The sequence below is a fragment of the Lontra canadensis genome, unplaced genomic scaffold (assembly GCF_010015895.1).
Source record: "Lontra canadensis isolate GAN:19392208 unplaced genomic scaffold, GSC_riverotter_1.0 scaffold19, whole genome shotgun sequence".
In the NCBI taxonomy this organism is placed as follows: Eukaryota; Metazoa; Chordata; class Mammalia; order Carnivora; family Mustelidae; genus Lontra; species Lontra canadensis.
This window is the reverse complement of record NW_022631013.1, coordinates 9586601-9655938: the sequence shown is the minus strand read 5'-3', so window position 1 is coordinate 9655938 and position 69338 is coordinate 9586601. Positions and strand designations below refer to the sequence as shown.

At 44.5% G+C, this 69338-nt stretch overlaps 4 protein-coding genes and 1 pseudogene across 10 annotated transcripts in view; 2 read left to right on the top strand and 3 right to left on the bottom strand.

The window, feature by feature from the left end:
• Positions 1-7820, bottom strand: part of NFX1 (nuclear transcription factor, X-box binding 1) — an 81035-nt gene extending 73215 nt beyond the window's left edge. For 3 of the 6 annotated variants that reach the window (XM_032860376.1, XM_032860377.1, XM_032860378.1), the window contains exons 1-2: positions 7702-7820; positions 2551-3552 (exon numbers count right to left, since the gene is read on the bottom strand). In XM_032860376.1, coding sequence (XP_032716267.1) covers positions 2551-3552; positions 7702-7726 — 1027 coding nt within the window. In that variant the 5' untranslated portion in view covers positions 7727-7820. Of the gene's footprint in view, positions 1-2550; positions 3553-7701 lie in introns of those variants that run through there. The other 3 variants (XM_032860373.1, XM_032860375.1, XM_032860372.1) reach the window with 1 other exon arrangement.
• A 10094-nt stretch (positions 7821-17914) lies between these two features.
• On the bottom strand, positions 17915-32559 carry CHMP5 (charged multivesicular body protein 5). Of its 2 annotated transcripts, XM_032860370.1 has the most exons (8): positions 32390-32559; positions 31536-31640; positions 30131-30177; positions 27390-27483; positions 27191-27262; positions 23205-23313; positions 20766-20878; positions 17915-18617 (listed from the first exon to the last, which is right to left on the bottom strand). In XM_032860370.1, exons 1-8 carry the CDS (start codon positions 32456-32458, stop codon positions 18567-18569), a joined length of 660 nt encoding a protein of 219 aa, XP_032716261.1. In that variant the 5' UTR covers positions 32459-32559; the 3' UTR covers positions 17915-18566. The 2 variants fall into 2 exon arrangements, with proteins under 2 accessions (XP_032716261.1, XP_032716262.1); XM_032860371.1 differs by lacking the exons at positions 31536-31640; positions 32390-32559 and adding an exon at positions 30260-30320.
• LOC116869586 lies at positions 28871-29041 on the top strand (annotated as a pseudogene).
• A 305-nt stretch (positions 32560-32864) lies between the features above and the next one.
• Positions 32865-45687, top strand: BAG1 (BAG cochaperone 1; the record flags this gene model as incomplete). The annotated part of the gene is made up of 7 exons (XM_032860889.1): positions 32865-33327; positions 34882-35010; positions 37345-37427; positions 39406-39519; positions 41873-41980; positions 42905-42967; positions 43467-45687. Coding segments are annotated over 7 exons (1050 nt in total), but the record flags the coding sequence as incomplete, so codon positions are not given.
• Positions 45688-48330: 2643 nt separating this feature from the next.
• Positions 48331-55761, bottom strand: SPINK4 (serine peptidase inhibitor Kazal type 4). The gene is made up of 4 exons (XM_032860369.1): positions 55685-55761; positions 51130-51170; positions 49624-49736; positions 48331-48471 (listed from the first exon to the last, which is right to left on the bottom strand). Exons 1-4 carry the CDS (start codon positions 55743-55745, stop codon positions 48426-48428), a joined length of 261 nt encoding a protein of 86 aa, XP_032716260.1. The 5' UTR covers positions 55746-55761; the 3' UTR covers positions 48331-48425.
• Between the last annotated feature and the right edge of the window lie 13577 nt (positions 55762-69338).

Sequence of the window (69338 nt, the reverse complement as noted above, 5' to 3'; positions counted from 1 at the left end):
TAAGATTTTATTTTTAAAATAATCTCTACAGCTAATGTGGGGCTCGAACCTATAACCCAGAGATCAAAGTCACATGCTCCACGGACTGAGCCAGCCAGGCGCCCCAGCAATTCTAATTTTACATTACTCAGACACAAAAGCCTTGGCTTGGTCCTTGACGCCTCTCAATCTCTTGCAGGCAACATCTTGTCTATTTGCAAATCCTAACAGTTTTATCTTCCAAATACATCCAAAGTGTAACGCTCTTACCTCTTCCAACACTACTACCCTAGTCCAAGTCTCTATCATCAACTATGTGAATTACTGCAACAACCTCCTAACTTGTCCCCTTGCTTACTTAAGAGCCAATTCTCCAAACAGCAGGCTAAGTGATTGTTTTAGAGTGCTAGTAATATCATGTCATCCTTTTTCCCCAAAACCTCTAGCTGCTTCTCATATTCTTAATCAGAACCAAGTCCAAGGGCTTCACATGATCCAGTCCTTGTGACTTCTCTGACCTCCTCTACTGCCTGCCTCTTTCGTTGCTCACAATGTCTCCCCTCCTACCCGAATCTAAACCTGATTCTCCCTCTGCTTGGATATTCTTCAGAGAGCCACATGGTGCGCTGCTGCATTTCCTTCTGGTCTCTATTCAAGCGTCTCCTCAAACAGACGAACCTAGTTAGACAAATGCTACTGTTACTGTCCTTTTAACCTGCTTTATATTCTCTTTAACCCTTACCCATCACCTGACATATTAAATATTGGTTTAAGAAATTTCTGCCTGCCTTCCCTACCAGAACGTGAATTTCACCAGTACTGTACCCCCAGTATTGAGAACAGCTTGTACATAAATATTTATTCAATAAATGTGAATAAAATATTCTCAAAAATATGTGGGTATGTGAGGTCAAGAGAGATTTCTTAGGCAGAACTCTAAGATGGCCTCTATACAGGTGTGTGTGCCCTGAATAATCTCCTCCCCTTGAGTACGGATGGGGCTGATCTAATCAGGCGAACCCTTTAAAAAGAGTCTAGGGATCAAAGATAGAAGTCAGAGAGATTTAAACAATCTGTAACACATGTGTTCTTATAGACCTTGAAAAAGAATAGTACCATGTTGTGTAGAGGGTCATGTGGTAGGAAATTGCAGGTAACCTCTAAAAGCTCAGTGACCGCCCCCCAAGCCAATAGCTAGCAAGAATATGGGGGCCTCATTCTACACCCATAAGGAACTATATCTTACCAACAACCAGTGAGAGAAGAGAATCCTATGACTCAGATGAGATTGCCTCCCTGGCCAAATTCTAGTCCTGGGAAGCTCTGAGTAGAGAACTTGGCTAACCCCTAACCAGACTCCTGACCCAAAGAAACTGATACAATAAATGTGTTCTCTTAAGCCACTACACTTGTGGCAATTCGTTATAAAGCAAAAAGAAACTATTAACCAGCCTTATGAATTCAAAAACAACTCTAGTATATCATTACTTTGGTTCACATATAAGTTGACGTCCCAAGAGGAAGAAGTGCCTAATGAAGCAAATGAGAACTAGAACTATTAAGCCAGTGTGAAAACAGACCCAGGCAGGAGGTAACTTTATGTGTTGGGCTGGGCTATGTACATTGAACTGGAGGGAGACCAGATGGTGAAGGTCCATGAGGAAGAGCTACTGGAATGAAGATGGTTAGCCTAGATGAAATACATACCTAGGGCAAAATGAGAAATGTCTTCAAATACCGCAAAAAGGTTGATTTGCAATTAGGGGGAGGGAAACTGAGGAGAGAGACTGGTTGCTGCGTTGCTTCAGAGGGCAGAACTTTAACCAGGGCATAGAAAGTATTTACTGGAAAGAAGTTTTCGGTTCAATGTAAGGAAGAACTTTCCAACAGCCAGAGTTGAGTACTTATTATGTTCTAAGAGCTATGTTAAGCAATAGGGATATAAAAATGAAGAAAGAGGGGTGTCTGGCTGCTCAGTTGGTTAAATGTGGAACTCCTGATTTTGGATCAGTACATGATCTTGGGGTCGTGAGATTGAGCCCCACATTGGGCTCTGTGTTCAGCTGGGAGTCTGCTTGGGATTCTCTCCCTCTACTTCTCTCTGCCCTCTCCTGATGCTGGTGTGACAGATGGACTAAGGAGAAAGAAACTGAAGATGGCAAGAGTGGTCAGGACCTCCTGCAGATAAGCAGACAAGAGACAAGTTCCTTGCAGGCTGGAACGAGGAGAGGTAGTGGAGATGTCATCATCCCCTACTTGTGCTTTCATGATTAAAAATAAAAAATCTTATAACCAAACATCTGTAAGACCCATATCTGCATTTTAAAAAACCCTTACTAAATTTCTTGTCTGTTAAGAAAAGAAGTTCCCTATTCGTATTTGCTTATGATATATATAAACTAAGTGGTTACCTACTGGGTTGGGGAGCAAGTGGTGGCAGGACCCAGGCAGATGATGAACAAGGATAGAAAGAGCTGTTTCACTGTGATTTCTGGTTCCTCAACTGTGTGAATTTATTATCTATTAAAAATAAAACAAAACGAAACATTTCCACCCTCTAGATAGATTTACCTGTGTGAGTTTCCATATTCTTTAGCACATGGTTCTGTTTGCCTCGGGGGAAAGATGTTACTTGAGGATCCTGCCTCCTTACAGAACATTTTTCTGGGTCAACCCTTCTGGAAGACTTGTTGACGACTGCCAAGTTCCCACTGTCACAGGCAGATTTTGCTGGTCTTTCATTAGGATTATCCTTTGGAATGGGGGCCATGTTGTTCCTGGGTCCGGCATTTGTAAGTCGTTGGCCCTCTTGTTTTGGTGGATTCCTGCCTGGTCGTGGCCTGGCCCCTTCCACTTCCCAGGGAGGCCTTTTCTGTGGGTATCTTCTCTGCTCGTTGCGTCTGGCTGCATATCCATCCAATACTCCTTTTTTAAAGGATGTATCCAAAGAGTCAGGGTGCATAACCCCCAGAGGTTTGGTATTTTCAGGTCCAGCATCCTCGGATTTTGGAGTCATTCTGTTACCCCACTCACATTTGAGTTTTCCCTTGACTTTTGGTCCTCTACCATAGCTGTACACAAATTGGGTTGCTTTTTTGGGTTTTGCTCCCCTGGGATCTGCACCAACAATTTCCTTCTCATTCTCAGAAGGGCTGTGTTCTCTGGGGTTTGTCCCACTCTCTGACCTACCCACACTTTCTAAGCCAGCTGCATCTGAGGTCTGGTCAGTGAGATTCTGTATTTTCTTGACTTTGATATGCTGTTTTTCACTCCTCAATTTCTGCCAAGGTTGGTTCTGAAGGCCAGGGTTCTTGAGTGATTTGTTAGAAGTAGAGGACTGAAAAGAAATCTGTTGACTTTTAGGTTTGCTTCCCAAAGGATAACCATGCTGATGAACAGCAGAGATGTCATCATAAGGGACTTGCCTGGAAAGGTGACAGGGAGGTGGTGAACTATAATTTCTTCTACCAATCCTATTAGAATCTAGTCTCCTTTGACTCCCACAACTTAGACCAGAATTTTTTCTCTCCTGAGGAATAAACTCAGCAGCATCCGTGTTGAATTTAAAAGTACCTAGGACATAAGAAAATAGACATGTCAGTGAAGAAATAAATCATCACCCATGAAGCCCAGAAGACTCTAAGTCATTATCTAAACATTACTTTCCTAAAGACTTGTATAAATACAACAGGCTCTTAGTGAGGCCTATGTTTCCTGTGAATATGATGGGTTCAAGATGCTTGTGGAACGCTGACCATTCCATGTCCAGTAACCTCACCAATAGCCACTGCTAAGAACTACTAACTAAAACTGCTCACCTGGGTGACCAAGCATTATTATTATTTTAAATGTAAGCTCCATGCCCTATATGGGGCTTGAAATCACAACCCCAAGATCCAGAGTCGCATGCTGTTCGGACTGAGCCAGTCAGGCATCCTGATCAGGCATGATTTATGTATCTAGTTACTTTATCAAAAAATTTCAAGTCAGCAAACAATCTGGGGGTGAGAATCAATGAGCAGATTCCATGTGGTCTTTCAAAACTCTTAAGGTAGCATTGCATAATATCAAGTAAACAGGTTTTGGAGTCAGCCAAAATCAGTTTGAAGTCTGGCTCTCCAATTTATCATAGGAGCTTAGGAATATCACTTGATTGTTTTTAGCCTTCATTTCCTCATCCTGAACAGAAGATGATACTATTTCAAAAGGCTATTGTGAAGTTTAAGTAAGATTTCATATAGATAGTACTTAACATAATGAGTATATTAGTTCCCATCTCTTCCCCCAACCCAGGAATATATTTTAGGTTTTCCATATATAACCTTTATAATATAGTCCGAATCCGAGTCTCAAAAATTAAGTATATGCCTCTTCAACCCCCTCATTTCCTTCCCCCAATGTGATTTTTTTTTTCCTGAAGCCCAAAGAGTAAATGATTTGCCTAAGGACACAACACTAGTTAGTAGAAAAGTCAGAATGATGTGTAACATATGGATTATACAGTTGACCTCTGAACAACACAAGTTTTGAACTATACAAGTCCACTTATATGTCAATTTTTTACAGTACAATAAACATATTTTCTCTTCCTTATGATTTTCTTGGTAACATTTTCTTTACTCTAGCTTACTTTATTGTAAGAGTACAGTATATAATACATATATCATGCAAAATATGTGTTACTTGACTATTTATGTTACTGGTAAGGTTTCTAGTCAATTGTTAAGTTACTGTTACTTGTTAAGTTTCTGGGGAATCATAAATCATCATGTGATGTTTAAGGGTCAACTAGGTTACGAATCAGTGGGGCTTGGAAGACATGGGTTTATGACCCTGCCATCACTTGTATCTTTATGCAAATGACTTAACCCAAATTTTCTTATAAGGAATGGAGAAAGTAACAATCCCTACATCAGAGAGTTGCTATGAAGAATAAAGCAAATTAGTAACATACATAAAGTGGTTAAAATGGTGCTTTATTTTTGCAGTTAGGACTACAGACTAAAACACACAGACCTGACCTCAGATGGGTGCAGTGCAGAGTGTGGGTTTCAGGTTTAATAATAAATGCTAACACTTACTAGGTAATTAACATGTGCCAGGCACTATTCTAAATACTTTGCATCTGTTAACCTATTTAATCCTTACATTCCTGAGGAGAAAGGTGACACTGAGAAATTTACTTGCCAAAGGCCACAGAGGTGTTCCAAAGCAGACTCAGGATTCCACCCCAGGCTACATGGCCCTAGAGACCACACTCTTACACAGCACTGTCAGAGGCTGGGAGGTGGGTACCATAGAAACATATACTGAAGAACTGAACGAGATCATAAAGGTCATAAGGTAACCTCTCACTCAATTCAGGATGTGTCCTGAAAGCATTCACACAGGCAATTCTGGGGATTGGGTGGAAAGCCTTACAAAACAAAGAGGATTATAAAGATTCAGAAGGTGGCAAAGGAAATGTTCCAGAAACATAAGAGAGAACATAAAGGTGGGAATGGGTAGATTAGATCAAGTGGGTGTCATATAGTCCACTCCTTCTTGAAGAAACAAAGTTGGAAAGAGGCAGAAGAAAAGTCAGTTAAGTTGTCCGAACAGCCTAGTAAAGGATGGGAAGAATGTGTTCCATGCTAAGCAAGAAGGAGTTGATGCAACTAGGGAGTCTAAACAGGGCAGCCCTATTCAAACACAGTATGGTTCCATTAGACATGAGGTAGTTGGTAATGCCTTCAGAAAGACCCTTGAGAGATAGGAGGAAGGGAAAAAAGAGCACAAAAATCAGGAATCTGCACCTGAGACACAAAGATGTGAGATACCTTCTATTTCTCCTCAGTATTTTAAGTAGCTGGAAGTTACTCAGTAAATAGGATATAAGTGGTACCCTAGATAGAAGATAACACGGCAGCATAGTAAGTGTCCAACAGAGAAGAAGAATAAGGGGAAATCCAAGAGATTATGAAGCCAAGAAACAAAGCTGGCATTGGAGAATCTGCCCATGGGCAGAAAGATATACCTGAACTTGTTGAGGACAGAAATGGGCAAGAGAACTAAATCCTGAGTGGAGATGGAGGTGTGGGCTAAAGATGATGCTGAAATAAGAGCATGGACTAGGAACCAAGACAAAAGCATACTAAGGGGGACACCAGGGTTGCTCAGTTGGTTAAGTGTCTACCTTCGGTTCAGGTCGTGATCCCAGGATCCTGGGATTGAGCCCCACGTGGGGCTCCCTGCTCAGAGGGGAGCCTGCTTCTCCCTCTACCTGCTGCTTCTCCCTCTGCCTGCTGCTCCCCCAACTTGTGCTAACTCACTCTCTCACTTGGGCTCTCTGACAAATAAGTAAATAAAATCTTTAAAAAAGAAAAGAAAAAAAAAAGCAAACTAAGGAACAGGAGAGGGACTGGAGAGGTCTCTGGACTAGGGAAACATGCCATAGTAGATGTGGGGGTGGATAGCTGGAACCTGGGGCACAACAAGGAAGGCCAAAACTATACCTCACAACTGGCCTCATCCAATCCTGCCTCAAACACTGAAGGGTGTAGAAATGGGCCAGAAGGGAGCCTGAGGATGGGAAGATCAATGGATCCAGTTTAGAAGATCTGGGGGGAAAAATGGGTGGGAGAATAAAAAAACACCACACTAACCCAAAAGGTTCCCATCCTGCAAGATTTAAAACCTAAATCAGGACTAGGGTTTGACAAATACAACTCTTCTGATCAAGACCCAAAGTAACAAGTACATTTTAGTGGCCACCCAGTACACAAACATACATATACTCTTCTTGGTGACTCAACACCGGTAAGTGGCAGAACTAAGACTAAAATCAATGTTTACAAACCACATGCTGCAAACTGCTGTCCTGTTTTTCCAGAAAGAGTGGGTCCTAAAATGAAATCAATGTAGTGGGTTGTAACAAGTATTTCTTCAAAGAAAACAGAAAATAGTGTATTGCAATTAGTAAGAAAAAGCATTACCTCCTAAAACTTTCGGTTCTTTTTTATATTATACACATATGTGCACTAAATCAGATGTAAAATGTTTCTTTTTGGTGTCTGCCCAAAAGTTTGGAGAACAAAGACTTAAAGTGCACCTTGAAGGAAATGGAAATGGATGCTACATGAACAGCCAAACGAAGCTGTTCTACACACAGAACCAACCCCAAGATAAGTGAGCTAACAATTACGGAACAGGTACCGTACAGGGCGGGAGCCTTCACAGGAATTTACTTATTTACCCCCAGACGACGGATGAGGAAACTAAGACTCAGCCACACTGCGTGGCAGTCTGAGAATGGAGACCATTGGTGTTCGGCTCGCGCTCGCTCTGCTGCCCCAGGACGCGCCAACGCGCCACGCATCGAGAGCCCGCCACCGTCACGGGCGGTGACTCGGCCGACGCCCGCCTGTTGGAGATTAGTGCGGCCTCTGCCCCAGTAGAGCCGGGCTGAAGGCGGGACGCCCACATCGATTCACTGGGTGCCGGGACAAACCCCCTCTCCCTGGAAACCCAGCTGCGGGGTTTCACGATCCAGTGGAGGATGGTCGAGGTCTCGGTACCCACGACGCGCGTGGCTTGGCCCTTCCGAGCCACTATCCCGAGCCCTGGTTCCCACTATCCCGACCGCCACTCTCGCGGTATGAATGGCCGGAGCCCTAGGACTCGCCACTGACCCAACTTCCGCTCCCCGAGAGGGGCCCAGTCCCGCGCGGGCCGGGACAGTACCTGAGACAGGAGGCGCCTCCGCCATCCCGTGCCGCAACACCTAAAGCGAGCCCTGCAACCTAGAGAGGGCTGTCACCCGGTCACGTGTCTTTGACTTCCGGCGCCGCAAGAATATTCGCATCTGCGCGCGGGGTGGATGGCTACGGAGGTTGCGCGGCCTAATTGAACTGGGAGGTGCGTCCGTGATGTCAGACACAAGCGCCAGGCGCTGGCCTGGAGGAGGAGATTAGAGGCTGTTTGTAGGTGGGGAGGATCACGTTTGTGTGCTGGCAGGAATTTGCGTAGTCATTGTTCTTCGTTTTGAGATTCATGGTGTTTTTTTTGCTACTGTGCTCTTCTGTCCTGGCACCCAACTAACTTCACCTGGCCTTCCGCAGTTAACTCAGACATCACTTTCTACCTGGAGTAGTGTGGCTTCGGGGTTAGAAAACAACAACAAAAAACCCCGCTAAGTAGTCAAAAGGAAACCTGAGTGAAAATACGCGCAAAACAAACACACAAAAACCCGATAAAGGGCTAATATACGAAGAATGCTTAAAAATCAGAAAACGATAAGTCAAAAGAACCTAAAAAACCCCACAAAAAACCCCGATTAATCATGGATTAGAAATGGTAAAGAACTTGAACGGGCAGATGACAATAAAATACAGATGGATACTGAACGTGAGGGGAAAAGTTTGGAGGCACCAGTAATTTATAAAGTAAAATTTTAGGGGCGTAAGGGTGGCTAAGTTGGTTAAGCGTCTGCCTTCGCCTCACGCTCGCTGCTCAGGGGGGATTCTCCCTCTTTCTCTGCTCCTCACCCCTGCTCATGTTCTCTCTCTTAAATAAATAATAAAATAAGATCTTTAAGAAAAAGCAACAAAATTTTATTTGACAGATGCCGAGAGAGGGAACACAAGTAGAGGGAGTGGGAGAGGGAGAAGTAGGCCTCCTGCTGACCAGGGAGCCCTATGTGAGACTGGATTCCAGGACTCCCGGATTGAGACCTGAGCTAAAGGCAGATAGGCACCTCAAAAGTAACAAAATTTTAAATGAATGTATGTAGTTTGTTATTGCATTGCTAAGTAGAGCACAGCATGTAAGCGTGAAGCATGTGTATTTGTAACCTAATTCACTGGTCCAGGCTTCCCCCAAAATACAAAATAGATTCATTTATTCATATGCATTTTAATGCATACTCTCCTAGGCATTGCTTTAAGTGCTGGAAGTGAATGGTGAAAAAGATAAACATGGTCCCCACCCTCGTGAAGTGGATTGTCTAGTAGAGGAGATTAAGAACTAAGTAATTAATATTTACAAATTAATACATTTTAAATAATTTCAAGTTATGATAGCATTATGAAAGAAATAACATAAATCATTAATTTTGACAGATCAGTTCACCAAACCAACCAACCAACCAACCAACCAACCATACAGTCACCTTTAGAAATTACCAGATGTTGGGGTGCCTGGGTGGCTCAGTGGGTTAAGCCTCTGCCTTCAGCTCAGGTCATGATCCCAGGGTCCTGGGATCAAGCCCCACATCAGGCTCTCTGCTCCTTGGGGAGCCTGCTTCCTCCTCTCTCTCTGCCTGCCTCTCTGCCTACTTGTGAGCTCTGTCAAATAAATAAATAAAATCTTAAAAAAAAATTACCAGATGTATCAGTCTGGGTCCAATCAGGTGAGAGGAACCACACAGTCATTTGAACAGAGAAGATTTTATTTATTTAAAGGCTTACTAACTATAACAGAGAATTGGAGTAATAAGGAATTGACGAGGGGTGCCTGCGTGGCTCAGTGGGTTAAAGCCTCTGCCTTACGCTCAGGTCATGATCCCAGAGTGCTGGGATCAAACCTCACATCGGGCTCTCTGCTTGGAGGGGAAACTGCTTCCTCCTCTCTCTCTCTGCCTGCCTCTCCGCCTACTTGTAATCTCTGTCAAATAAATAAATAAAATCTTAAAAAAAAATAAGGAATTGACTAATAAAAAAGTAAAAAGAACTCAAATAAAATAGGATTAGCAATATAAGGAACAGCCACTACCTCTATGGTTAAGATAAACTGTCTAATGAAGATCACCCCAGAGCTGAAGTGCAGACCTTGTCAGAGAGCATGTGGTCCTGGCTCACTAGATGGCAGGGAAGTGGCTGTGGTGCTGCAGTAGCAGAAGCTGCCAGAAATCTACATTGTAGATTTCTGTAGGGGAAAGTCATTCTTGGGGAGGTGTCTCAGAAGAGGCACTCTACTGCAAACCACCTGAGAGGGTGCCAAGAAAAGTTTGTGGCTGTTCACCACCATAAACTGAAGAGGCCAGGTCCTGAAGAAGCCCTGTAAGTTGCAGGAGCCAAATACTGGAGAAACTGCCCACAGCCCAAAAGCTTGCCTAACTGAAACACTAGAAACAGGAAACAAAAGCTTTTCCTCCTGTAATATCTCTCTGGTGCCCTCTACTGACAAATCTTCATATCTGCCAGCTGATAAAGGATAAATTAAAAGGGTGCTAATCATTTCACAGAGCAGGCAAAAAGCATAAATTTGGAACAATGGCAATATTCATAACTGGAATACTAGGGAATCTTCTCATTATTTTTTAAAACCTATAAAAACTGGAAGCAAACATTTATCCTGTCTTTCCTAGACAAACAGTACATCATACAATATACCAAAACTTATGATATACTTGCATTGGAAAACAAGTGCAGGGGCTCCCCTGGCGCCAGAATTTCTGGCCAGTGTGGCCATTTTGGCTTCCCGACCTTAGACTACTACTGCTGGTCACTGTCTGCAGCCATTCCGTGTGGCCATGTCTGTGCCTACACCGAAGCTGCTGAGGGACCTCACAGGCTTCACCTAGCGGCTCCCCTACAGCATGCCCAGATCCATTCCAAGCCACTGCGGGAGGAGCTCGGGACCATGGATGTCGCCATTGGGATCACTACCTGCTTCCTTTTTCCTCCTGCCATCAGGTTGGGTCCGGTCACATCTGGAGTGCTACAAGAAGCGGGAATGAATGGGGCTGTCCTGTCCCTTACCCTGTGACCTGACCACCCCTGCCCTCTCCTGATCACATCTACTGCATTCCTGGCCAGCCATCCCTGGATCATGTCTTTCAATTACAGTGACCTCTTCTGCAATCATGAACTCTCAATTTCTCCATGGTCACATCCTCAGACCACATATATTGGTGTATAAGGCGCTACTCGTTAGGGCTCTCCTTGTAACAATAAAGTCTATTTTTTTTAAGATTTTATTTTTATTTATTTGACAGAGAGAGACACAGCAAGAGAGGGAACACAGGGAGCGGGAGAGGAAGAAGCAGGCTTCCCACCAAGCAGGGAGCCCAATGTGGGGCTTGATCCAGGACCCTGGGATCATGACTTGAGCTGAAGGCAGCCACTTAATAATTGAGCCACCCTGGCGCCCCAATAAAGTCTATTTAAACCAAGGGAAGCAAGGGCAAAAATGAACTATTGGGACTTCATCAACATAAAAAGCTTTTGCATAGCAAAGGAAACAGTCAACAAAACCAAAAGACAACTGACAGAATGGGAGAAGATATTTGCAAATGACATATCAGATAAAGGGCTAGTGTCCAAAATCTATAAAGAACTTATAAAACTCAACACCCAAAGAACAAATAATCCAATCAAGAAATGGGCGGAAGACATGAACAGACATTTCTGCAAAGAAGACATCTGCTCAACATCACTTGGCATCAGAGGAATACAAATCAAAACCACAGTGAGATACCACCTCACACCAGTTAGAATGGCTAAAATTAACAAGTCAGGAAATGAAAGGTGTTGGTGAGGATGTGGAGAAAGGGGAACCCTCCTACGCTGTTGGTGGGAATGCAAGCTGGTGTAGCCACTCTGGAAAACAGTATGGAATTTCCTCAAAAAGTTGAAAATAGAGCTACCTATGACCCAGCAATTGCTCTACTGGGTACTTACCCTAAAGATACAAATGCAGTGATCCAAAGGGGTACATGCACCACAATGTTTATAGCAGCAATGTCCACAATAGCCAAACTATGGAAAGAGCTCTGATGTCCATCAACAGATGAATGGATAAAGAACATGTGAAAAACACACACACACACACACACACACATACACACGATGGAATATTATGCTGCTATAAAAAACACAAAATCTTGCAATTTGCAATGATGTGGATGGAACTAGAGGGTATTATGCTAAGCGAAATAAGTTAATCAGAGAAAGACAATTATCATATGATCTCACTGATATCAGGAATTTGAGAAATAAGAGAGAGGATCATAGGGGAAGGAGGGAAAAATGAAACAAGATGAAACCAGAGTGAGCGACAAACCATATGAGACGCTAAATCTCAGGAAACAAACTGAGGGTTGCTGGAGGGGAGGAAGGTGGGAGGGATGGGATGGCTGGGCTATGGACATTGGGGAGGTTATGTGCTACGATGAGTGCTGTGAATTGTGTAAGACTGATGAATCACAGACCTGCAACCTTGAAACAAATAATACATTATATGTTAATTAAAAAAAAGGAAATGCAAAAAAAAGTCTATTTAAACCTTAAAAAAAAATAAAAAAAAGTACAGAGGTGCCTGAGTGGCACAGTTGCTTAAGCACCCAGCTCTTGATTTCAGCTCAGGTCATGATCTCAGGGTTGTGAAACTGAGCCCATCATCAGGCTCCACATCCACCAGGGAGTCTACTTAAGATTCGTTCTCCCTCTCCCTCTGTACCCCTCTATAATAAATAAGTCCTTAAAACAAATAAAAAGGGGCGCCTGGGTGGCTCAGTGGGTTGAGCCTCTGCCTTCAGCTCAGGTCATGATCTCAGGGTCCTGGATCGAGCCCCATGTCGGGCTCTCTGCTCAGCAGGGAGCCTGCTTCCTCCTCTCTCTCTGCCTGCCTCTCTGCCTACTTGTGATCTCTGTCAATTAAATAAATAAAATCTTAAAAAAAAACAAATAAAAATAAATAAAGTCCAGACACTGTAATATTATTCGCTACTAAGAAGAAATGAGCTGTCAAGCCATGAATAACACATGGAGGAAATATAAATGCATATTACTAAGTGAAAGAAACCAATCTGAAAAGGCTATATTATATATGACTCTAATGATATAACATTGTGGAAAAAGCAAACCATGGACATAGTAAAAAGCTCAGTGGCTTCCAGGATTCAGTGGGAAGGGAAGGATGAATGGGCAGAGCACAGAGGATTTTTGGGGCAGTGAAACTATTCTTTATGATACAATGGTAGTTACATTGTCAAAATCTATAGAATGTACACCAAAAGTAAACTCTATGTAAACTATGGACTTTGGGTGATACTAAAGTGTCAGTGTAGACTCATGGATTGTAACAAACATATGAGGGATGTCTATAGTGGGGGAGGTTGTGCATGTGTGGGGACACGCCATATCAAAAGCTTAACTTTCTACCTTAAGAAAGTAGAAAAAGAAGAACAAACTAAACCAAAACAAGTAGGACGGAAACAATAAAGGTCAGAACAGAAATAAAATAAAAACAGAAAATAATCAACAGGGGTGCCTGGTTGGCTCAGTGGGTTAAAGCCTCTGCCTTCGGCTCAGGTCATGATCCCGGTGTTCTGGGATCGAGCCCCACATCGGGCTCTCTGCTCCGCGGGGAGCCTGCTTCCTCCTCTCTCTCTCTGCCTGACTCTCTCTGCCTACTTGTCATCTCTGTCTGTGAGATGAATGAATAAATAAAATGAATAAATAAAATCTTAAAAAAAAAAAAGAAAATAATCAACAAAACAAAGTGGTTTACTAAATAACGAGAACAAAATTGACTTACTTTTGGCTAGACTGACAAGAAAAAGAAAAACTCAAATTATTAAAATTAGAAATCAAAGAAGGGACATTATTATTGACCTTAAAGAAATAAGAATTATGGGCTGCCTGGGTGGCTCAGTGGCTTAAGCCTCTGCCTTCGGCTCAGGTCATGATCTCAGGGTCCTGGGATCGAGTCCCGCATCGGGCTCTCTGCTAGGCGGGGAGCCTGCTTCCTCCTCCCTCTCTCTCTCTCTCTCCCTCTCTGCCTACCTGTGATCTCTCTCTGTTCAATAAATAAAAGATCTTTAAAAAAAAAAAAGAAATAAGAATTATAAGGGGGTCCTATGAACAACTTTACGCTAACAAATTAGATCACCTAGATGACGTGGACAAATTCCTAGAAATACACAAACTACCAAAATGGACTAAATAAAAACAAACAAACCCAGAAAAATTTGAATACACTTATAGCAAGTAAAGAGATTTAATTAGTAATAAAAAAGCTTCCCCCAAAGCCCAGGCTCAGGTGGCTTCACCAGTGAATTCCACATATATATTTAAAGAATTAACACCAATCCTTCACAAACTCTCCCTAAAAATAGAAGAGAAGGGAATATGTCCCAACTCAGTCTCTGGGTAATCAGTGCTTAGCTCTCCATTTGCAGAAAACGATGGCAGCATGCCCAGACTCCTTGTCCATGAAAACAGAGTCAGACTGATCAGGCATCCTAGGGCAGTGGTTCTTATTTCCGGCTACACATAAAAACAGTCTGGGGAGCTTTTAAAAATCCGAGTGCTCACACCATATTCAGATCTATTATACTAGAATCTATGGGGAGAGAAAATATAAAAGGAAAGCTATGGGATATGAATAGAGGCTGAAGTGCCACACTTTTACTTTCTTACAGGATCATTCCAATCTCCTCCACCCTTGCTAAAGCTGACAGATTACAATTTAAGGAGACTACTTGCATTCAATTCTGCTTCAGAGATGCTGACTGGTAGCAGCTGTAGGACTGATCAGCAGAGACTATGCTGTGTCTGGGACTGACTCTATCACAGGAGTCATCTTTTCCACTTTCCTTAAATTCACTAAGACTGACACAGACCAAGGCCTGGCTTTTGGTCTTTTCCAAGTACAGCAAGAATTAGCAGAATGATAAAGGTGTTAAGGAATCTCCAGGGAAAGATATGGTTAGAGGCAGGGAATTATGACTTTATGATGGAAGTGGGGGAACTGGAAGCTATTAGTACAGCATAACAATGAAAAGTGGGACATAGCACAGAGAGAGGCTGCAGAGAAATTTTGCGGACCTTTATTAGCAGGTGACAGGAACCCAACTCCAACTAGTTTAAGCAGAAGAAGGGGTGTGCTAGCAGAATTCTCAGAGGGTTCACATAATTAAAGGAAGAGTTGCCAAGACTTGAAGTCTTCTGGGAATCTCTAGGATCAGAAGTCAGGCCTTAGTGCCATGAGGATTCTTTCCTTTGGCCTCTCATCTTGTCTCCTCTCTGGCCTCAATATCTTAAGCTTCTCATACTGACAAAGAATTTGGGGGGGGGAGGGGAAGAAAGTTATTTCCCTTAGGTTTCCATTTAGAAAATTCAAGGGAAGAACTTCCAACAGGCACAGCTGGGTCACAAGCCCACTCTCACAGCCTGGAAGATTAAGGGTCGGGTTACTCTAATTGGTATTTTTGCAATAATCACGTGGTTATATTGGGGAAGCAGTTCTGTAAAAGAAAAGAGAATGTTGGGGCACCTGGCTGGCTCAGGCAGAAGAGCATGTCACTCCTGATCTCAGTGTCATAAATTTGAGCCCCACACTGGGTGTAGAGATTCCTTAAATGAATAAATAAAAAATTAAAAAGAAAATATCTCCATCTTAAAAAAGTGAATGTATTTTTTTTAAAGATTTGTTCATATGAGAGAGAGAAGGGAGAGAGAGAATGAATAGGGAGTGGTAGAGGGAGAGAACACCCAGGCAGACTCCCACTGAGCATGGAGCCCAATGTGGGGCTCAGTCCCCAGACCCTGAGCTCATGAACTGAGCTGAACCAGGAGTCCGATGCCCAACATATTGAGCCACCCAGATGCCTATTATGTTTGTTTTTTTAAGTTTTTTTTTTTTTTTTTTTTTTTTAAGTAATCCCTACATCAAACATGGGCTCAAACTTACAACCCCAGGATCAAGAGTCACATGCTTTACCAACTGAGCCAGCCAGGCACCCCAGAGAATCTTGTTCTGAAAAGGCTAAGCAATAAACTATTACAGGGAGGTAGGGGCCAAGTCGCAGGAAGCTTTGTGTGTCTTGCTAGAGGTGTCAGGGAACCATAAAAAACTTTAAGGAGTGACTAGGTCAGATTTGTATTTTAAAAAGATAAATGTAGCTGTATGTGATGTATGGGCTCAAAGAAGTGAGACTATGCATGAAGAGAAAGCAAGTCATTAATTCCAAAAGACACTTAGGGTTAAAAGCAGGGTTTGATGATTAATTGAATGTGTAGGGTGGGGCAAAATACAGGCATCAAGGATAACTCAAGAGCTTTCTGTTTTGAATGATGGAGAATAATGGTTCCATTAGCTGAGATAGGGAATACTGGAGGAGGAGATTCAGATCTGAGGGAAAGATAATAGTTGTCTTAGCCATTTGAATGTCATGTGTTTGTTGGCTTCAGAAACCTCCAAATAATTGCTAGGCAAACAGCTGTGTGTGACTAGGATCCTGAAACTTGGGCAAGATCTGGGATAGAAGTATAGATTTAAAAGTCAGAAGTTAAAGCCAAGAGAATAGTTGAGCTCAGTAAATATCAGTGATCAGAGAAAGTATGGTGGATAAAAACTAGAATCCTTTAAAAAAAAAGTTAGAATCCCGTGGAACACTAACATTATGGATTTGGAGAGATGAAGATTTCAGAAAGAAGTCTTAGAGAAAATAGAAGAACAGGAAAACCAGAGAGTATTGTAACAAAAACCAAGGCAGTGGAAATCTTGTCAGAATGATTGCTCACAAGTATCCAATGCACTAAAGAGGTCTAGTTGGAGGACTAAATACATCACCCATTAAAACTGGCAATATATGGCACACTGATAACATTAGCAAGATAAGAAATAGAGTGGGAATATTTGCTAAGAGTGAATCCCAAGATAATACGCTTAATGTGGATGTCAGATTTTATTTTTTTGAATTAAAAAAAAAATTTTAAAGATTTTATTTATTTATCTGACAGAGGGAGAGATCATAAGTAGGCAGAGAGTCAGGCAGAGACAGGGGGAAGCAGGCTCCCTGCTGAGCAGAGAGCCTGATGCGGGGCTCAATCCCAGGACCCTGAGATCATGACCTGAGCCGAAGGCAGAGGCTTAATCCACTGAGCCACCAAGGCACCTCTGGATGTCAGATTTTAGATAATGGTGGGACATTTAATTAGTAAGGCCCAGGACTGAAAATAAGAATAAAAAAAGAGGTCTAGGCTAGTGACAGTTATTTTGAGTCCTTAGGTACAGGTAATATTTAAAATCTTGGGTGTGATACATTTCAAGGATATATCTTTTGATATATCTCAAATCCAAGATTGAAACTATAGTGGAAGAAATATTTAAAGAGCTGAGTGAGAAACTGTAGAGAAGCCAAGGAAGGTTTCAAGAAGTTAATGATGTTTGATCACAATGTTTGATCCCACTGGAAGGTTTCTTGTGAGGGTGAGATTAGTTCCCGCTAATGGATCATTAAAGACCCTGAAATTGGGCAGGAGTTTGGACTGGCTGTAGCACTTCTGGAAACTTCCAAGAAAAGAATGAAGCTCCTATTTTTTTGTTGTTGTTAATAGCCCACATATGAGAATAGCAAGTTGCAAAGTACAGTTAACACACGAACAACGTGGGGAATAGGGCACAGTTGAAAATCTGCAAATAACTTTCAACTCCCCCCAAACTTAACTACTAATAGCCTACTGTTGACCAAAAGCCTTACTAATAACATAAACAACTAACACATTTTATATACGTATTATACACTGTATTCTTATAATAAAGTAAGCTACAGAAAAGAATATGTTATTAAGAAAATCACAAAGAAGAGAAAATACATTTACAATCCTGTACTGTAAAAAACCCATGTAGAAGTGGATTGTGTTCAAACCTGTGTTATTTAAGGGTCAACTGTACTCATGACCATTACCTCAATTATTCCTCATAAAAGCCTTCTGAGGTAAACATGATTGTACTAATAAGGAAAAAGAAGTTTAACGAAGTGTGTAGGCTGCTTAGAAGTTATTAGATGATAGATCAGGGCCCAGGCCTGGATTGTTCTTTGTTCCTTCCTCTGATGCTAACACTTAAACTTGATTACTATAGTGGAGTTTTTAGGTGAATCAACATTAAAACTATGTTAAGTTTTTTTCTAGAGGTTTTAGGCTGAAGTGATATTATTAAAATTATATCCTTTTGAAAAATATTTATTGAGTATAAATAAATGTCCTATACATTAAATATCAAGAAATAGTCATTATTGATTACAAGTCAGGCTGTAATACTAAGGGAACCACAGAATCAAAATATCTACTCATGATACAGTAGTGATAATTCCATTCCAATATCAGACATAGTAATGATTTACTCACAAGACACAACAAAACCCATCAAAAAAGGCTATCACTTTAACCAACCTATAATACCACAATAGAAAATGGTTTTGAATCATAGTATGAACCATCCCAATAATCTCATCTTTGTCTTATCAATTTGTAAGGTCAGTTTGAGATTGTGGAGTTACACTATCGCAGGATTTAAAGATTCCCTTTCCTTGGTTTTATTTCAAATTATTATTAATAAATGAAAACAAGTCATACATAGTCACTGATACTTTTAAGTAAGTTAGTCTTTCATAAGAGAAAGGAAATAAAATTTTAGTATGAAGAAAGCATCCCCAAACAATGAATCTTTTAACGGAAAACAATGAGAATAATGTAATTAAACTTTCCTTTGAAGAAAGGAAAGAAACCTAAATCTGTTATGGTAAATTTGGAAAGATAAATATTTCCTAGTCCCACAATATGTGTTTATTTTACACGATGTACTTGAATAATGCAAGTCTATGAAGCAGGGATCTGTGGCAATCCAAATTCATCCACCAGGACTCCATCCTGTGAAAAGAAAGCAATGTTCAGTACCACTGTTTTTCAACTGATAAAGCAGATGATTACGAATATTTAGTAGTCAAAACTCTTTTCTGAGTGTTTAACCAATGAACACCAAAATACCCCTAAGAAGATGAAAAAGCATTTTCATGAAAGGTAAAGGGGGAAGTATTAAACCAAGGAAAGACTGGACAAGCTCAAAATGGGTGGTTATTTGCAGGGTAAAGGAAGAATGAGAGAGAAATAGACTTATGAGTAAACCAAGGCGGGGCAACTGGGTGGCTCAGTTGGTTAAGCATTTGCCTTTGGCTCAGGTCATGATCCCAGGCCCTGCATCCAGCTCCTTGCTCAGCAGGAAGCCTGCTTCTCCCTCTCCCTCTGCCTGCTGCTCCCCTGCTTGTGTTCTCTCACTGTCTCTCCCTCAAATAAATAAAATCTTAAAAAAAAAAAGTAAACCTAGGAAGGGGAAGTGGGGGCTGGGAAGGTCTAGGAGGAAAGGCTGAGGAGTTAGTCCCTGCCTCCAGATTCCCGTTTTCACTCTGATTCTTAAAGTGAAGCACTACCTTTTGTAGCTGTCCCAATCTTTAAAGGAGCAGTGCCCTAGGACAGGCAGTTACTTCCATATCGTACTTTACTACAAACTTAACAGGCAGTGATACCACTATCAATTAAGAAATCACATCTCAACAGCACATTTAACTCAGGAACCTGTGACAAATAGAAGATGGAAATATAAATGATTGAAAAGGTTGAGTTGTGGTAGGTAGCATTAACAAAAATTATTTCAGATATGTTGAGAAAAAGCAACCTATGCTCCTGGAACCTTGAAATGTCAGAGGCAGGGGTGGGGTGGGGTGGGGTGGGGTAGAATGGGTAGTAGAGAAAGGTAAGATTACTCTAGACTCAAGAAGGGAGGAGTACAGCAGGAGAAGATGCACATTCATAGAAATTAGCTACAAGGGACCTGAGAAACTACCTACTCTCTACCTTTTGCTCCGCACATTTCATAGGTGGGAAAAACTGATGAGGTTCAGACAGAAAACAAGAATTTCTAATTTGCTCCAAGTCAAGACCCCTGGGTGGCTCAGTTAGAGGCTGAGCATCTGACTTCTGGTTTCGGCTCATATCATGATCTCAGGGTTGTCCGGGTCTGTGCTGAGGGGGAGTCTGCTTCGGGATACTCTCTCTCTCTGCACTGCCCACACCTCCGCACCCCGCAACCCCGCTTTCTCTTTCAAATAAATAAATATATATATAACACATACATACATATATATATATATATATTTTTTTTTTTTTTTTTTTTTTTCCTCCAAGTCATATAGTGAATAAAGGCAGAGCTGAGGAGACTGGCTCTCACTCAAGGATTCTGTACATTCAGTGTAGATGCTGGGAGATAATGCAAACACAGGACAAATGGCAATAGAAAAAAAATGACATTTATACCAGGAACTAAGATGGAATGAACAGGATTTCATAAGTAACAAAATTTTATCTGTTTATAATAATGACAACCATGCAGCTTTGGACAGGGCTTTCAGTTCGCCAAGTCCTTTTAATTATAAGGTCTAACTTGGGTCTATACAACAGTTATGTGAGATTATTATAATTATCTGCATTTTAGAGATACAAGGAACAGAAGAATTCAAAACAGTGATTTGGCGAGGCCTCACAGTCAGTTAGTCATGGGGCTGAGACTTAAACTCCGGTGTCCTGATTCTTTACCTTGTTAAATAAGAATCTTTCTACATTAAGTTTTATATTTAAATTCTTAATCCTCATTTAAAAATTTCACCCTGCAACTAAGCAGTGTGTATGGAGGACAGACTCTCCTTGCCGTTGCCTAGTATGGTTCATGTGTTAGTGATATTCTTCCAGGAAACGCTGTCTAAAACCTATAAATAGAACCCAGTGCAAACTCACAAGGGTAATTATGTTGATTATACAAATTGTTAATGTATAAAAACACTCCTGGGCCTCAGTGACACAATGTACACAGCCTGTCTGCAGTTTAATGCAAAAGGTCCCAAAATAATGACTGAGACAGTCTTTCCTAGTTCTAACTTAAGACTACCTTGCAGATTCCCAGACTGGTGACCAAGCATAAAACCTTTACCTTTTTGCAGAGCTAACGGAAAGAGAAAAAGCTTTCACCTTATTCTTTGTGTCAGTGGGAACGCCTTCTGGAATTGCAGGTGCAGAAGCTGCTTCATCCAAGTAAGAGCTGTCTTCATCGGCCAGAAGCTCATCACCCAGGGCATCCAACTCTGAGATTGAAATAGTCAACATTTCAGTAATATTTACACAAGAAAACTGGCAGCTAATGTTAAGAAAGTTAGCCAAATTATTTGCTATAAGACAAAAATTTCAAAACAAAGGGAAAAGGATTATTAATTTCTATTTTCAAAATAAAAGATGACTGGGGTGCCTGGGTGGCTCAGTGGGTTAAAGCCTCTGCCTTTGGCTCAGGTCATGATACCAGGGTCCTGGGATCGAGCCCAGCATCCGGCTCTCTGCTCAGCGGGGAGCCTGTTTCCCTTCCTTTCTCTCTGCCTGCCTCTGTGCCTGCTTATGATCTCTGTCTGTCAAATAAATAAATAAAATCTTTTAAAAAATAATAATAAAAATAAATAAATAAAAAATAAAAGATGACCATTATAAGAAACTTTCAAGGGAACTGATATGGTAAAATCTATGAGAAACAAAAATCAAAATAAAACAAACAAAACAACCATTCCCCACAGGTTTAAAGGCCCTAGTCTTCATGAGAAGATTCTATAGCTATCACTTGGCCAATTCAAATTAGAACATCTGGACAATAACAAATATACAAAATTCTCTCTCATTTATCGATGAACTTGAAGGAGGCAGTGAAAGGAGGCAAGAGATTGTTGTCTACTGATAACCATCATATGAAATCAGGCTTTAAAAACACGTCTACAGTAGGGGCGCCTGGGTGGCTCAGTGGGTTAAAGCCTTTGCCTTCGGCTTGGGTCATGATCCCGGGGTCCTGGGATTGAGCCCCGCATCAGGCTTTCTGCTCAGCACGGAGCCCGCTTCCTTGGCAACCTGCCCCCCTGCTTATCTCTCTGCCTACTGCGATCTCTGTGTGTCAAATAAATAAATAAAATCTTAAAAAAAAAAAAAAGAAAGAAAAACACATCTATAGTAAAGTGAGTTGGAAGTGACCAAGAGGAATGACAATACCAGACAGAGATTCGTCAGGGCAAACTCAGGCTGGGAAATAAAGAAATCAATGGGGAAAAAAAATTACTGCAAAAACAGAATTGGGGAAGAGAAGGAATGGGGTGGGTGAGCGAGGGGGGAGAGAGAGGAGGAGGAGGAGGAGGAGGAAAAGGAAAAGAAGAAGGAAGAGGAGCAGGAGGAGAACGAGACATGGGACTCATGTGACAGAAAATCCAGTGTGAGGTGCTTTTGCCATCTACCTAGTTACTCATGCTAGACACGGACATACATCCTTGACCTCACCCACCTTCCACATTCACTTTTCTGTTTCTGCTATTACCACCTTAGTCTTAACCACTATCATTTTTTTAGATTTTTAATTACTTTTTAAATTCCAGTATAATTAACTGTTACATTAGTTTCAGGTATACAATATAGTGATTCAACAATTCTACACATTACTCAGTGTAGTACTCAGTGCTCATCACGGGTAAGTGTACTCTTAATCCCCTTCACCTATTTCTCCTATCCCCCCACCTGCCCCTCTAGCACTTTGTTCTCTATAGTTAAGAGTCTGTTTCTTTGTTTCTTAAATTCCACATATAAGTGAACTCGTATTTGTCTTTCTCTGTCGGACTTATTTCACTTATTTTCACTTACTATTTCCATGTCTTGGCTATTAAAAATAATGCTGCTGTAGACATAGGGGTGTATGGATTTTTTCAAATCAGTGTTTTTGTTTTCTCCGGGTAAAGATTCCTCTCCCTGAGGCCACTCAACAACGCCTCCCATTTTTTTCCTGCTAATCCCTACTCATCCTCAGGACCATGACTGTCTCCACTCCCAACCAGGTTAAATTCCCCAGGTATGTGCTCCACAGTACCCCCATAATTCTCCTTCCCAATAGTTTGTGTTCTTGCTATGAATTACTTGAAACAAACAGTTTCTTACCCTTGGCTAGAGAAGCTTCATGAATGCAGGGATCATATCTGCTTTCTTCAATGTTAAACCCCTAGCACCTAACATAGTAACTAGCATTCGGTAGATGCACACTAAGTATTTGCCTGTGACTATTTCTTGATCTGCATTGCTGTTCTAAGGGAGAGGACTCTAATAAGAGGGAGAATAAAATCCAAAGAAAAATGGCAGGGAAAGGCAGTCTTTAGATATCAAGAACCAGGTCAGCAGAGACCTTTGCCCCGCCCTACCTCTGTAGCTTTTTCTTCCTGGAGTTGCTGGTGAGGCACGCAAATCTGACAGGCCTGCCTCCCAAATTCTTTGCCCAGAGACTGTGCGATAAACTAACTCTCACAGAACCATCACAGGAATTTTCTCTAGCATTTGGGAAAAGGTCCCTTTCAGACTCTGAAACTTTTTTCCCCCCTAATTGCTTTTCCCATAACATACCTGCTTCCAGGTCATCTTCATCTAATTCTGGGGTGCCATAACTACGGCTCAGTGCTTCTTGGATTTCATTGGCATCTTCCATCATGTCTTCTAGCTGGTCTTGTAAATCCTTATAGAAATACATATGACAGCTTTCATTCATTTCTTTTTCTTTTTTTTAAAGATTTTATTTATTTCTTTAAGAGAGAGAAAGCACAGAGGGAGAGTGAGAGGGAGAAGCAGACTCCCTGCTAAGCAGGGAACCCGATGTGGGGCTCAATCCCAGGACCCTGGGACCATGACCTGAGCGGAAAGCAGATGCTTAACTGACTGAGCCACCCAGGCGCCCCCTTCTGTTCATTTCTTATTATTTTCCTCTAACTATCCTTCCACCCTATTCTTTCCTCTGAATCTTAGAAACAAATAATTTTTAAAAAGATAACGTCCATAAAATGCTGAGTACATATCAGTTCTTAATAATTGTTACTTCCCTTCCCTTACTCCAGTCCTTGCCTACTGATTCTTTTTAGTCAACAATGGAGCACGTGTTCCTCTAAAGGATGGGTCACAGTAACTCCTGAAAGTCCTTTCCAATTAAAAGTATACGAGAGCTTAATAAAAGCTCTATATAAAAAATCATAAAACTGAAGATTCCCCTAACAATAACTGTGAATGCCAATGATCCACATAAAACTTTTTAAAAATTTTTTATTTATATATTTGACACAGAGAGAGAGATCACAAGTAGGCAGAGAGGCAGGCAGAGAGAGAGGGGGAAGCAGGCTCCCCGCCGAGTTTTGAACCTGATGCAGGGCTTGACCCCAGGACCCTGAGACCACGACCTGAGCTGAAGGCAGAGGCTTAACCCACTGAGCCACCCAGGCACCCCTTTTTGGTAATAATCCTCCTTTTTGGTAATAAAACGTAAACCCAAAAATAAAAAAGAATTAAACTGGGGGACCTGGCTGGCTCAAAGAGCATGTGGGTCTTTTATCTTGGGGTTTGGGTTTGAACACCACTCAGGTATCTGAACTAGGTATAGAGATTACTACAAAAACATAAATAAACTTAAGAAAAATAATTAAATTGGTGATCTTGCATTTGAATTTAAGGTGCCTCATGGAAATCCAAAGTCTTATTGCAAGAACAGATGCATGTCAGCACTCTGTCACTACAGAAACTTTACCTAGTACGTTAACTCCAGCAACATCTACACTATCAACATGTTCCCAGTTTATGGAGAAAAGCAGGTAATAGAGACAAGCAAATTAATCTCAAGTCAGTTAAAGACTGACTACACTGTACAGGCGAAAAATACAGTAGTGGAAACAACGGGGTGGTACTAAAAGTTCTACTAGGCCTAGGCCCACCCTAGTTGGAGAAACAGAAATGGGATCAGGACAGGCTTGATATCAGAAACCAGGATGGTGAAAATAAATGACTGAGAGCATAAGTCATCTGTGAATGATCTACCCATGATTAACTGGAAGACTACAAGGCCAAAAATAATGTAAAACCAATCGGAGAAGTGCTACAACATAACATAGGGCAGCTAATATAATGGTTAGGAGCACAGACTCTGGAATCAGTCATATAAAAGCTCAAATTTTGCCTTACTTAATGAGAAATAAAGTATCTAAGCCATAGTTTTCTCATCTGTAAAATGAGATTACTAATAGGCATACCTCAGAGGGTTCTGTAAGGCTTTACTGCAGTAATACATGTAAAACATAAGCACTTAATACTACATATCTTCCATTGTATTAAAGATATGCAGAGAGGAGCGCCTGGGTGGCTCAGTTGATTAAGCATCTGCCTTCAGCTCAGGTCATGATCCTGGAGTCCTGGGATCGAGCCCCATGTAGGGCTCCCTGCTCAGCGGGGAGTCTGCTTCTCCCTCTCTCTCTGCAGTTCCCCCTCGCTTGTGCTCTCTTTCATGCTCTCTTGCTCACACTCTCTCTCTCAAATAAATAAATAAACAAATAAAATCTTAAAAAAAAAAAAGGATATGCAGCGTAATAATGTGCTTGTCATAAACTTAAATTTCCACATAAAGGGAACAGACTAGTGTTGATAATGCAGAAAGTCCAAATAGGCACCCTTTATCCTTCAGAATATTTAGAGCAATGCAAAACATCTGAGAACTCCTCCTGGCCCCCAAATTGGAGGTTTGTTTTTCCATTTAAAGAAGACAAGACAGAAAATAAAATGAAAAACACTTAAGAAAAAGGAAACAATACGCTTTTCTGTGTTTTCAAGTGCCAAACTACCACACTGTATGCATGTGACATTCTGCTGTATAGAGAAGCACCGGCTAAAACAAAACCACACAAAAGTGAAAACACAGAGTAAGCTAATCAAGTCAGTTTCTGCCATGCTATCACACATCAGGACAAGTATCCTTGTGGACAGGATTCCTCACAACAGACTCTGTGAAAGATACACACACACACACACACCATTATCACACAAAGAATTAACAGGTTCAGTAATAGATAAGTAACACAAAAGTAGTACAAACAAATACAAGCAATAGACTTGATGTGCAGAAACTGAAAAACAGGGAGGCTAGAAACAGAGAACATGGGCAAAATCCAAAAACATGAGAATTACAAAACAATGAAAATGTTTTATAACGTATTTTAGGAAAACAAATGAAATTCAAAAGGGATAGCCCATCCGACAACACACAAAGACAGACACACAGGCCAAAAGGGAGAGATAGGAGCTCTCTACCTGCCATATGGGCAAATCTACGAGGAGACAGGAAAAGGATAATTAGATAGTGAACCAGACAGACAACTACAGATAAAAGATGGAGAGATGTACAAAAACCCCATAAAGACCATAATTTCTATCTTGTTGACATTAAATAGCTCTAATTAAAACATAAGAAACCATGTAAACAGAAAACAAAATTCAGTTTCATTATATTATTAAATAGTATTGTACAAATAAGACAAATGTACTTGGAACATGTCACTGAGCTTAACTCCGTGTAAGCAGAGACTTGTGGAGGATTAGATAAAGACAGCCATGGGCAGTCCAAGGCAGGGTGCTTGAAAAAAGTAAGACGGGAGGAATGCCCTCACTTCTAGATCTGCACTCTTGGAGACTACCTCTTCAGAGGCAGTAAAATGCCAGGAAGATAGTAAATAATCAACAAATACAGCTTGAATCAGGTAGGACTGCTTTAGCTCCTTTAATAGTCTCTTGTTCATTTGTTCATCATCCATCAAAAACTTTCTGAGCACCAACTATGGTCAGGCATTGTTCAAGGCATGACAGTGAACAAAATTAAGTCCCTCCCCTCATAGAAAGAGACACTTTACTGGAGTGGGGTGGTAAAGTAAAGACCACCACCATTCTGGCAGAAGGGCCTCTTTCCTCTGATCAGTCCTGCTCACTCCCTCTGCTATCCCTGCCTGCCATCTAGGCTGTTCACCTGACAGAGGTGAGGAGCTAAGTGCATCAGGCTCATCTCCCAGGTAAAGCATGATCTAAAAAGACATGTTAATTTTAAGAACCTAATGGCGTTATTATTAAATATCTAAAGAGAATTACTAGAAAAGGGAACTAGCTCTGCTCCAGGAACTGTGTCAAACACCTGACATATACATCTTCAATTTAATACACGTGACAATCCTGGGGGATGGGTAGCAACATCACTACTTTACAATTGAGGAAACAGACTCAAAATCATTAAGTGAGTTAGAAGTAATGGGAAACTGGTAGCTTATTTACTGAGTGTCTATTACTTGCCAGGTATTGTGTGCATAGAGACACCAGCTCATTTATTTCATCCTCATAATAACCATATGTGGCATTAGGATCCTTGTGTTAACAAGGAAAGAGAGACATTTGGTACCCTTTCCCAAAGTCACTCTATTAGTAAATGGCAAGCCCAAGATTCAAATAGTCTTCTGTGTTGTTTACATCACATACACATTCATTTAAACTCTTTCCAAACTCGTGTACATTCTTGCAGAAACCAGTATATAACTCACCTCAATCTGGTCGATTTTTACTTGCTTGTATGCTTTCTTCATTTCCTTTACTCCCAGTTTCATAGCATCAACCTAAAAAAAGATAAAAGAGAATACAATGTCTTCAGAAGCCATGTTGGTGAAATTGTCTTTTAAATACTGTGGGAAAAAACAGAAGAGTAAGAAAATAAAATCATGGGAAAAGGTGCTATGGAAATACCGTGGTCTTGGTGTCCTTCAATGACTGGATGGTGTAATTGGCTTGTTCCATGTTAAATGACTGTTGGGCAAGATTGTCCCGCTGCTGCTCATACCTTTTTAGAATCAATTAAGAATGGTAAATGTAAGAAAGATAGAAATCCTCAGGAAGAAAGTATCTCTAACACTAAAAAGGAATTTTCTTTAAAAAAAAAAACTTAAAAAAATTAAATACACAGAAAAACTAGCAAAAACAAAGTAATCACTCTAACACAAATATCATTTGATGTACCCTGGCAGTCTTTTGTCTTTGTATCTTAATTATGAGACTATTTTCCACTTAATATCATAGACTTTGCTGTTATCTATGTTACTATATAACCTTATTGTGTCTTAATGATGTTTCAAATGATCTCCTATGATCAATCCGCAAAAGTGGAATTCTTGGGGCACAGGGTAAGATGATTTTTTTTTAAAGATTTTATTTATTCATTTGAGACAGAGAGATAGAGAGAGAGCACAAGCAGGAGCAGAGGCAGACGGAAAGGGAGAAGCAGAACCCCTTGCTGAGCAGGGAGCACGTTGAGGGGATCAATCCCAGGACCCCGGAGATCATGACCCAAGCCAAAGGCAGACGCTCAACTGAATGAACCACCCAGGAGCCCCAGGATAAGACAAGATTTAAGGCTTTTCATACATATAACTAAACCGGTTTTCCAGTAGACTGAAGTTCTTGAGGATAGGTATTATTTTTTATTAATCTTGTATCCATAATTAGGTAATTCATCTGGCCTGATGTAATACGTGGTGTTCAAAATGTTTTTTTTTAAATAAAGTTTTAGGGGTGCCTGGGTGGCTCAGTGGGTTAAAGCCTCTGCCTTCGGCTCAGGTCATGATCCCGGGGTCCTGGGATTGAGCCCCGCATTGGGCTCTCTGCTTAGCAGGGAGACTGGTTCCCCCCACCCCCACCCCCGCCTGCCTCTCTGCCTGCTTGTGATCTCTGTCAAATAAATAAATAAACTCTTTTTTTTTAATTTTTTATTATTTTTTTTAATAAATAAACTCTTTAAAAAAATAAAATAAAATAAAGTTTTTTATCAAAGTATGATACTACTCAAAAGACTTATGTCAGTATGGCCTTTATATAATATTTGGAAACCATCTAACTATCCAACCAGAAGAAAATTGGTCAATTCACAGTGCAGGCAAATGGTGTAGAATTATCACCACCCCATTAAAGCTTCCAAAGAATGTATAAAAGGAGAGAAATGCTCACGATATAATGTGAAGTGTAAAGGGACAACCTATATTTACACAGTACAATTTTTCTTCAAAAAAGCTATATGCAGATTCCACGCATGCACAAGCAGAGAAAAGAAACTAAGAAATGGTTATTTCTGGTAGTAGGAATCTAGGTAAATATTCTTTTCTTCTGTTCATGTTTATGTATTTTCCAAGCATCTATGATGAATATACATTCCTTTTGTTAAAAAAAGTTACTTAAGCTTTGCGCAGTGGCAGTATCGTAGCCAATGAGGTTTATCCGAGGCGCGATTATTGCTAATTGAAAAAAAGTTACTTAAATATTGCAGTGCCACCTAATAAGAAGAACAGTTTTACCATACTCTCACCATTATCAATTTCTTTTTCCAATTTTGTCTAATTTAGAAGGAGGAAGGTGGTTATCTGATAAAAACGCATTTTATTTTTTTTATTTTTTTAAAATATTTTATTTATTTATTTGACAGAGAGAGATCACAAGTAGACAGAGAGGCAGGCAGAGAGAGAGAGAGAGAGAGAGAGAGAGGGAAGCAGGCTCCCTGCTGAGCAGAGAGCCCGATGCGGGACTCCATCCCAGGACCCTGAGATCATGACCTGAGCCGAAGGCAGCGGCTTAACCCACTGAGCCACCCAGACGCCCCTAAAAACGCATTTTAAAAATAAAAATAGGGGCACCTGGGTGGCTCAGTGGGTTAAAGCCTCTGCCTTCAGCTTGGGTCATGATCCTGGGGTCCTGGGATTGAGTCCCACATCAGGCTTTCTGCTCAGCAGGGAGCCTGCTTCCCACCCCTGCTCCGCCTGCCTCTCTGCCTACTTGTGATCTCTGACTGTCAAATAAATAAAATCTTAAAATAAAATATAAATAAAAATAGAGATATCAACAACCTTTCTGGCTCCTTATAAGCTGCTTACATCTGACCTCTGCAAACCTGGCAGAAGGTCTCATCAGCTTACAGGGGTAAGCACCAAAGATGCTACTTGACTTCTGCTCAAACACTGAGACATAGTCACCTAAAATAAATTAAGGACCCTTAAATCTGTTCTGGTTGGGAGGGAACAAGTATTCAGGATTCTCAATTTTACAGACAAACAAAAAGGCTTACTGAAATTAAATAAATAATGGAAGAACCCTATAGATCTGGGCGGTTTAATACAGAAGCCACTAGCCACATATGGCTACTTAAAGTATATATTAAACCCTTTTCAAGTGCTCAAGACCACACGTGGCTAAGAGCTACTGTACTGAACAGCGTAGATACCGAACATCTTTATCATAGCAAAAAGTTCTGGTTAGACAGACAGTGCTGCAACAAATAGTGCTGAACATGCAGGGGGAGAAAAACCCAGCTCACCAGATATATAAATGAAATTTGCAACTAAATCAAGAATGCTTATAAAATAGTATGAAAAACTGAAGAATAAAAGACCATTTCCCTTTTAGTTAAACCTGCTAGAGGAAAGGACGTCACACTTATAACTTACATCCGCTTTTGCTTTAAAACCCTCAAGGCTTTCTGTTTGACCATATTCTGGGGAGAAAAACAGATTTTAATTAAAGGAAGTAGAAAACACACATATAGTAAAAGAAATCTCCCATATCCTTGGACTTACATATCTACTTTCTTCTTCAAAGTCGTAGACAGAATAGCTCCTGGACTCTTCTTCACCTCCCAAGCACAGTCTTTAAGCCTCAACTCATCTGTCTTTGGATCCTACATCTCAGGGTACTGAACTGCACTCCCTTTTGTGCATAGTTGCTCCATGGTGACCCCTAATACTGCCTATTTGTACATCCAGTTGCCTTAGGGAGATTCTCAACTTGGACATCTTACTATCCACTCAAACGCAACATGCCCCAAATCCTCAACCTGCTCTCACCAATATTAACAATGGTCCCACCAATCTTTCCCTTTTCTAGGTTAAGAAGCTTTATATCAACCTTGTATTTCCTCTGTCTCTTCATGCAGCATTCTTGTTACTGATTTTCAGAACTCACCTGCAAACTGATTTTCCTGTCATTTTCCTGACTGCCACCATGGTTTAGGCTTTCATCTCAAGTCTAGATGAGCTTTCCTGCCTCTGGTCACTCTTCATTCCATCCAACTAAGATGGCTGAAAAAAGCCTCTTGTCACTTCCCTTCCTATACTGTTTCATAAATCATTTTATTTGTCTCCTCCAGTGAAGAAGGAAAAGCAGATATTATCTCACAAATGATAATAATATCAAGCATTTATTATTTATGAATGTTTCTATGTACCAGACACAGTGCTAAGTGGGTCACATGAATTACCTCATTTAATCTTCACATTATAAAGTAGGTGTTATCCCCATTTTACAGATAGGGAAATTGAGGTTCAGTGACACTAAGTAACCTAGCTCAAATAGTTAATAAATTACAGAAATGGGGGGAAAAAAGAAGGTAGTTCTATATTCACAGTCCATGCACTTAAGTATGGTAATCTCTGTTTCTACCTAATAGAAGAGGGAAATAAGGTATTAAGTGATTTATGATAGCTACAGCTAGTAGATAGTGATGGTGTTATTAATAAAACACTGGTCTCCAGAAGCCTAGTTCAGTAATTTTCCCAGCACGCCATTCCTTAACCAGCCTATTATACCCGCCCAGCCTGGCAACACACTGTTCTGAGATTGCCACCTTCTCAGTAGAATGTATTAATTCCCTGTACACGCTTCTGGACCAACTGTTAGCAAATTCTCTCCACCAGACTAAACCCCAGTCTTCCTCTCATATCAAGATGCAAACCCTCCTCCTTGAAGGATACACCTTCACATGTTTTCTCCTTACCAGACTACCAGTGGGCCTTACTTCCAGAGGTGCTCAAATTAGGCTACTGCAGCAACTTCTGCAGCTGCCGCCTACCTTACCTTGGCAGGACCCTCTCTCATCTTCTTGATCTGATCCTTATACTTCACAAGCTCAGCATCCAGTCGAGAAATCTTCTTGTCAATGGATTCTGCCCTGCTGTCCACCTTGAGGAAACAGAAGTAGTTAGGACAATACACTTAGATGAGAAGGGGCAGGAGAGGAAAGAAGGATGGGAAGGTGGTTCCCAACCAGGGGGAGATTACTAGTTAGAAACACGGAGAGGCTTTATAAACTATACTCCACTCCTCAGATTCTCATATTCTAGGGCCCCTTTCAAGTGTGCTTGAGCAGAAAAGAATTCAGGAACCACTGGGCTGAGGTGCCATTCTTCTACAATCAGAGACTAGTCAGGCTGGGGACTCAACCAGGTGTGTCAAATGGGCTAGGCCTGTAAATCTATTGCTGTTCACTTAAATAAAGGGTGGTGGCTTAATGTGAGGGGCCAGAGTCCTGAGTTTCCTGTTACTGAGATCCAGGATTAGGGTATCTATACGTTGACCTAGGATATCAAGTTGAGGATCCTGATCTGGGCGAGGGATGAAGGACAAATGGGGGGAAGGGGTCGGGCTGGACGAAATGGAAACGATGTGGGCCTATGGCTGGTTGGGGCAGAAGGAAAAAGCGAGTAAACACGGCAGCGGACCTCAGAGGGGGTTGGGTGCAAGCAGGGTTAGGGGGTTCCTGGTTTGTGGCGTCAGGAATGACCTGGGTAACAGGAACGAAGATAAGGTGGAGAGGGCCGAGGTGTCCGGAACCGAGAATGGAATGGACGAGTAGGAGCTTGGAACCGAGGGTGGGCGGGGTCGGGAGTGTCAGAGTCCCTGGGTCTAGTTATGTGTGGTCAAGTGCCCACCGTGCCAATGCAGTCAGTCAGGCTGGGCGGCGGAGCCTTGGGTTTCGCTTTCCCGAAGAATCGATTCATCTTGGGCGGCCACGAAGAAAACCTAAACACTGGAGCAAAACTAGAAACGGAAGCAGAATCACCTCCGCCTCCTCCTTGACTTCCGGCCCCCCCCCCTGCGCAAGCGCAATGTGCTTATTGGCGTTTCCCGACTCTTTTTCCGGGTTTTCAGCGCGGCCTTCCGGGGAAGGAGAGCTCGGGGAGGTTGGAGCTGGCGGACAGTCAACAGGGGCGTGGCCTCAGTGAAGGGCGTGGGGCGGGGCCTCGGTTGAGTGGGTGGGGCCGGGGAGGCTTTGGCTGAATACAGCTGGGCCAGAGCCGGGCGTGCTCCGAGGGGCAGGGCCGATAGGCCGGGCGGGCCGGGGCGGGCCGGGGCGGGCCGCGGCGGGCGGGGGCGGGGCGGGCCGCGGCGGGCGGGGGCGGGCCGGGAGCCAGGGGGGGTTGCAAGACGCTGAACTCAGCGCTCTCCGCTGGGTGGTCAACAAGCGCGGGTCTGGCGGAGCGCGGTGGCGCTCGAAGACCGCGAGGCGACCGGGGGCGGCTGGGTCCCCGGCGGCGCGGCCCCCGGTCGGGCCGGGAGCCCCGCCAGTCGGTGCCCCCGGCCGAGCGCGGTCCGCCTCGCTCTCAGCGAACACCCATCCGGAGTGCGGCCCGCGGACATGCCAGAACCACCAGGGGCGCCGCCGCCGGCGCTCGAAGGCCGCGGATGAAGAAAGTGCGGCCTCGCTCGGCCCGGAGCGAAGAAGTGGCCCGGAAAGAAGAGGTGGCCCGAAGTGAAGAGGTGGCCCAGAGCGAAGAAGAGGCCGGGAGCGAAGAGGTAGCCCGGAGCGAAGAGGTGACCCAGAGCGAGGAAATGGCGGCAGCCGGGCTCAGCGTGACCGTCACCCACAGTGAGCTCGGACGACCGGGTGGGCTCCGTGCCGGGTGGGCGCGATGCGAGTCTACCAAAGCCCGACGGGAGTCTGTGGGTTTGGCCACGTGTCCTCCAAAAGGATGTGTTCTTGTGTTGGTCCTGGAGTTCGGAAGTGTGGGATCTTGTTTGTATTTGAGACCGGCTTTTGTGCGGGTCTTGTATCAGCACACCTGTCCAGTGGCCACTGTATTTTGACTCAGGCCATTTGTTTTATCCTCTATGTCCGTACTTCATGTCGTCGTCTTGGTTGTATGCGTTAGTTTGTGCCTGAGCAGTTATTGTGGGTCTTTGTATCAGGATTGTATTTGGTCGTGTCATGTATGACTGCTCTGTGTCTGGACACCTATGTGTGTGCGGAGCGTAAACTCACGTCCGTCCTTTGAGTGGGCTGTGGATCCAAGCATACGCTCTGGGCACCCTCTGGGTCTGTCTAATGTTGGGCTTGACATCGATCTAAACAAAGTCCGTTTTCTCAAGAGCTCTTCAGGACTAGCAGAGACCCGAGGGCCTCAGAATCTGAAGATCAGCATTCTAGATCCTTCAGTTTTGAGTAACCTTGGGATGTCTCCTTTCGAGGCTTCTGGTTTCTTCCCTGTGAAGTAGAGTTGGTAGCACCTGTCCCACTAACTGCATGTGACTCTTGTGCAGGCTCAAGGCTTGGCATAAGCTCTGGGCATGGGCTATCTCCTCACTGTCCACATACCTGGAAAAGAATTGACATTTCTGGGCAAAAAGTTTTTTTGCTGTTTGAGTTTACTCACTCGTTGTCTATTTACTGAGCACCAACCACGTATGTGCCCAGGTGTGCCCAGTGGGAGAGACTTGGTTGGAGGAATCCCTTACTCATGACAGCAAAGGAGACAAGAACATTACAGAGTACAAGGCAGTTAGGCCACAGGAAGCAGATGGCTTCTGATGAAAAAACATGGCTTTAGGAATCAGATCTGAAGTCAGGGTTTTACTCCTCATTTGAGTCTCCAGGGGCGGGTCTTTTTTTTTTTTTTTAAAGATTTTATTTATTTATTTAACAGACAGAGATCACAAGTAGGCAGAAAGGCAGGCAGAGAGAGAGGAGGAAGCAGGCTCCCCGCTGAGCAGAGAGCCCGATGTGGGGCTCGATCGACCTGAGCCGAAGGCAGAGGCTTTAACCCACTGAGCCACCCAGGCGCCCCTCCAGGGGCAGGTCTTAACTGAACGGAACTTAGTTTGCTTATTTGTATATGGGGTTGTTCTGAGAATTAAGTTAAATAATGTTTGAAATGAGCCTGTCAGTCCTTTATGCATGTTAAGTGCTTAAAATGCTAGCTGATATCACTAAATTGTTAGTTATTATTATAGAGGAAACAAAAATTCTTGGACAGGTCACCAGATGAAGCTGGAAAGATTGGGGGTGAGGGGGTGGGTCAGAGTGTTTGGAGTAGGTGGCAAATGAACTGGGCCTTGAAGGCTGGGTAAATAAATATAATAGTGTCAGCCTGTAATGGTTTATGTGAAAGAATTTTCTTCATTGAACACTCTTCTCTCTCCCCAGGCAATGAGAAGCACGATCTTCATGTCACCCCACAACAGGGCTGTAGTGAGCCAGTTGTCCAAGACCTGGCCCAGGTTGTTGAAGAGGCCACAGGAGTCCCACTGCCTTTTCAGAAACTTATATTTAAGGGTAGGCATTTCTCTTTCAGCTTTGAGTCCTTATGGCTAAAGGACCTGTTTAAAACTACTTAACCTTATGTAATGATAACTCTTAGTTTTTAAACTGGGATAATTCTTTTTTTTTTTTTTTAAGATTTTATTTATTTATTTGACAGACAGAGATCACAAGTAGGCAGAGGGGCAGGCAGAAAAGGGGGGTGGAGCAGGCTCCCTGCTGAGCAGAGAGCCCAATGTGGGGGTCCATCCCAGGACCCTGGGATCATGACCTGAGCCGAAGGCAGAGGCTTTAACCCACTGAGCCACCCAGGCACCCCCTAAACTGGGATTATACTTACTTGCTTATTTATTCATGCATTCCTTCAACACATTTTATTGAGGACCTACTATCTACAGGACACTTTCAAACACTTGAACAGGTATTAGAGTTGAAGTTCCGTGAGGATGGCAGAAATGCACATGGGTAGTCTTCCCTGGCTAAGTTAGATCCTCTTCCCATCATATGTGCATATGGCACTTCCTATCACTTCTGCATAATTTGTATTGAAATTACTATTAAATAATTGTTTTCAGGGGCACCTGGGTGGCTCAGTGGGTTAAAGCCTCTGCCTTCGGCTCAGGTCATGATCCCAGGGTCCTGGGATCGAGCCCCACATCGGGCTCTCTGCTCAGCAGGGAGCCTGCTTGCCTTCCTCTCTCTCTGCCTGCCTCTCTGCCTACTTGTGATCTCTCTCTCTGTCAACTAAATAAATAAATAAAATCTTAAAAAAAAAAAATAAGATGCTCTTGGGGCGCCTGGGTGGCTCAGTGGGTTAAAGCCTCTCCCTTCGGCTCAGGTCATGATCCCAGGGTCCTGGGATTGAGCCCCACATCGGGCTCTCTGCTCAGCAGGGAGCCTGCTTGCCTTCCTCTCTCTCTGCCTGCCTCTCTGCCTACTTGTGATCTCTGTCTGTCAAATAAATAAAATCTTTAAAAAAAAATAATTGTTTTCATAGTTGCTGAACATCTTATTTCTCTGTTAGAATAACTAACTCTTTGAGGGAAGATACTCCTGTGTCCAGTGCTTAGCATATTGCTGACACAGAGAAGATGTTGAACAAACTTACCAGGGGTGGATGTGGCAAGCCCAGTGGATGATGCTGATTTCTACTAGGACCCACTCCCTTTCTATCCCCATTCTTTCTTCCCATTCCCATGTGAACTCATTATAGTATCTGATGGGGCCAAATTTATCCCATTTGGTGCCAGTTATAAAGGATTTAGTGAAGGGGGTGGAGAGGCGCCGGGGTGGAGAGGCGCCTGGGTGGCTCAATCGGTTAAGCATCTGCCTTCTGCTTATATCATGGTCCCAGGGTCCTGGGATCAAGCGCTGCATCTGGGCTCCCAGCTCGGAGGGAGCCTGCTTCTTCTTCCTCTCCCTCTGCCCCCTCTCTGCTCATGCTCTTTCTCTCTCTCAAATAAATAAAATCTTTAAAACAAGAATTTAGTGATGGGAAGTATTTTTATTTATATATCATAGTGCAACTCCTTGTGTTTTCTTTTTTTTTTTTTTAAGACTTTATTTATTTATTTGACAGACAGAAGTCACAAGTAGGCAGAGAGGCAGGGGGAGAAAGCAGGCTCCCTGCTGAGCAGAGAGCCTGATGTGGGGCTCGATCCCAGGACCCTGAGATCATGACCTGAGCCAAAGGCAGAGGCTTTAACCCACTGAGCCACCCAGGCGCCCCTTGTGTTTTCTTTTAAAAACTCTTTTATTATGGAATTATAAAAGGCAGTAGAAACCATGTTTCAAAATAGAGGAAAGCACAAAGAAGAAAATGTTCTCCTGGATAAAACCCCTCATCACATTTCAGGATATTCCTGTTCATTTGTACAGGCATCCTAAAGTGTGGGTTTGTGTGTGTGTGTGTGTGTGTGTGTAGTTGATAAACTGAGATTATACTGACTATACAATTTTTATAACATTTTTCTAATAAAACTGAGCCATCAACATTTATTATGGCATTAAAGTTTCCTGAAAAAATTAGCTTTAATGCCTACGAAGTCTTCTGTTGTACATCAGTATAGTTAATTAGCCCCCGTTCCTAAACGTTTGTCTCTTTCTAGTTTCTCACTATTATGATTAAGCTTGCATTGAAAATTATAGCACTTACTGTGCAGGCATATATTCAGTTATTTGTTTAGGAGAAAATCTGAAGTGAAATTACTCGATCAAGACACCTGCGGAAAAGGTTCTACCAATTTATCCTCTTATTAGTGAACACACTTGTCTATTTCCTGTAACCTTGGTGGAATCTATTTTCAGTGTTGTACAGTTGTTACCACTTGGCATATCTTCTCTTTCCAGGAAAATCTCTGAAGGAAATGGAGAAGCCACTGTCAGCACTCGGAATACAAAATGGTTGCCGAGTCATGTTAATTGGGAAGAAGGTAAATTGCTTTTTCTACCAGAATACCCCAGAATCAAATGACTAAGGTCTTTTTTTGTTTTTTTAAAAGATTTTATTTATTTGTGAGAGAGAGAGAGAGAGAGAGAGAGAGAAAGAGAGTGTGAGAGCGAGCACAGGCAGACAGAGTGGCAGGCTGAGGCAGAGGGAGAAGCAGGCTCCCTGCCGAGCAAGGAGCCGGATGTGGGACTCCATCCCAGGACGCTGGGATCATGACCTGAGCCAAAGGCAACCACCCAACCAACTGAGCCACCCAGGCATCCCTGACTAAGGTCTTCTATACATATTTCTATTTAGAAGGCCTAATTGGGGACCCACATTCTACATTAGTGAAATAGTTCTTTCTAAACAGATATAGTTCCATTTATTTGATGTGGTGAGGTTTGTTATTCTCATGCCCTCTGGCTCCTATTGGTTATGGCTTTTGTTCTGGGAATCATGAACAGTTATGCCGCATTAGTAACATAGCTCTTATGTTGGTGGTGGATCTCAATCTGGTTAAAATGGTGCCTGAGTCAGGTCTTACTCACATGGAGGGGATTTGCAAGAGAAACTTCTATTGAAATAAATCCTCTGCAAATTTCATGAATCTGTCTCCCTTTAAACACCCTTTCCACTAAAATCTTCCACAAGGGAAAGCCCTTTTTGGTTAGAAAGAAAGGTTCAGACTAAAGAACCAAGGGAGGAAGGGGTGCCTGGGTGACTCAGTCAGTAAAGTGTCTGCCATCAGCTCGTCATGATCCAGGGTCCTGGGATTGAGCCCTACATTGGACTGCCTGTTCTGCAGGGAGCCTGCTTCTCCCATTCCCTCTGCCTGCTGCTCCTCCTGTCTGTGTTTGCTCTCTCTGTCAAATAAACAAAATCTTTAACGAAAAAAAAAAGAGCCATGGGAGGAAAAAAGTCAGTTGGTGAGGACAGTAGTCCCTGGGGTGATGAGAGAGGGTTATTGCCAGCCCTGCATTGTGACACATTGAAACTGCTGGTCATAGGAAGTTTCCTTACTTTGAGTAGGTGGCTGATTCAGTGTGGAGAGGGGACAGAGATTAGCAACATGAAGGCAAAGAAGATCTAGTCCAGCCGCAGAACAGCCAGAAGTCTGGCACTCAGGATTTGGCCACAAAGAAGAATGTGAACAGTTTGGGGTAGTGTAAAAGCAAGAAGCTGCTGGCCCTGACTACCAGTTGTTGAGATGAGAGAAGGGGAAGTGTTCTAGATTTCTTGCTCAAGGGTCAGGGAGAATAGTTCTGGGTGATGGGCAGAACCCAAGGGTTGAGTCTGAAGAAATTATAGAACCCCTAAGTGGAGTTGCCCTCGGGTATGTGAAGCCAAGTCTGATTCAAGTCTCAGTTCCACCTCTTTTGGGATGTGTGACTTACCTTACTTTATATTAAAGCTCAGTTTCATCATCTAAAGCACTACCTTCCTCACTGGCTTGTAGTAAGGCTTAAAACAATAGTACAGATGAAGTGTTTAATATAGTGGAGGGAATGCCCAACGAAGGTATTCATCATTATCATCGTCTTATTAAATGGGAGAGCTCAGCTGGTGAGTGACACTAAGGAATTCATCTATAGGAATGGTAGGATTCCACCTGTCTCACCGTTCTGGACTCCTCATAGGTGTTCACTGTCATCTGTTCCCCCGGAGGCTTCAGTCTGGAGTCAGCTGCCCCAGCCTCAGGTTGACTCTGGCACTTGGTTTGGCTCCTTTCTCTCAACCCAAGCTGTCTGGGTCCTTGCAGAATGTTTACTTAGTGTCTTCACTCTAGTCTAGAGTGTTTGTGGGTAGGAAACCTCCATGTGTAAACCCTCCAGCTTGCTTTCCAAGGAGCAGCAGAGTTAAGGTTATTTTTTCTAGGTGAGTGGTTTAGTCCAGTTATGGTCAGATTTATTTTTTTCTTTCCAGTTAGAAGCCACTATTCTTGGTGATTATTGACTTCATTTTATTCTTTAACATTTTAGAACAGTCCAGAGGAAGAGGCTGAACTAAAGAAGTTGAAAGGTTTGGAGAAGTCTGTGGAGAAGATAGCTGACCAACTGCAAGAGTTGAACAAGGAGCTTACTGGAATCCAACAGGTCACTGTCTCTGGGGAGATGCAAATGTGTGGTTGTGAGGGCAGGCTTTCTAGTCTCCCTAGGTTCAGATCCTGGCTTTACCCTTTCTACTACTGTGGGCAAATTTGCCGGGTCTCAAATTCCTTAAAAGAGAAAAATTATGGTACCTCCTCTCAGGGTCGGTGTGAGGATTAAATGATGCAGTTCGAGGGGCACCTGGCTGGCTCAGTCGGTAGAACATGTGACTCTTGATCTTAGGGTCGTGAGTTCAAGTCCCACTTTGGGCATAGAGCTTATTTAAAAAAACAAAAAACTGTAGTTTGAGTCTGATGCATACTAAGTGCTTTAAAAGTGTTCTTGTCATTGCCGTTTTCAAACCCCAGCCAGCATCCATTTGTGCTCCTAGGAGAGCACCTGCCATTCCAGGGTCACATACTGTCTGAAACAGAATAGGTAGCTTTTCTCAGGCCCAGCTGTTAGAATGTTTTCAGCAAGACAAAGAACATTTAAGGTCCAAGTTGAGCTTGATCTTAGTAGGGAAGGCGGGGGGTCATCCTGTTCAATTCCTTGTATTAGAGAAGGGGTACTAAAACTAAGTAAGGGGGTGCTGGGTGGCTCAGTCAGTTGAGTGGCTACCTTCTGCTCAGGTCATGATCCCGGGTCCTGGGATCGAGTCCCACATTGGGCTCCTTGCTTGTGGGAAGCCTGCTTCTCCCTCTCCCTGCCTGCTGTTCCTCCTGCTTGTGCTCTCTGTCAAATAGGTAGATGAAATCTTTTTTTTTTCTTTTAAGGATTTTATTTATTTATTTGACAGAGACACAGCAAGAGAAGGAACACAAGCAGAGGGAGGGGGAGAGGGAGAAGCAGGCTTCCTGCCAAGCAGAGAGCCCAATGTGGGGCTTGATCCCAGCACCCTGGGATCATGACCTGGGTCGAAGGCAGAGGCTTAACTGAGCCACCCAGGCCCCCCGGTAGATGAAATCTTAAAAAAAAAAAAAAAAAAAACAAAACAAAACTAAGTAAGGATTGTGATCTAGCCCCAAACCACATATTTTTTTCTCCTCTCACTTTATAATGTTAATAGATGTAGGTTTCTGTTTTAATTACAAAAGTAATACATGGAGGTTGTATAACTTTTAGGTAAACATATGGGCACTAATACCTATAAGGTCCTGACTCAAAAGATAACCAGTACTGAAGACTGGAATATGCTTTTGCATCTTAAAAAATTTGATACAGTGTTATGTATACTTTGTAAATTGTTCTTTTATTGGATAAAAAAATTGAGCATTTTCTTGTCATTAAAAATGATCATACTTGGGGTGCCTGGGTGGCTCAGTCGGTTGAGCATCTGCCTTTGGCTCAGCTCATGATCCAGGGGTCCTGGGATCGAGCCCTGCATCAGCCTCCCTGCTCACTGAGGTGTCTGCTTCTCCTTCTGCCCACCCCCCTGCTCATGCTTGCTTGCTCTCTCTCTCTCTCTTTCAAATAAATAAAATCTTTTTAAAAAATCATACTCTCTGAAACTTGCATAGTAATGTTAATGTATCATGGTTTACCTAACCAATTCTCTATTGTTTATCACCGAATGTTATTTTACCATTATGCGTTAATGCTTCTCTGAACATCCTTGAACATAAATCTTTTTTGACCATTTCTGATTATTTTGGGTGGGGGGATAGAATAAATTCTTTGACTTGGAATTGCTGGCTAATGTTTAAAGCTTTTACTGCATGTGGTCAAATCTATATCTTTGATAAACATCCTCAGAGATCCTGGCTGTCTACCCATTGTCACCAGCTAACTGGTCACTAGGCCAAGCAATGTGATAAACGGGAAGACAGTTTAATAAAAACAATGTAAATGCTGCCAGTTGTTAGCACATGTCCGTGTCAGGAATTCTATTAAGAGTCTGCTTATGTGTGTCTTTATCCTCAGAGTAATCCTCTGGGGTGTGTGTATCATAATCTTCATTTTAAAAATGAGGACAGTAAGGCTCAGATGGGTTAAGCAACTTGCTCACGATCACAAGCCAGTAAATGGCAGTTAGAATTCAAGACTGGGCCTGTCGGACTTTACACCCTGCATTCTTAATGTCTGCCTCTTACGTGTGGGTATACTTTGGCGACTGGAGCTTCACCAGAGCCAGGCCCCAGGAAGCATTAGCAGCCCCAGTGGGCCGTGGGAGCTAGAGTGGCCTGCAGCCTATTGTGGTGCATGGGGTGGCTCTGTTTTCTCCAAGAGATGAAGTTGCAGGTCTGAGGTCTGGCCCAAACTATAGGGGGAATGTGGGTGGCTGCTTCATCAGTGCCTTGGCCTGGAGTTTTCTGTCAGCCTCAGGAAACCCTTGAAATAATGCATTATTCCTGCACAGGGTTTCCTGGCCAAGGATTTGCAAGCTGAAGCCCTCTGCAAACTTGATAGGAGAGTAAAAGCCACTATCGAGCAATTTATGAAAATCTTGGAAGAGATTGACACACTGGTAAGTACATATTCAGCCGAGGACTAGTTTGCTTTGACTGTTTCAGTCAGTTTCACTCTTTCATTAATGCACTTACTGAGCGTACTGGGCGCCTGCCATGTGACAGACACTGCCCAGCCCTTGCTGGGTACACAGAAAGACAAGATCGTTCCGATTTTTAGGCACTCACATCCCACCAACATAGGGCTTTTGTCATTTTTATTTATGTATGCTAAAAGCATCTAATCCTCACAAAGTTGGGACCCAAATGGACGGTGATTTTATAGGGCTTCATGCTACTCATGTGACCGGTACCCCACTGGGATCATTAACTGAACAGAAGTCAGTCAGACCCGCTCTTGTGAGACTGTTGAGGGTCATCGACTCTCATGTTCCCTGTTATAGAATGGCAGTAATGATATTTCTAGCCTGCTGCCTCATTTTTTAAAAGATTTTATTTATTTATTTTTGAGAGAGAGGGAGCACAAATAGGAGTGGGTGGCAGAGGGAGAAGACTCCCCCACTGAGTAGGGAGCCCTATGTGGGACTCAATCCCAGGACACGGGGATCATGACCTGAGCCGAAAGCGCCTGAGCCACCCAAGTGCCCTGATGCCTCATTTTTGAGGGTGAATTACTCTGCCTGGGATTCTGAGGGAGTGCGGGCAGTTATAAAGAAGCACAGGGAGCTCATGACGTGGCCAGGACACAGTACCTGTACATAGGGAAAGGACAAAGTCCATGTTCTTCATCAGTTTACATGGCCCAGACCCTGAGAACAAAGGATAGGGGTAAGAGCCATGGTAATGGCCACATAGGATACAGATCAAGGAAAATCATTCCTGAACATGCACGTCTCATTCATGTTGGTGGACTGTGGGTATTCTGTCATGTTGTTATGTCACTTTTATTGAGATGATTTATGTGTCAACTTATTCTTCCACAGATTCTGCCGGAAAATTTCAAAGACAGTAGACTGAAAAGGAAGGGTTTGGTGAAAAGGGTTCAGGTGAGTTGTGTGGTGAAGCATTACAAAGTTTAATGTCTTGGTGTGTGTGTTTATCTATTCAGAGTAGGATACGGTAAAGGTGTGCTATGTGGTGTGGACTTTCTTTTGATTGTGATTTCGTGAGCCCAGAACATAAGAGAAGAGCTCCTTTCATGTCCCTGTAATTATATTTGGATTTAAACTCACTGGGGAGGAAGATCAGTGGAGAACAGTTATGATGCCACATTACATAATTCCAGGAGGCACTATTCATGTGAACACTGTTCCCTGAAATTGTGTAGTACAGTGGCAAGGCTTCCTGTCCTCACCACCCTTCTGGGGGGTTGTTGTCAGAAGCCCTGGTCCTATGCTGTGCTCTGCCTCCCCCCCCTTACCTGGGAGCTCAGGCTAGCTCCATCCCTCCCCGCGGGTTCCCCATAAAGGTTGAGCAAAGAGCCTCGCACGGGCAGGGAGAGGTTAGCCCCAGGTGGTCCTTCACTGTCCTGCACTCGTATTTTAGGCATTCCTAGCTGAGTGTGACACGGTGGAACAGAACATCTGCCAGGAGACAGAGCGGCTACAGTCCATGAACTTGGCCCTGGCCGAGTGAGGTGAGGCGGAATGAGGCGGGGCTACCCGAAGAACAGTGCCACCAGCTCTGCCCTCTCTGGGACAGAAGTGACCTGATTTCTCCAGGTGCTGGGGACAGTTGGCCACTTCGCAGTTTTCCTGCACCTACACTGTTCCCGATGAACAAGTATTCTCTACAGTCCGCAGTGGAGCTCCTGTCTTGTTTTCTTATTCTGTCTCCATGTGGCTGTGCCGTCCAGCAGCCCACCTTGTCTGGGGGACCTCTCCTGCCCATCTTGCCAATTCTTTCAACCTTGGGGTGCTTTCCTTGGGCTGGGGAGACCTCTCATTTGTGTTGGAGTAATTCTTATAGGGCACCCCTGTCTTCAGATTCATGAGGCCTTTTTGCCCTTATGATTCTGTAGCCTGTCGATGTAACCCAGAATCACCAGGAGGTTACATCTAGGGAGTGGCTCAATAGGTATTTGGCTCACAGGGTGGTCCAGGTATCCCTCATTGTAACCAAATTCTAGAACAGGTGGCTGGGTTGTTGGTTCATAGACCTTGACCTCACTTCCCAGTGACCCTGCCCAGCCACAGGCCACGAGACCTCAGGCCCATTACTGGGGTTGGGCTTGTATCGATGTGTGGACTTTTGTGCTTAAGTAAATCTTTAGAAGGTTAGAACCTAGTAATGACCAAAGCTCTGCTTGAAACCAGGTCACAAATACAGAGTGGGGGGACAGAGAAAGGAACCACAGTGAGGCAGGTGGTGAAGGCAGCCACAAATTTCTAAGGCGTTCCTCAAAGGTATTTCTGTTCACTGTACCCTTCTGAGGTCAGTGTTTCCTTCAAGGCTGTTCCTGTTTGTTTTGTGGCCCCCTCCACTGTTAAAACATTTTTTTTAAAGAGCAGTTTATGTATCATCAGCAAACAAAAGAATGTTTAAACTCTTTTGATTAAATAGGAGAAGCAAAAGCCTTCTGTGGTTCTAGCTGTAATTTGTGTTGAATAAGTCAAGAGTGGCCCTGTATGCTACAACTCTTAACCGAGTCAGCTGCTGTCACCCCATTTTTTCTACACAGTGCCCGGGAGACAGGCTTCCAATAGGCCACTCTGAGGCCAACCTTATTTGGCAGAGAGGAGTGACTGAAGCCCCAGGAATTTAGGCCTGTGCGGGTGGGACCTATCCACAGGGGTGGATAAGTAGATGAGGTTCAGCCTAGCCTAGCCCACTCCCCACTTTAATCAGCAGTTCAGTATTTATCTGATAGTTTTTATAGGCTAGCTGTGTGGCGCTGGACCAAAGCATGTAATGAGAGGTCCCTGTGTGCGAGGTACTGTTCTGAGTTCTTCAGGTATATTAGTCATTTAATGCTCATACATTCTAGGAGGCAGACAGATACTGTCCCCATGTTAGAGGTGAGGAAGCAGAGAGCTTAGGTAATTTCTCAAGGTTGTAAGTGGCAAAGCCAGGATATAAAGCTGGTAGTTTGACTCTTCACTGTACTTCCTCCCCACAGCATGGACCTGCTGGCTCTTATCTCTCTCCCTCTCCCTCCCTCTCCCTTGTTGGTCTCCACTTCCCCTCTGGCCTTCCAAAGAGCAGCTTCCCTACAGAGCAGCCAGAGTGGCCATAAAGTACCAATCTTAGCATGTCAGGCCCCTGAGGATAAAGGCCAAAGTCCTTACCCTATGTGCTCTCCCTTTTATCCCCAGCCACTGGCCTGTTTGCTCTCTGCTGGTAGGCACGCTGGTCTTCCAGATGCTGTGTGCCTTCTCCTGCCTTGGGGTCTCTGCATATGCTGTTCCTCTGTTTGGACAGCTCCTCACTATCTCTCTCCACCCCCACCTCCCCGACCCTTTTCCTAAGTAACTCCTGTTCATCCCTTGAACTTAACTCAAATGTCTCTTCCATGGAGAAGCCTCATCTATTGTCAGGGAACATCTTAAACCCCCAGGTGATATCCTTTCACAATTTGCCGTAACTTTTCTTTATGATAAGTGGCATGATAAACCATGATTTATTTGTGGAATTATTTGATTAATATTTACCTCTAACCTTAGACTCTAAGTTTCTTGGGTTAAGGGGCTTCTTTGTCTTGTTAACAGCATATTTCAAGTACATTGTCTATTTATAATAGGTGCTCAATAAATATTTGGAGAATGAACGAATGTCAGACGCACACATCTACAATGATATTCCCACAGCTGCACTCCGTCAGCGCTGGAATTTACTGCATCAACAGCCATTGTTTGATTAAAGGGTGGAGAAGAGAGGCCCTGCGCCACTGGGGACTGGGCATGTGTGCAGGGTGGTGACTGGGGCCTGTGCATAAGCCCTCCCACTCTCCTCCCCCCAGATCTGCACATTCACAGGGTGTCTCTGCCAGTGAACAGGGAAAGAACATTCCCCGGCTGCCCACTTTTCCTGGCACATGGCCAGTCTTACTATAAGGGGAACCAATGGGGCTCTGTGATCCCATAAACATTCTCAGCCAAACAGAGCTGGAAGAATTCTCCCACACATAGTTTTAATCAACAATTTCTACTTGCTTTAAGACTCAGCATTAAGGTTACCTTCTCTGAGACACCATTCCTGCTTTGGTAGTCAGGATTCTTTTAACTGAAAGCACCAGAAACCAAATTCCGAAGAGAATGTTGAAACAGAAAATGTACTGGGGCACCTGGGTGGCTCAGTCGGTTAAACATCTGACTTTGGTTTTAGCCCAGGTCACTATCTCAGGGTCATGAGATCGAGCCCCACTTGGGGCTCTGTGCTCAGCAGGGAGTCTGTGTGAGATTCTCTCTTCCTCTGCTCCTCCCCCTGCTTAAACTCACTCTCTCTAAAATAAATAAATCAATCTTTCTTTTAAAAAAGGAAAGAAAATTTATTGGCAGGATGTCAAGTGATCCCACATAGCTTTGGGGTGTTCGAGGGCAGTTGGGCTTGAGGGATTCAAACACAGCCTGGAATCAGTCTCTGCATCTCCTTCTTTGCATGCCAACATCATTCTCTCAATCCTGCTTCTTCCACAAAGTAGGAAACGTGGCTGTCAGCAGCCCCCACATCACACATCTTTCAGCTTCACTATGAGAGAGGAACTGCCTGTTTCCTTATTTGCGATTCAGAAAATCCTGGCGGAGAATTTTTTGGCTGATTGGTAATAGCCAGGGCAGCAGGGTCATGTGCCATAGATAGGGCCTTTGGGGACCCAGTTATGTTTCCAGAGACAGGGCCAAGTTTCCACATCTATAACATGGGGAATTAGGTATTTCTTCCAGTGTTGTGCTTGGCACCTGGGCACATTGTTCGGGTGTGATCTTTGGGATCCCTCATCATGGCTGTGGAAGCCTGGGAGGGGAGGGTCACTGACAGGAAGCTTGGCTGAGAAGCTGTGCCCGCTGGGTGTAAGAGGGGCTTCCCACTTAGGGCAGAGGCTTAGAGATCACCAACAGTCACTCTCCTATAAGTGAACTAATTTCCACCTTAGCACGTGGCTCACCAGATAATGGTTTTTCCCAGTCTTCTTGTGATAGCATGGCCAAGAGACTCCATTTTAGGCAATGGGCTGTACACACAGTGTGTTTGTCTTATGGGAATCATCTTCAGAGGCAGTAGAGTGCCCTTCTTAGAGCAGCTGTCATGTACACTGAAGGGGAAACTGATGAGGATAGCAGAGTAACTATATAAGGAGCATGAAATTAGCACACTGCAGAGGTCCATGTGTGAGGAAAATGAACTGTTGAAGCCACTGTTATTTTGGCATTTGGGTTTCTCACACCCAAACTCAATACTGCCATCATTCCTATGCAGGAGAGGAGCAAGAGTTTCTGTTACCAGTGGCGGTAAGTAGTAGGGCCTGTAGATGACCTCTACCTGCAGGTCTATCAGCAACAGTTCCTGTCCATGCCCCCATTTCAGTTGTCTGGGGAATGCTGGTTCCTGCCTTTCCTGCCCTGGCTTTCTTCCCAATGTGTTTTCCCACAGCACGTTTCCTGCTCAGTCGGGCTCCCCTAAAGCAGGAATCTGAGTCCAAGTGACCCTGCTTCTACTGGCCAGGACTTGTCTCCACACTCTTTTACTCTGCCACCATTATCAGGTGGCTCCTTCTATTCACTTTGGCCAAAAGAGGGTTATTTGACATGGACCACAGGCTAGGGCCTCTGTGGTGGGATTTCTGGATACTCTGTGTTTTTGTGAGCCATTGTATAGGTACACATATGGTGTGTATGCCTGGACTTGTGTCCAATGCCAACATTAACAGTCAGAATGGATGGTGACCAAAAGAACAGAGCAGGGTCTGGATGTCGTCCTGCTGTGGGTGGCCAAGGTGCAGGGAGACACTCAAAGGCCCGGGGCAGCTATTTTTAACTATTACAGACCTAGGCCAGTAATTTAACAAGTAGTTTAGATATATTGTGTATGCTATCTAAGTATTAGTATCAGAGTGTGTGTGTAAGACTTAAGACTTGGGGTGCTGGTACAACCCAGGGAGAAGGCCATGAGGGTTGTAGGACTCTCCCAAAGGCTGGGTCCTGCTCTCTGACAATGGGAGAGGGTACAGAGGTCACCTAGGGTTCTTGACAAGCAGGCTGGGGCAGACAAGCGTGCTGGGGACAGGGACTGACCTCTTCAAGAAGCAGAAGAGACCTGCGACCTCTAGGGGAGCATGTGACAGTGTTGAGGAGTGCTGGAGGAATGGAGAAGACATCAGGTTCAAAGTAGGGAGGTCAGGGCAGAATCCCTACCACACCCACCTACCACCAACAACCACCTCATCAGAGTCCCCAAAGATACTGGCTCACTTGGCTGAGTTGGTCTGGAACTTTTATTCATGTCACATCCTTCACTCCCAGCACTGTTGTCTAGCCCGAAACTTCGTGGCTTAAAAGGCTGCTATGGGGATCAGCATTTGCCATCCTTCATGATCTGGATGTCCTGTTTGGTTTTCCTAGGATCACAGGAGACAAAGATGAGTCCCATCTCATCAGGAACTAGGACAAATCCTTCAGGGACTCTACCCTGCCTCTCTGGCCAGAATGCTATAGCTTCTTCTTCTTCTTCTTCTTCTTCTTCTTTTTTTAAGATTTTATTTATTTGACAGAGAGAGAGAGATCACAAGTAGGAAGAGAGGCAGGCAGAGAGAGAGAGGGAAGCAGGCTCCCCGCCAAGCAGAGAGCCCGATGTAGGGCTCGATCCCAGGACCCTGAGACCATGACCTGAGCTGAAGGCAGAGGCTTAACCCACTGAGCCACCGAGGCTCCCCAGAATGCTGTAGCTTCTGAAGACTGTCTTCCATGATCCTGATTAGCTCTGGCCCAGCTCAAGGGTTTTATTAATGAAGAAAGGGGATCAAATAGGTGATCAGACATACCAAAGTCATGTTCTGGCCCTTCTCACCTCTCGACTCATTTCTTGCCTCTCCCCACTTTAAATTTCATACTCCAGTGTATACAATTTCTTACATTTTCTCAAATACAAACTTTTTTTTTTTCTTTCCTTCTAGACATTTTCCAAACTCATTTCACTACTTGGAATTACGTTTCCTTGTTCCTTCTCTTTCCAAGCCAATATCAGCTTATCTTTCAGAGCTGAGCTGGAAAGCCTTCCCTGTCCTTGCCCTGCACTCACAGAACCCTGAGTGCCCCAATCTGAGCCTTGAGCATTCTATGCTACAGTTGGCTGACCATTAGTTTTACTTCCTCCTTAAACTACTACATGCTCCAGAAGGCCAGGGATGCTGTCTAGCTCATATCCTATTGTATCCCCAGTGCCTAACGTAGACACTCAATAAATAATTATTGGATGGAGGAATAAATGAACAAATGAAGTCAACTAGTTGGTCAGGGGCAGAATGAGGGAAAGAACCCAGGGTTTCTGCACCCTCCCCAACCTCCTACCAGCTGAGGCTTTGTACTTGGAACCATGTGCCTTCTTTGAAATATACTTGTGGTCATTCTGTTAGGGGCAATTTTGGAGGACTCTTCTCAAGCCAAGGTGTGTGAAGGAAGAGGCAGGTCAAGTCTTGTTCCTTTCACACTTGAATGCACCAGAGTTAGGGCCCACCCAAGCAAGCTGAGGGGAAGGTATGGGGTGGACTTACAGCCGGGTCAAGCAGATCTGACATTCATTGTCATACGTGACACCATCAGTGCCACAGACCAGGTTGGATGTCTGGGAACAGACAGGAGACTCCTCCATGTGCTCACAGATGGGCTGTGAAAGAGAGGAAGGGAGAGAGGGCACTCAGCACTTCAGGGGCAGTGAATAGGGACCAAGGCACCAGGGAAGAGCCAGATTCTAGAAGGCCCAGTGTTGGTCCAGTGGATATGAAACTAACCACTCAGGGCCCCTTGGCATGTTTGCTTAGGTGTGCATGCATGACTAGGTGTAGGGCTGTGCCTGTGTACACAAGTGTGTACCTGTGTCTGCTGAACCCAAGTCTGTGGGCACTCAAGTGTGTGTCTGTGTGTCTGTGTGTCAGGTGAGTTTATGGCCTCAAGCTCCTCGGGATGGGTTCATGCACTTTTCAGAGGGTCTAACTAGAACCTCTGCTGCAGGTCCTGGTGAGGAACCCAGGAGACAGAACCACCAGCATTCCCACAGGGCCTCTCCTCACTGAGGGCTTCTCCACTCACCCTGGCTGACATGAGCTATCAGGCCCCTGGTGCTGGAAGGCTGAAGAAATGGGACAAGGCTTGGGTCTTAAATGAGGCTAGTCTGAAAGAGTTTCAGGGCAGGCCCGAGGTCAGGTAGAAGCTGGGTCAGGACTGGGATTGGAGTGTGGGACAGGATGGGGTGAAAGAGGCAGTCTGGTGGTGGTGGTCATAAGACTGAGAGTCTGACTTCCACGCTTATGAGTTGTTTGAAGTTGTGAGAGCCATCTCCACTCTTGGACCCTCAGCTTCCTCCTCTGCACACACTGTAAATGAATAATAGTATTCTTCTCATGCAGTATTAATTGAAATCATATATGTAGAAGTACTTGACTTCTTTGGCCCAATAATAGGCCTGGGTCTGATAGGCTGACAGTGGAGATGCCGAGGCTGCTGGATGGGAAGGCAGCTTTGAGCCCCCTTGGTGAAGGCTGGGTTGAGGGTCTCAGGGATGCCAGCACCACTGCCTTAGGATCCCTGCGGACACAGGCCCAGGGCCAAGGTGGAACCAGGATTCAGGGACAACTTGGTGTCTGTCCTCCAGAGTGAAGGGATGGATGAACGATGGGGTGTGGTTGGGGGAGGCTGGCACAGACTGGGGGCGCCAGAGTATCTCTGGTCTGAACCCCATAGCCTGTCCATCTTCACTACACAAAACAGAGTGCACGCTCAGTTCTGCTGAACCCGGGCAGGGGATTTCGCTGGAGACCAGGTTGGGGAGATCTCTTGAGGTCCTGGAAGCCAGGTTTGAGACCTTGGCAAAGGGGCTGGGCCAACTCAGCCTGGAAGGGCAGCCCGGGGAGCCTGCAGGCTCAGGAAGCTACCCTAGCCACCTCGGAGCCATCAGTTACTTGAGCAGGAGTATAAAGAAGAAGAATGCATGGATGCAGAAGGAAGACCAGGAGAGACCAGGACAGCAGCCCTGGAGCCCAACCTGGAAGGGGCTGCCTTACCATTCTTGGGGAAATCAGGATTGTCGCCGACACGGGTGTCTCTGAAAGGCAAAAACACGAGCGAGTTAGGTGATAGTGTCTCTAGGCGCAGGTCTGGCATCTGAGGGCTGTTTCGGGAGACCTGTTCTAGCTACTATCTAGTCTGGAATTCCTCAAGGAGGGGTATTGAGTCACCAGACCGTGGGGGAATCTCAGAAAGCTGCTGTAACCTTGGGTTGCTAGAGCAGAGACAGAAAATCTAGGGTTAGGGAGGTGGCAGTCCAGCCTCATCTTATTAGTCAGATCCCACTGGGATTGTTATATCCCATATAATAATGAAAGTAATTGAATTAGCATGAATCAAGCATGGAGAACACATGATCTTGACTCCTCTTAACATCTCTATCACCGTCGTGTAACAGGGAGGGAAGGATGCCGCGGTCCGCTACCCACATCCCGCTCGCAGGCCAGACTGAGGTGCTCATTTCCTCAGCTGCTGTGAGTATTGGCCACTCACAGCAAGTCCCTTCCTAGAAATGACTCTCAGAAAAAAGAGTACCTCACCCATGGTCGCATCCCCTACCCAAGAACAGGCCATATCCAATGACAGGTCAATGTTGGTACAATGGCCAGAACCCCTCATTTCCACTAAATAATGCGGAAGGGCCACCCCAGCTCCAAAGCTCCCTGTGGGATCATTGGGCAGAGCTGGGACTGCACACAGGTCTGCCACTCCCCAGCCTGGTTCTTTTCATACACACAGTTGTGCCTCTTGGCTCTTAAAGATCTCAATGCCCTGCTTGCAGGACATGAACAAGCTGATGTGAGTGGAGAACGTGACAGGCAGATGAGGGAACGGAGCCACATCTAATGCCACAGGTTGAAGGAAGAGTGTCTATGTAAATTGGAGAAGGGCAGGCTGCTTCCTGAAGTCTCTAAAGGGCTATCCCAGGGCCAAAGGAGAGAGGATCTCTTTTCAACCTTACAGGGCAGAGCCCATTCATGCGAGGAAGCTGTAGGGAGGCAGGTTTGAGTTCCAGAATTTTCTCTCAGTGGAAACTCTGCCACAGTGAAGGAGGCTGTCTCCAGAAGCAGAGAGTTCTCCCATCACTGGAGGTGTGCCCACCACTGTGGTTTTAGCTTTTCTTGGGGTTGCTATTATAAGAGATTTCCAAGGTAGATAGGGAGAAGGGAATTGAGGTGAAGTGACCCCTGGAATGCTGTTTAAGCATGGCACATTAAGATGCAGACCCAGCACCACACTGCTCAAAACTCTCCTGTGATTGTGAAACTAGAAATGAGAAATTACCCAAGTGTCCTTCAACAGAATGGGTAAACTATGATACATACATACACTGGGATACAACTCAGAAATAAAATGAGCAAACAATGGTTATATGCAACAACGTGGCTGAATCTCAAAACATTGAGCAGAAAAAGCCAGACACAAGGCTACATACTACATGGAAGGGGCACCTTAGGCCAAGGTTAAGGGCAGCCTTGGGATAAATACAGCTTACTGTGTGACATTCTAGAACAGGCCAAACTAATTTATGGTGGGGAGAAAAAAAGCATTGGTTGACTCAAGGGTTGGATAAGGGAGAGGACTGACTAGGATGAGGGACGTTTCTGGGGTGTTGGAATTTTTTTTTTTTAATTTTTATTTTAAGTAGGCTCCACACCCAACATGCGGCTCCAACTCATAATTCTGAGATCAAGAGTCTCATGTTCTACTGACTGACGCAGCCAGGTGCTCCAGAAATGTTTTGTATCTTTAAGATTCTATTTATTTGTCGGAGAGAGAGCACGAAGAGGGGCAGAGGGAGAGGGAAAAGCAGGGGGGAGGGAGAAGCAGGCCTCCCGCTGAGCAGGGATCCCTATGTGGGACTCAATTCCAGATCCCAGATGCAGGGCTTGATCCCATGACCCCGGGATCATGACTTGAGCTGAAGGCAGACGCTTAATGATTGAGCCACCCAGGCACCCCTAATGTTTTGTATCTTGATAGAGATTTGGGTTACACATGTATGTGCATTGTCAAAATTCATTGAATAAGATTCACTGAGTGATAAGATTTGTTTATTTCATGGCACGTAACTGTTGTACAAAAAAAGCATTAAAAAAATATAAAGGCCTTCCATGGCTCCTGTGATCTCAGAGCTCCTTCATCTTTTAGGGCCCTGTGTGAGCTGATCGAAAACTTCCTCCTAGACTCACTTCCTAGGACACCTCCCCATGTTTCTATGCCTCAGCTATTCCTGTCTGCTCATTTTTCCAGGACAGGCTCTGCTTTAGCTTATACTGTTTCTGTCTAGGTGAAATGTCTTTATCCCCCTTCTACTGATTTTGTCTTCATTGTAAGGCTCAGATGCTACTTCCCAGGGAATCCTTCCCTGAGGTCCCCCAGGGTTTCCTGAGGAGACCTGGATTTAGCCTCCAGTTTTTGTCTATTGTCCGTTTAGCTGCTAGAACAAAATACCATAAACTGGGTGTCTTAAAAAGAAGAAACGTTTGTTTCTCAAAATGCTGGAGGCTGGAAAGTCATAAGGTCATGGCCCCGGCAGATTTGGTGTCTGGTGAGGGCCCTCTTCCTGCTTCAGAGCTAGTGCCTGCTTACTGTGTCCTCACGTGGTAGAAGGGGCAAGGGAGCTTTGCGGGGTTTCTTTTGTAAGGGCATTAATCGCGTTCATGAAGGCTGTACCCTCATGACCTAGTTGCCTCCTAAAACTCCCACCTCCCAATACCAATACTTTGGAGATTAGGATTTCAGCATATGAATTTTGGGGCCACAGACATTCAGGCCACTTTCATACCACAGGCTGTCCCACTCAGTGAGTCACTTGCCTCCCACGGACCTGAGTTCCTTGGGGCTCCTATGCTTCTGCCCTCATGTGGCAATGTGCCCCACAACTAAAATGCATCGTAGGGGGGTGGAGTGCAGAACTCTGTATAGAGCTTCTTCCTGGAGGGTGTGGGAAGAGGTTGAATTTACTCTCAGGGTGCTTTTGAACCCCTTCCTCACCTGGCCTAGGCAGGAATCTGAAATGGGCACAAGGACTCTTTTCCGGACAGGCCTCCTCCTCAGTGTTCCCAATGGGAGAACTGCTCAGGGAACGGATGCCATGCTGGGAGTAAGCAGAGCCCCCAAACCCATGCTCTGTTGTCCCAGCTCCTAGGACTGTGTTCTCAGCTAGGGGAGTGGGAGTGGGACAGGTCAGTGGTCTTCCGGAAGTATCCTAAGTAGTCTTCCTGCTTCTCCCTTTAGTCTGTTCTCAACACAGCAACTAGAGTGATCCTTTTAACACACAATTCTGCTTGGGGCACCTGGGTGGCTCAGTGGTTAAAGCTTCTGCCTTTGGCTCAGGTCATGATCCCGGGGTCCTTGGATGGAGCCCCGCATCAGGCTCTCTGCTCAGCAGAGAGCCGGCTTCCCCCCACTCTCTGCCTGCCTCTCTACCTACTTGTGATCTCTCTCTCTGTCAAATAAATAAATAAAATCTTAAACAAACAAACAAACAAACAAAAAACCCTGCTCAAAATTCTTTAGTGTCTCCCATTTCACCCAGAGGGAAAGCCAAATTCTCACACTGGCCTTTAAAGCCTTACCCAGTATAGTTCCCAGTTGCCTCTATCATCTCCTCTCCCATTGCTCTGCACCCTGCCTCTCATTCCCCTCCTGCCACACTGGCCTCCTTGCCATACCTCCAGCACTCCAGCTATGCTGCTCCTATCTCAGGGCCTTTGCACTGCCTGTCAGCTCTGTCTGAAAACTTCTCCCAAATACCCACATGGCTTACTCCCTTGCCCCCTTGAAGCCTTGCTGTAGGAGAGAACCCCCTGATTTAACATGGCAGCCCCCTCTTCACCCTAGCCAATATTTTTTCTTTAGCCTTTATCACCTTCTAACACTGCATCGATCTTGTTGTCTATTCCCTTCCATCCTACCCCATTGGATTTAAGCTTCATTGGGGTAGTTCTCTTTCTGTTTGCTCACTGATATGTCTTATCAGGCCCAGAATATGCCTGACACATGGTCGGTATGAGACCACAGATGTGCTCCAGGCCCTGAGAAGGCTCCACTCCAGCATGTGTCTAGTCCAGGGAAAGGGGCTACCCTTGGCTCACACAGCTGCCATCCATCCCACAGGCATCACCTGTTACAGCAAACAGGAGCTCAGAGGACCCGGGCCAGGCTTCCTTCAGCACCTGCTACCTTGCAGCCAGCAGATTTACCTGTCTTTCCCGAGGTAGGCCTGCTCCCTGCTGCTTCCCACATGTCTTGCCGAGGAGTTGCTTAGAGCAGCTTTGAACCAGAAAGACATCCTATGCTACAGCTGGAGAAACAGAGGCCCCAAGAGAGGAGGGGTTTTTGCAGTTCTGGGCCAGAGCCAGGATTTGAACCCAGGTTTCTTTTCTCCTAACCCAGAGCTTTTTCCAACCACAGTGGAGAGGTACAGAAAGAAGGTATATGCAGAAAACCGAGGCCTCAGAGGATGCTTTAGGGCCTGTCTCTGCCCCCACCACAAGCTCATCTACCATCACCAAGTCACAGAGAGTCCAGGCTCTGTCCACTCACCACTATCCACAATGAGGAGGGCAGCCACAGCCAGGGCAACCATCCACAGGCGGACGGCCATGCTGATCCTGGGCTGATGCGTCCAAGCTAGCTGGGGTCCTGGGCCAGGGGAATGACTGGGGCCTGTTTATAGGGCTGATCCCCACCCTTATCTTATCTAAGGCCAGATGGAGAGACTGGGAGCGGCATCCACAGTTAGGTACCTGCACCACAGCACCAGAAATGCCGAACCTGGGGCAGCCTGGGGCTGTACCTGCAGAGCTGGCAGATTTCCAGAATGAGGTGAAGTTTGGACAACCTCCAAAGTGGAGGGCTGGAGCATGTGAGGGAGGAAAATGGAAGTAGAAAAACAGAGACACCAAGTCAGAGAGCTTGAAAGAGGAGAGACAGATCAGAAAGGAGAGAAAAAAAAAAAAGCGGTCACTGAAAGGGGGCAGGAGGCAGAGAAGAGAGGTTGGAGCCATGGGTGCCTTTGCTGGGGTCTGCACCAAGCACCTCTGCAGTGGCAGAAAAGACACTTTCCTTCCTGAGGCCTGTTTACCCACATGCACCACGTGGAGATGGCAGTTCTGACTCTGTCTCCCTCCTGGGGCTGCTGTGAAGAGGACAGTGGGGACAGCAGATGGGAAGACATCTTGCAGAGGATGAAGCAAGGTGTAAATATAAATGAAAATGGTTCTTTTCATTTCCTTTTTTCTTTTCCCACCGTGAAAGGGCACAATTGATATGGCGGGCCCCCGGGGAAGGGGTGCGGTGGGGGCAGGGCATGGAGCCTGCTTGAGAGTCTCTCTCTCCCTCTCCCTCTGAGGCCCCCCCCCAACCCCTCACACTTTGTCTTTCTAAAATAAAAAAAAAAGAAGATGCCCTCATGTTTTGGATGAATTACGTGCCATTTGCATTTTAGTGGGTTAAATACAGACAAGATTCTTTTCAAGAAAAATCAGTATATAAAAGCCCCTAGGGGCACCTGTGTGGCTCAGTCAGTTAAGTGTCTGCCTTCAGCTCAGATCATGATCCTGGAGTCCTGGGATCAAGTCCCACATTGGGCTTCTTGCTCAGTGGGAGTCTGCTTCTCTCTCTTCTCTGGCTCTCTCTCTCAAATAAATAAATAAATAAATAAAATTTTAAAAAATAAAATTAAGATTAAAAAAATAAAACAATAAAACTGCCCCATACTTATATATTTACTTATACACTTATACTTTATACACTTTATACTTTATACATATACACTTCACTTATACACATACTTGTACATACAGTATATACATACTTATACACTTAGATATGAATGAGATATTTGGTTATCTGCTTTCAAAGAATTTCTGATTTATAAACAGAATAATAAAGTTTTATTTATATATGCATTTCTTGAATTAATTTAGATTAGTGATTTTTTAGTTCCATCTACAGATTCAGTTTTCCTGGGGAGAATTTAAAAGTACAGATGTGAAGCCTCTTTCCAAAATACATAAATCCAAGTTTCAAAAATTTTTAAAAATTGCTTTAATTTTGAAAGATTTCAAGGCTATAGGTAAGTTGTAAGGAAGTTAAATGAGTCAATGGGAAGGATTCTTATTCATGATTAGCCCCTTTGGGGGCTCTAGGCAGCCAGACAGTAACCCCTACAGGCTGATAGGGGCCCCAGATGTGCAGCCAAGCCTATGACTCAGCTTCAAGATCCTCCTGCCCCTCCTCAGGAAACTTGTAGGCCCAAGGCACCCCTGAGGCAGGTGGCAGCTATCCTTCCATTGCTTAGCCAGGCAGAACAAATATTTAATGATGATTTCCTGCCCTGAAGCAAAAACATCTCATAAAGTGTGGGGAGGTAACTTTCAAGGTCATCTAGGTCCTGTCTATCATCTTCCTCTTAGACCTTCTGGCAGCAGCCCCACCACGAAGTCATTCAACCTTTAGGGACGAGGAGCTCACGACCTACCAGTTTCATTGTTGAATGGCTTTGAACTGAGTCCTTCCTCATACAAGAGGTCTGCTTCCCCGAGACTCCTTGCCGGGGTTGGAGTGGGGTGGGGGTTGGTTCCCAGCTCTGTCTCTAGCCTCCTCCACTTGCATGAACCCCAGGTGAGCACCTCTGGGCTAAGCAGGTCCAGCCCTTTGCTGGCCCCCACCCTTCCGCCTGAGGAAGCTCTTGGACCTCTACATTTTTCATCTGGCTCCCAGGTCTGTCTGCCTGTGATCCAGGTTAGAGTGAGAAGGGGACAGGGGGAAACAAAGGAGTTTGTCACCTCCCTTGTTTTTGGACCTTACACCTTTATCAATGTGGCAGGTATGTCTGCTGATGGTTCTAGCTGCTTCAAGGGACCAAGAAGCTTGAATTCTGGATCCTTTGAAGTTCAGAGGAAAATCTAGTGCAGCCTGTGGGGTACGGAGCCTACTTACTATGCTCCTTATCCAAAGTCTCTTTCCCAAACAAGCACCTCCTAGATTCATTTATAGTGACAAAGTTCAAATCTGTCCTTCATCGAAATATGAGCCTGACTCCTATATCCAGTTGTTATTGGGAAGCAACCCTATGAATGTCAATATAGCCAAATAAACCTCATTCATTAATCCAGAATCCACTCATTCACTCAACAGGAGTTTAATAAGCAGTTAAGCTCCATGTGTTTGGCTATAGCTGGGAATAAGTCAGCACAATAGCTGCCTCAAGCAGCTTGTCCTTACGTGGGAGACTGGTACCCGCTGGCGGGGGCAGAGCTGTATCATCGCCACTGGAATAAGTCCCACAAATGAGACACACTCAGTGCTTTGGGAAGATCCGAGAGTGACCTATCCATCTGGGAAGTCAGAGAAGGCCAAGGGGGGGGGAGTGCTCGGGGCAGGCAGTAGCAGAGTGGAACAGTGTTACAGACAGAGGAAACAATGTGTGAGGGCCCTGAGGCAGGAAGAAGCTTGGCGCATCTAGGAAACAGTGCGGTCAGTGAGTGGAGAGAAGCATGCAGTGAGTCTGGAATGGTCAGGGAGATCAGATCACTGCTCCCCACCCCACATCCCACCTTCCAGCAGTGGAATCCAAAGGCTGACTCTGTGATCCTGTTTGCCTTCCCACTGAGTATATAGGTTCTGCATCCTAAATCACGTAAGCAAGAAGGAGTGAGATCTAGGGGAAGGGTCTGCCAAGAGGAGGAACTACCGGGCCAAGGCCCTGGGACAGAAGCAAGCTTGATATGCTCAGGAAGTAAATACCAAGGAGATAATTGTGGTTAGAATAGAATGAACATGGAAGTGAGTGACAGGAGGAGATGGCCAGCTCATACTCCCGGCCCAGCCCAGACCAACTCGTTGGGGTTAACTTGAGTGCATCCCTTCCTCCCTTCGGCCTTGTGCATGTTCTCCCATCTGGGAAATGGGCCCACTGACATTCCATCATCAGCATGATTTCCAGGGCAGCTTTGAGGACCCCAGAGAGGAGAGTGTGAGGCGAGATGTGTGCAGACACTGTGATGCCAAGGAAGCAGCTTGAGTGTGGATTCCTGGAAGCAGAACAGAGGCCAAGAGCTAAAAGCCCTAAGCACCTATGCAAGTTCTGGGATCAGTACAATAAAGACAGAGATGCCTTAAAACGGGGCTCTGGCAGGGGAGCTAGTAGTTCCTCCCTGTCTTGCCCCAGGTCAGAGTGAGAGCTGGGATATGTGTGCTGGCTGGGCCCACACTACCCAGCCTCGTCCAGCAGCCTTCATGCTTCCTGCCAAGTCTCTGACCAACGCCCAAGGAATACAGCCGCCCCTTGGTGACGACAATGCAGGATCCATTAGCTCTGAGTCACCAGGACTGCCAATGGGTGGAGGAAACAATGGCTTTGTTTGGTTCAAGGTCGGATGAACTGACCTCAAGCAGGTCTTGGGCCTGCCAGATGGCATGCTCAACACGGCCACCTTGCCCCTGGACTGTGTTTCCTGGCCCCTCAGGCCACGTCCTGCTCCACCTTTTTCCAATCTCAAGTGCCTCCCCCCAACACATCTACCTGTGATGAGCAGCCCAGGATGAGTATGGGCACCCACTCCTGGGAGGCCTGGTCTAAACCAAGCCAGCTCCATAGCCTGTCCTGTCCTGGGTTCCTGAGCCACCCGACTCCATGTCCCAGGTCTGGCCACTTCCCATTCTGCCTGGTCCAAACTGAAGGCCCCCACAAAATGGCAGTGAAAGGAAAGGGTACCCCTCTATTCCTTTCTTTTTTTAAAATACTAACTTTATTTTTTTAAGGTTTTATTTATTTATTTGACACAGAGAGAGAGAGACAGTGAGATAGGGAACACAAGCAGAGGGAGTGAGAGAGGGAGAAAGAAGCAGGCTTCCGGCTGAGCAGGGAGCCCGATGCGGGGCTCTATCCCAGGACCCTGGGATCATGACCTGAGCCTCCTGGGATCATGATCTGAGCTTAAGGCAGACGCTTAACGACTGAGCCACCCAGGCAACTCCCTCCCCTGACTCCTTTAACAGGAGATTTCATCTACTTGTTCGGGATCTGATTCCAAGGAGGACTCAGTGATGGCAACAGACTGATGTCATTCCTCTTTGGGGGCACCAGCCCTACCATTCAACCTTATTAAGCACCTATTTTTGGGCATGAGTCATTGTACTAGGTCCTGGGACCACAGAGATGATGGATAAATGGATCCCTAGGGTCAAGAAGCTTGCAGTTCACAAGTAGTAGAGGTAGAATGGACACATGGACACTGAGAATTTATAAACTTATAAAGATGTTTATAAAATGCTGTGGTCAGGGCAGTGATGGAAATGGTGGTAAATATATCCCATGGACCCCTCACTCAGTATGTCCAAAAGTCAATTTGCCATGTCCTCCCCACCCAGAGATAACCCATGTCCCCATGTCTCCATCTGGGTGGATAGCACCGCTATCATCCAGGTGCCCTGGGCAGACCTGGGAATTCCCCTGAACTCACCCTTACTACTACTACTACTACTACTACTGCTACTACTACTACTACTTCTTCTTCTTCTCTTCCTCCTCCCTCCTCCTCCTCCTCCTTTTTTTTTTTTTTTTAAATTTGATTTATTTGAAAGAGAGAGAGTACAAGCAGGGGGAGGGGCAGAGGGAGAGGGAGAAGCAGCCTCTCCACTGAGCGGGTAGCCCAATGTAAGGCTCCATCCCAGGACCCTGGGATCATGACCCAAGCTGAAGGCAGATGCCCAACCCACTGAGCCACCCAGTTGCCCTCACCCTTACTTCTTCATTGTTACTGATTTCACCTCTTCCCCCTCTCTCATATATGTCACCTCCTCTGCATTTCCTCTAACTCATCCTCCATACTTCTTCCAGAGAAATCTTTCTGAGATGCAAAAATGACCACATAATGCACTGCTTAATACTATTCAATTATGTTCAGTTCATTCAATTAATATTATTCAATCTCTATTGACTCAAGGATGAAAACCAAATTCATTGGCATGGCATACACGTTCTTCCATGACCAGACCTTTGCTGGCCTCTCTACATCTCTGGACACTTAACCCTGACTCCATCGCACAGAACCACCCAGAAGGCTCTTACTCCTCCAGGCCTTTGTTCATGTGGCGCCTCTACCTGGATGCCCTCCTACGACCTCCCCCGGGGTCTCTTCCTGGGAGCTCGGCCCTCCCTGGTTTGGGCTCCTCATCTGTACAGATATCTATCCCAGCAGCAAGTATAATGTCCCAAGGTCCTTCCTTGCTTATGTGACTATGTCCTATATTTCCTTACAGATAGGAATGGGAGGACGTCTGGTTCACCCCATGTCCCCAGTGCTCTGTGCAGGGCCTGGCACCTGTGTGTTGACTATAGGAATACATCCAAGACTGGAGGCAACCTCAGGACAGCAAGGAGCCCAGTTCCAGATTCTGTCAGCTGCGCTCGCGGACTTCTGAGAGCTCCGAGGACCAGGCTGGGCTGCATTTGATCCAGTCCATATGGGGACAGAGGTGGCACTCTATTCCAAGGACCACATTTTTCTAGTTCTTGGCCCACCTCTCAGGACCCCCAAGAACTAAGCTTCTCTTCTAAGACCTAGATGTAGTGCTTCAGTCCAAAAGCTGTCCCAAGCCCATCTGTAGGACTCAAAAGTAGTGATCCAGTACCTGCTTTCTCTTTCGGTGTGTGGGATCCTGGCTTGATTATCATCAACCAGGAAGAATATTTAGGTCAGTCCTTACTCTAGAAGTGGCCTGGGGTCACAAGAGACCTGGTGTTCTCTGGTTATGTGCCATCCAAGGAGTTCCATTCACACAAGCATAGCTCAGAACTCCAGTTTTCTGAGCTTACATACAAAAGACAAAGGCTCATGAGACCCCCTTTTTCCCATTTCAGAGCTCTGATGGTCTTTAGAAAAGAGACTATTTTGCTAAGTGAAATAAGCCAGTCAGAGAAAGGCAAATACCATATGATTTCACTCATATGTAGAATTTGAGAAACAAAACAGATAACCATAGAGGAAGGGAAAGAAAAATAAAATAAGAGGAAAATAGAGAGAGAGACAAATCATAAGAGACTCTCAACTACAGGCATCAAACTGAGGGTTGCTGGAGGGATGGTGGGGGGTGGTAACTGGATGATGGGCATTAAGGAGGGTACTTGATGGAATGAGCACTGGGCATTATATGCAACTGAGGAATCACTAAATTCTACCCCTGAAACTAATAATACACTCTATGTCAACTAAATTGAATTTAAATTTTTTCAAAAGATTTTATTTATTTATTTGAGAGAGAGAGAGAGAGCACAAGTGGGGGTTTGGCAGGAAGAGGGAGAGGGAGAGGGAGAAGCAAACTCCATGCTGAGCAGGGAGCCCTACATGAGGCTTGATACCAGGACCCTGGGATCATGACCTGAACTGAAGGCAGACACTTAACTAACTGAGCCAACCAGGCGCCCCACTAAATTGAATTTAAATTTTAAAAAAATATTTTTTTTCCCCAAAGACAATAGGGGGCACCTGAGTTGCACAGTTGTTTAAATGTCCAACTCCTGGTCTCGGCTTAGGTAATAATCTTGGGTCCTGGGATTGAGCCCTGCGTCAGGCTCTGCAACTCAGCGTGGAGGCTGCTTGAGATTCTCTCTCTCCTTCTCCCTCTCCCCACCCACTACTTGTGCTCTCTCTCTCTCTCAAATGAAAAAATAAATCTTTAAAAAAAAAAGACTGTAGGTTCTTATGGCCAAGTGCAGTATCACATCCCTCCAAACCACTGTTAATTCTGATAGGATCCACGACTTGCAAGCAACAGAAACAGATTCTTGCCAACTTAAGCAGAAAATAGGAATTTTCCAGAAGAGGATGTAGTTTTTTTTTTTAAGATTTTATTTATTTATTTGACACAGAAAGAGAGATCACAAGTAGGCAGAGAGGCAGGCCAAGGTGGGAGGGGGAAGCAGGTTCCCTGCTAAACAGAGAGCCCGATGTAGGGCTTGATCCCAGGATCAAGAGATCCCAGGATCTCATGACCCAAGCCAAAGGCAGAGGCTTAACCTACTGAGCCACCCAGGTACCCCCAGAAGAGGATGTAGTTAACTTATGTTGGACTCACTCAGGACCGTGATATACTAAATTTCAAGTAGTTTTCCAGAAGGCAATACTGGGAAGCACCGGCAGAGGAGTCAGGATCAATAAGGTGGGGAAAGAAGAGAACCAATAGTATGCATCACTGAGATTATCACTGTGGGAAACCAGGCCTCAGTCCTACCAGGGATGGATGGGACACTGTGTGAAATCCCTCTCAGTCATCCCCACTGAGGGGCGAGGGAGCTGGGGTGTATAGCCACCCATCAGTCACTGACTGAGAACGCTAGAGCAAGGTCCTTAACTCCCTGGCACTAAGGGGCTGCCTCTCTCATCCAGAGAAAGCCAGCAGCCAACGGATTGCAAGGGTTGTGGATGGAAATGGGGGTAGGCACAGGAATGGTGAACGCCAAGGAGACGTGGGGGGGGGGCACTGTATAATTCCATGTACACGAGGTTCTACAATAGGCAAACCTTATTTATAGTGACAGAAACAGATCAGTGGTTGCTTTTAGGGTAAGGTTTAAGAAAGGGCAGAGGGAACTTTCTGGAGGGATGGAAATGTTCTCTATCTGTTTAGAGTGATAATGACACTGATGTACACAATTGCCAAAATTAAGGAGTTAAACATTTAATGTCTGTGCATTTCATAGCAAATAAATTACGTCTTTTTAAAAACGTAATTGAAACAGACCCGTAAGTACAGAGAACAAAAATTATGGTTGCCAGAGGAAAGAGGGGTGAGGGGATGGACAATATGGGTGAAGTAGAGTGGGAGATACAGGCTTTCGGTCATGGAATGAGTAAGTCGTATGGACAAAAGATGTACCATAGAGGATCACCTTGATGGTTCAGTAGGTAGAGCATGTGATTCTTGGGGTTATGAGTGTGAGCCTCACTTTGGGTATAGAGTTTACTTAAAAAAAAAAAAACTTTTGGGACGCCTGGGTGGCTCAGTTGGTTAAGCGGCTGCCTTCGGCTCAGGTCATGATCCCAAAGTCCTGGGATCGAGTCCCACATCGGGCTGCTTGCTCAGCAGGGAGCCTGCTTCTCGCTCTGCCTCTGCCTGCCACTCTGTCTGCCTGTGCTCACTCTCATGCTCTCTCTCTCTCTCTGACAAAAAAATAAATAAAATCTTTAAAAAAAAAAAAAAACTTTTAAAAAAGGTATGGCATAGGGAATGTAGTTAATAATTTGATAGGGTTGTATGGTGACAGATGGTAGCTACACTTGTGAGCGTAGTATGATGTACAGAGTTGCTCAATCACTATGTTACACACCTGAATATAATGTAAGACTGTGTCAACTATACTTCAATAAAACTTTTTTTAAAAGACTCTATTTATTGACAGAGAGAGCGAGAGAGCACAAACAGGAGGAGTGGGAAGCAGTCTCCCGGCTGAGCAGGGAGCTCAATGCGGGGCTCGATCCTGGGCTTGATCCCAGGACCCTGGGATCATGACCTGAGCCAAAGGCAGACACTTAACCGACTGAGCCAACTGGGCACCCCTATACATCAATAAAAATTTAAAAAAATAAAGCTATGTTGTGATATCACCACACACTGGCCAAGATGGCTAAAACAAAAAAGACAGGCAATATCAAGTATTGCCAAAGATTTGGAGCAAGCGGAATCCTTAAAAAAAACAAAAACAAAAACCCCAACCAAAAAACCAATCTGAATTATGCCTCAATTTTGAATTGCTCCCACCAGGTGGCAGTGGTGCCCTATTCCTAAGAGTTCAACTGTAAAGCTTGTGTAATGAGTAAGATCTGAGAATCATTTTATTTGTGAGTGTTCTTGAAAGCATGAGACATTGTTTTGTGGGCATGTATTTTTAATTTCAATCAAGAGTATCCTGCTGGAGGTCTCTTTCTCTTCCTTACTCTCAGTTCCCACCCCCCCCATTCAGCACTGTGTTTTATTTTATTTTTTAAAGATTTTATTTATTTATCTGACAGAGAGAGAGAGAGAGCCAAAGAGCACAAGCAGAGTGAATGGCACAGGGGGAGGGAGTAGCAGGCTCTCCAATGAGCAGGGAGCCTGATGTGAGGTTCAATCCCAGGACACTGGGATCATGACCTGAGCTGAAGGCAGATGCTTACTGACTGAACCACCCAGGTGCCCCAGGACTGTGTTTTAAAGATCTGTCTACACTGTGTGTATATCTGGTTTATCGGTCCTTACTGTGATTGAATATTCCAGTGATGGATGCCTCACTGCATCCAGCCCTCCAACCACCACAAACAATTTTGTGTTAAAGTATCCTCTTATATGTCTCTTCACGCACTTGTGCAAGAATTTTTCTAATTGCATGGCCAGGAGTGGGATTCTCCTCATCTCAACTCATAATATTTATTCATTTGTATCTCTTTATCTCCTTCTACTTAGTAAATTCCCCTGAATTTTTTGTGTTGAAACAGGGTAATCTAAGTAACAGCCTAAACTTTTAAAGGGAAACATTTGCTGTGAGTTGTTTTATTTCTATAGTTCCTTGCAAAACATAACCTCTTGTGATGTGATTTCACCTTACAAAATAGTGTTGTTGCCTCAGATTTGGACGATCATATTGATGATCATGGATTTTCTTCTACCAAATAAACTTTCCCCAATTCTTTGCTGTATAACAGCTAAATTTAAGCAACATCCTAAATTTTAAAGAAAAGGTGATATTTCAGAAACGGTTTCTGAAATATTTAAAGCACGGTTTCTCATTGGGGGCACTGTGACATTTTGGCCTTCTGATTCTTTGTTATAAGGAGCTGTCCTGTGCATTAGAGGATGTTTAGCACATCCCTGGTCACTACTCACAAGATGCCAAAGAGCACTTCTCCCCAGTTGTGACAACCAAAAAACATCTCCAGACATTGTCAGATTCCAATGATGAGGACAAAGTTGCATTTAGTTGAGAACTACTATTTTAAGGTAAATGAACTCTGGGATTCACTTGGGGGACTTTTTCTACAAGCTCCCTTTCTTTTTTTCCAGTTTATTTCAATCCTAATACCAGCTACAGACTTGCTGTATGTGATCCCTTTTAAAACCTCCCCCCTTGGGGCGCCTGGGTGGCTCAGTGGGTTAAAGCCTCTGCCTTTGGCTCAGGTCATGATCCCAGGGTCCTGGGATCAAGCCCCGCATGGAGCCTCGCATTGGGCTGAGCAGGGAGCCTGCTTCCTCCTCTCTCTCTCTCTCTGCCTGCCTCTCTGCCTGCTCGTGATCTCTGTCTGTCAAATAAATAAATAAAATCTTTAAAAAACAAAAACAAAACAAACAAACAAACAAAAAAACCTCCCCCCTTGCTTCCTGGCTACAGTAAAGCTTTTCCTGGAGATTCTTACTGGAGCTCTTAGCCTTTTAGGGGACTGACCTCCAAGCAGTTTGCCAGGTTCTCTTTTCTCTAGGTTTCCTCACCTCCCTCTTAGCCACTCTGGTGCATCAGAGAAGGAAGAGGGAGTTCCCTCCCTGGGAATCCAGAAGAGGAGGGACAGTCCCACAGTGGCTGATAAGACCTTACAAGTTTGATGACTCAGTCTGCAAGGGGCACAGACACAGGAGTCTCTCTTTTTGGCTCTCATATCCTCTCTTCCCACGAGGCGCTATTCTCTCTAGCTGCCCCATGTAACTTGATTTTATCTACAATCCTTTATCTACAATCTAACACCCAGAGTGATGACTGTCCCCTATATTCCTCAGCACCTTAGACCTATAAGATGCTTCTGAGGAAACTTTTCTGTGGTCAAATAAATAATGGTAATGTTGCCTACTGGATGTCTCTCTTGGACACCGGCAATAAGCATCAGTTTATTAAAGGCTTTGAGAAGCTCTTCAAATGTCTATTTTTTTCTAAAGATTTTATTTTTAGGGGTGCCTGAGTGGCTCAGTCAGTTGAGCTTCTGACTCTTGATTTTGGCTCAGGTCATGACCTCAGGATCGTGAGATCAAGCCCCACATGGGGCTTGTGCCCAGCATGGAGTCTGCTTGAAATTGCCTCTCTCTCTTTCTTTCTGCCCCGCCTCCTGCTCATTTGCTCTAAATAAATAAATAAATGACATATTTAAAAAGAATATTTTATTTTTAACTAATCCCTACACCGAATGCGGGGCTCTAACTCACAACCCTGAGATTAAGAATTGCATGCTTTACTGAGCCAGCCAGACACCCCCAGATGTCTATTTTTAGTTCAGTACTTCCCAGATGGACTATAGAACCTTCCCACCACACCTACCACATCTTTTAACCACCATCCCCCACCCCCAGCCACCGCATAACTGGTATCCCAAGGAGCACAGTTTGGGAAATGTTGTCCCAGCTATTAATGACCTCCATTTTTTATAAGATGCCTTCAAAAGCCATTAATGTGTTCCTTCATTTATTCAAGAAACAGTTGTGTACCCACCATAGTAGGTATTAGGGTTACAAAGATTACTTGTCTCAATGACCCCCAGTCTGGCAGGAGGACAGAGAAGTCAGGTCAGACTGTCGGTTAGAAGATATGTCAAGGACTGAGCCAGACGTTGGGGGAAACAACGGAACCCAGTGATGAATTCTGACACTGGAGTTCTAATAATCTTCACAGCCTCAAGCAATACCTTGCTGAGTCTAAAACACAAGACCAGATCCCTTACATCCTTGCAGTATCGGGAGCTTGTTAGAAAGAATCTTGGGCTCCAAACTTGGAGCTACCAAGCCAGACCTTGTGCTTTAACAAGATCTCCAGGTACTTGACTTGTACACCTTACTGTTTGAGTTGTGCTGCCTTAAAATGAGCACACTTTTGGATAAGAATGTCAACAGAACCAAGATGTATTTCTGAGTGGTACCCTGGCCAAAGGCTGACCTAGTGATTTCCAGGCCCAGCCAGACAGACTGACTAGGAAGGGAAGACTGGTATGGGCAACGAGTATCTTCTCTTCTCTCCTTGCCATCACCTAGCAATGACTGATTCACCAGGTGAAGTTGCAGGATATCATCAGGGAGCAAGAACAGATAATGAGGCCACACCTGTAGTCCTTCCTCCCTCGATGTCTGCCACAACTGGGTAGATGTAATGGCGAGGACCAGGAAGAAGGGAATGAGCAGGGGTCGGACGGGGAAGGGATATTTGTTGTTCTGTTCCCAGAGATACCAGCTCTGCTCTGGACCAGACAAAGGGCCAGCCACACAGCCCAGCATTCGGGGTCCTGTATGGAGAACTTTTAACTTCTTCCTCTTGATCCCCAATACTGGTAGAAGAAGAAGTACAATGAGGATTGATGGCAGCCTGACCCATCAGGAAGCAAAGGTGTTCAGGGCGAGGGCACCCAGCAGCTGAGCCAGTCCAGCTTTAGATTCTCTTCTCCTCTTAACAGGTCACGTCCTTGTCTGACCTGGTCCTGAGTGCTGCTAGCATGACCTCTACTGGCTACAGGGAGAATGCAGGCAGGCTGGGCCTTGGCTAGAGGCCTTGTTGAGGACCTGGGGGAACACTCTTCCCATAGACTTGGCATTTGATGATGGAGGGTGACTAGCCTAGGTGGTTGGGCAACTATAGGGAGGGAAACTGAAAACCACAGCATCAACGACCACAACAAAGGGTGGTAGAACAGGCCATCCCCAAAACACACCACTTTGGGGTTTGATTATGTTGACTCATAGGCATTTGAAAAGCAGCAGATGTAGAGAGAGTCTTTCTCTAAATTCTTATCTGCCTAAACATGGATCTTCCAAAAGGAACTCATTTATCATAGATACCCTCCCCTGAGGTATCATCCACCAGGGAAAATTGTCTCATAACAGGAGAGGGGAGTAGAAGTCAATACTACACCCAGAAGACAGATTTTGCCTCAAACTATTATACCTCCCATCTATTCAGACAGCCCATCTTTCCTAAAAATCAGTTTCTCTCCTCTCACAGGCCTATATTCCTCCTTCCCTTTTCCTATTAAGATTGTATTTAATCTTGAATTCTAAACCACCTCAGGGATCTACTGGGTATCTCCGTATCTGGGTATCTCCCATGTACACATGAGGTATATATGTTAATAAACTCGGCTTTTCCCCTTGTTATTCTGTTGTTTCTTACGGGGGTCTCAGCTTAAGAACTGAGTAAGGGTAGAGAGAACATTATTTTTTTCTCCTCTATAACAGCAAAACAAAACAAAAT

Excerpts from the sequence above, each read along its gene's own strand:
- SPINK4 (XM_032860369.1), bottom strand. The coding sequence starts at position 55,745 with ATGGCCGTCCGCCTGTGGATGGTTGCCCTGGCTGTGGCTGCCCTCCTC. Across the intron at positions 49,737-51,129 it reads TCCTGATTTCCCCAAGAATG|CCCATCTGTGAGCACATGGA; the intron begins GTAAGGCAGCCC and ends TCTCTTTCACAG. Across the intron at positions 48,472-49,623 it reads CAGATCTGCTTGACCCGGCT|GAAAACCAAACAGGACATCC; the intron begins GTAAGTCCACCC and ends CTGTGATCCTAG.
- CHMP5 (XM_032860370.1), bottom strand. The coding sequence starts at position 32,458 with ATGAATCGATTCTTCGGGAAAGCGAAACCCAAGGCTCCGCCGCCCAGC. Across the intron at positions 27,484-30,130 it reads GTTTTAAAGCAAAAGCGGAT|GTATGAGCAGCAGCGGGACA; the intron begins GTAAGTTATAAG and ends GATTCTAAAAAG. Across the intron at positions 23,314-27,190 it reads TAAAAATCGACCAGATTGAG|GATTTACAAGACCAGCTAGA; the intron begins GTGAGTTATATA and ends TATTTCTATAAG.